Genomic DNA, 62,149 nt, shown 5'->3' on the forward strand with positions numbered 1-62,149 from the left:
TCAGAGGTGAAGAGGTGAAGTGAAGAGGAACTTTGCTTCATTCATTATTACTTTCACCAAGAAGTTGCATTCAAAGGTTCTTCAAGTTTCATGTCTGAGGGATGAGTCTTCCATCTAAGTTTTCCAATCAAAATGTGACGGGGCTGAGAGCCTGCTTAATCTAGTAGGGGCCTTCCCAGTTGGGGCCCAACTTCCCTACTCTAGGTTCGGAAACCATGACCTTCCTAAGGACAAGGTCTCCCTCTCTATAGTGTCTTTCTTTCACTCTGAAGTTGTAGTAGCGGGCCACTTGCTGCTGATAGGCAGTAATCCTTATCTATGCTTGCTCTCGGGCTTCATCCGGTAGGTCTAAGTTTGCTCTGGATGCCTCGTCATTCCCATCCTCGATATACCCTTGTACCCGAAGCGTTGGTTGCACAATCTCTGTTGGGATCACTGCTTCCGTACCGTAGGTTAGGCCGAAGGGAGTTTCTCCCATCATTGTCTGAAGTGTGGTTCGGTATGCTTAGAGGACACTGGGAAGTTCGTTGGACCATAGGCCTTTAGCTCTATCCAGTCTGGTCTTTGGCCCGTCCAAGATGGTCTTGTTTGCACCATTCTCAGAATTTAACGTCATCGAACTGCTTTCCATTGTTTGTGAGCAGCATGTGGGGGAGGCCGAAGCAGCAAACAATGTTCTTCTAAAAGAAGCTTTGAATTGCCTGTGCAGTAATGGTGGCTAGCGGCTCAGCTTCCACCCATTTAATGAAGTAATCCACAACAACAACGAGGTACTTTCTGCCTCTTGTAGCCTGAGGGAAGGGGCCGAGGAGATCCATCCCCACTTGGCGAAAGGCCAGGGGATGCTGAGGGCTGATAGGGTGGTCGCTGGTTGATGGCAGAGGTTGGCATGTCTCTAACACTAATCACATTTCCGCACCAGCTCGGCCGCATCCTTGTGAAGTGTTACCCAGAAGTACCTTGCTTAAAAGTTTTCTAGGCTAGGGTCCGATCGCCTAGGTGATTGCCACAGATGCCTTCGTGAATTTCTTGGAGCACGTTCTTGCCCTCCTTCCTAACCAAGGGGGTGTCATGTCTATTCTGCCAGTAAGCCTCTGAGTCTCCTTCACTAACCAAGGGTGTGCCATGTTTAGTATGGCCTATACCTTGCATGGGTTGGCCTTGATCTCCTTCGAGTGACGACAAAGCCTAAGAATTTCCCCGAGGTAACCCCGAAGGCACACTTAGCTTGGATTGAGCTTCATGTTGAACTTACGCAGAGTGTCAAAGGACTCGGCCAAGTCTAAGGTGTGCGCTTCAGCCTTCAGGCTATTCACCACCATGTTGTCCACGTAGGCTTCGACGTTCCTCCCTATCCGATTCTTGAAAATCTTGTGGACAAGGCGCTGGTAAGTGGCCCTTTCATTCTTGAGGCCGAACAACATCACTTTGTAGGAATGCGTGTCGTGCTCAGTGATGAGAGATGTCTTCTCCTCGTCTTTGGGGTGCATCTGGATCTAGTTATACCCAGAGAAGGCATCCATGAAGCTGAGTAGTTCATACCCTACAATGGCGTTAATGAGGTGGTCTATCATCGACAAAGGAAAATTGTCTTTTGAGCAGGCTCGATTAAGGTCTGTGAAGCCAATACAGATCCGCCATTTCCCATTAGCTTTCCTTACCAAAACCACATTAGGCAGCCAGTTAGGGTCATGTACCTCACGGATGAAACTGGCGTCGAGTAGCTTGTCAACTTCCTCTTCTATAACCTTCCATCATTCCAGTGCAAAGTTTCTCTTCTTTTGCTGAACTGGTTTATAGCTCAGGTCCACACTCAGCCTGTGAGTAATGACTGAATGGTCAATTCCGGGCATATCAGCGGTGGACCAAGCAAAGATGTTGATGTTAGTTTTGAGGAAACTCACCAATTTAGATAGGCGTTCAGGGGGGAGGTTGGACCCGATGCAGATTGTCCTCTTCGGGGCTGACTCATTTAGGGGAACCGAGATGAGGATCTCGACTGGTTGGCCTCGACTTGCTGGTTCCTCCTGGGGGTCGAGGCCCTCAAGTGATAAGGCCTCCTTATTTTTTCCTTTTAGCAGCATGACGTAGCATTGGTGAGCGACCTGTTGGTTCCCACGAACGACTCCAATGCCATGCTCAATGGGAAACTTAAGAGCCATGTGATAAGAGGACATGGCTGCCCCTAGTGCATATACGATTGGTCTTCCCATTATTGCGTTGTAGGTAGACCAATTCATGGGCCGGGTAGCCCGATGGCCCGGCCCACACCCCGGTCGGGCTTGGTCATGTAATTAGGAATGCGGGCCTAACCTCAAGCCTAACACAGTAAGCGCGATTGTGTTACGGGCCGGGCTTGGGATTTGTCAAGAAAGCCCGGCCCGAACCCGGCCCGACTCGACTCAGCATTATATATTTTATAAAATATATAAAAAAATATAATATTTATTAAAATATATATTTATAATTTAATATATACATTTTTTTAATCTTTTTTCTTTATAATTTCTCTCTCACTCACTCTCTCTCTCTATTCAGCTGCTTCAACAGTAATAACAACATGGGCTAAATTTCGGGCTCGGGCCCAAGCCCAAGCTTCGGGCTTTTTATGAGGGCTTGGCTCGGGTCCAAGTTGTAAGCCCGATGGTCGGGCTGGGCTCGGGCCTTATAAAAATTTGTTAATACAGAGTGAAAGCCCGACCCGAGCCCAGCCCATGAATAGGTCTATTTGTAGGGAGAGGCAACCTTCAGCACTAGGAACTCATGCATCGAAGTCACCTGTTGTGGCACTGTCCCCCCCCGTGATGGGTAGGGTAATCTTTCCTTTCGACCTGGTTATGCTATAGGAGAAGCCAAGGAGAGGAGCGTCAGCTGACTGGAGCCGCTCTGGTGCGAGCTTCATTCTCTCATAGGTGTCATAGAAAATGATATTGGTTGACGAGCCGCTATCCACTAAAATCTTCTTCACCATAAAATTGGAGATGATGGCTACGACCACGAGGGCATCATCGTGGGGGACAGTAACCCCCTCTAGATCCTCATTAGTGAAGATGAGGGCATGTGAACCTCTCGGCCTTTACGAAGTGTCCGTGTATTTCTACTTCTTCGGGGTAGGCTCCTACATGTTAAGCTGTCTAGCGTAGGCTTTTCAAGCCAAAGCCGAGGCTCCACCGGAGGCCATACCACCGGTGGTGACGTCGATGACGCCTGCCACTTGCTGGTGGTGGTGGTGTTGGGATGACGAGGCGCTGGCCTCTCCTCTGACGAACTGTTTTAGGTGTCCTCGACAAATGAGGGACTCTATTTCATTCTTTAAATCGTGGCAGTCCTCGGTGTCCTGTCCGGTGCCACAGTGGTACTTGCAATACTTTGTAGGGTTCCCCCTCTTGGGGTTCCACTTTAACTTTGTTGGCCACTTTACTAACTTCTCTTCCCTTATCTACATTTAAATCTTGGTGCAGGTGGAGTTGAGTGGCATGTATTCCCTGTAGGCCAAGGCGGCGGTCTTCTTGTTGTCTTTGCCGCCATTGTTGCTAGGGTGGTGCTGGTCTCCACTTTTCCTCTTCTTCTTTGGGGGCCTGTCATGGCTCTCGACTGCCCTTGCTTTATTGTCTCCAGCCAAAGCCTCTTTGGTCGTGATGCATTTTTTGTCCTTCTTAAGGAATTCGAGTTTGGTCTTCGGCAAGGTCTTGGCAACAGAGTGCTTGAGAGCCGAGCCAGAGTGGAGTCCGTTGATGGCCGCATGTATGGAGACCATAGGGTTGAGATCTCGAACTTTGAGCTCTTCTTTCTTGAAGCAAAACGATGTAAGGCCGCAAGATTTCACCCGGCTCCTGTTTGAGCGACACCAGAGAGACCACGCTCTTTTGGCATCGCCTGCTATTAATGAAGTGGGCGAGGAACATGGTTGTAAATTGCTCCCACAAGTTGATTAATTGAAGAGGAAGACAGGAGAACCAACGGCGAACGGCTCCCTTGAAGGTAGCCTGGAAGGTCTAGCACGTCAAGGCATCAGAATAGTCGTACAATATCATGAGCACTTTGAAACCCTCCAGGTGGTCATCGGGGTCAGTGCATCCGTCGTATGTCTCCAGTGTGGGAGCCTTGAAGTGTCGGGGGAGAGGCTCTGAGATGATTTCCTGTGTGAATGCGTCCATTTGACCGATGGAGCTGTCGGGACTGTTTGAGGCGACGACTCGGCTCTCCTTAACCTAGCGGAGCTTGTACTTGATGGCCCCAATCTCGGCTCGCAACTCGATGATCCCTGGGTCGGCACGGGTATCGGCCCTGCTCTTGTCTTCTTGGACTCGATGGGTGTCGGCTCGGACCCTCGATTAGTCCGAGGTAGGGACGCATGCTCCTTTGCGGGCGTGACAGTCATTTAGAACGTCCCTAAGGTCTGAGACGGGAGGTGGAGTGGGATGGCGTCGGCTCTCACCTCGAGAGTGGACTCTAGGGCGGTCGAACTACCTGCCATCATCTTGGGGGGCCTCCCTACGACAACAGCGGTGCTGCTCCGAAGATTGATGATTGTCTTCGGATTGAGTGGGTACACTCTCCCTTCAGCTCGGAGGACAGACATTCCTTCGTAGTGAGTCTAGGAAGCAGTTATTGCCCGATTTTGATGGTTTGGCCAGCGGATATCTGTGGCCAAGGGCCGGTATCTCGATGTTCTCATGCTAACCCTGATCCTCTAACTCCCCAGCGGGGCGGTCGCCTTGAGAGGGACATCCTGCTCGAGGGTAGACTTTTTGCATTTGTTTGGTGAGGCGGTCCAAATGATCAAGAATAGCCTGGAAACTGTTCATAGGTAACCAGGTTTGGGGTGTTCCTGGCTCTCCTCACCATGGATTTCGAGCTGGCAGGGATTTTGGATCTTAAAGTGTTATTATTGTTTATCCTGAAGTGGGGGTCATCTTAGCAACCACGTTCCCACAGACGACGCCAATTGTTAACGCATGGTTTGGCCGAGGGCAACGAGGTAAACTTACTCTTCAAGTTTCGAACATTATCTGATGACCCTGAGGCTTCAGAAGAGGTTGACCGAAGTCGGGGACAACAATCCGAGGCAAGGACTATGGTAGCCGAAGACTATTAGTTGAGGCAAGGTCTCTGGTGGCCTGAGGTATTGCAAGACAGAGTGTCAGAGGCCTCGAGGTGGATATCCGAGGTAGCGGCTCCAATGCTCAACTTAGTACGCGGTGTGAATCTGGGGAGAATGTGAGAGTGTTCCTGGAGAAAGTCTTTGGATGCACTAGATCTCCCAGAATTAATGCTAGGTAAATAATGTTTTTGCAGGAAGTAAATGAGTAAGTAAATGTTGGAGTTACTCCGTTCCAACCCCTTTTTAGGGGCAGTTACCTCTTATTTATACTCGAGTGTGTTAGTGGTAGGTAGAGATGAACGCCTTGGATGAGAGCCGTACAAGGTCAGACTGCAGGCCCTAGTAGTACGCCAGATAGTTAAGTGATTGACTTTGTACAAAGGTCGTAGGGCTCTCGCCTACTATGGCTGATGTTAGCAGGCGTTAGTGGGCTGGGCCAAGCTAACCCACATCAAATGGCATTCTCCCATTTGAGGGAATGGCCATTCCCTGCCCCTAAGGAATGATATTCCATTCTTGTTGATTCCGATTCTAAATGGTTTCAATTCTGATTCCGACTATGAACAAAATGGACCCTAAACCAAGAAGAAACCCCACAAACTCTGTCTTTTGGCCAACTGGTTACTAGATTGTCGAAAGATCCATTTTAAAAATCTTGCCAAACATCCACTAAATTTTCTGATTCTGGTTTTGTTTCGATCCCAGGATTAATTAAAACTTTCTATTAAAACCGAATAATTAGAATTTCTTTCCAATCATCCAAATTGCTGAATGCTGGTATGGTAAGGAATGGTTTCTTTGTTTGCTTTCATTGATAGAACTCAGGACGCGACCTAACTGATACAATTTAGTAAAGGAGTTAATACTAATTAACTTGAGCTGGCAGGACCAAGTTAGCAGTTATCACTTGCTCCAAATTGAATCAAATACAATAAAAATAAGTGTCATAATTTTATTTGGCTGTATTTGATTGCAATGCAATTTTATTTGTCCTAGTATATATATGCATGCGAGTGCAAATGAAAAGAATTTAAATTTTGATTTAATTTTATTTCACTTCATTTATACTACAATCAAACAAAATAAGATAAAATTTGAAATAAAAATACCATTTGCATTGAAATTTATCATATCATCGTATTTTTATTGATCTGACAATAAGCAATCAATAACAAACAGATTTTATTTACTTGATCCCACAAGCATCAACCCAGCAGAAAATTCTGTAAATTTACTAAATCCTATTTCCTCGCTTTATGTAATATGGGAAGAAACATTGAAAAAAAGCAGAAAAAGAAAGAGCTTCTCCTATGCCTCCTCTTCATTTAATGCTTCAAGAGAGCGAGGAGAGAAAGGAGGAGGGAGGAGCAGAGGATGGCGCCGGAGACGGGTAGAGCAAAGGGAGATCCTGAGACGATGGAAGGAGCCGGGGATGGCGCCATCTCGCTATCACCCTGGGCGGACACAGTAGCGGCTGCCGCTGAGAGTATCGCCACTATGAAGACGAGCACGGTTGTCTTGGAGAGGCTCACTTGCGCCATCGTTGAGGGAAGGAGTACTGAGTCAGTGAGTCGTGTGATAACAGTAGTCGCCGAGAGAAGAATCTCTGTTCTCTGCAGAAGTGCAGACTGCGGGAGGTTTACGCGATTATTTATAGCAATCGCTGTGAAGACTGAAGAGAGGCGGCAGGCGTGGACTGTTTACAGGTCACCCTCGGCCTTCATCAGCGTACGCGGATTCCGCCTCTCTCTCTCGCGACCTCAAAAGTTCAAATCGGCCCATCAATCACGGAAAGCCCATCCCTCAGATGGAACAGATACAATACATCCTTGGCCCTACCCACCAGGAGTTTACACCCCGTGTGACCAAATACCCCCCAAAAGTTGAAACTACACGATACAACAATGCGGGTCATACCGGCCTAGCTCGCGGACTTGAAACCCCAAGTCCGATACGACCAATACAATTGTGTCGTGATGTGGCACAGCCTCTAAACCATTGGGCTGGGCCAGCTCAAAATCGTGTAGGGCTGCAACCGACATGGCCCGATATGATTTTGAGGCGGCTCCGCCCAATGGTCCATGGGTCGTGCCATATCCCAACATGATTGTATGGGCCATATCGGGCTTGTTTCAGGTCAGCGGGCCAGGCCAGTACAGCCTGCATTATTTAATAATTATATATATATAAAAATTGTATACAAGAAAATTCATGTAAAATTAAAACTTTAAGCTTTTTCAAAATTTTAAATAAATAATTTTGGTCCAGTCCACAGCCTGACCTGGCCCAAGGCTTAATTCACAGACAAACCGACCTGGCTCCAACCCATACGGGCTTGAGCTGTGAGCCCCCTAAAATATCCCAAAGGAAGAAGGCATGTCCCAGGATGGCTCGTGGGCCGATGTAGCTTGGGCCACACACGGACCATGCCATTTGTTCCGAATGTGGGCAAAGGGCCTTTCTAGCTTGGTTCGGTTCAAGTCCAAGGCTCGGCTCATAATCCAACCTGACACGGGCCAGGCCCAAGCCATAGCCTGCAGCCCAAGGGCCCAGATCGACCATAACTTTGTAACCATGCCGTACGACCCGTTTTATATCTCTACCTTTATTTTAGTATACTGGCAAGGTTGCAAGGAATATTCATTTTGGACGAATGATGAAATTTGATAGAGGGTGGAGACAATGACAAATTGGACTTTTTGGGCTTTAACCGTGTTGCCACGAGGCCCATGAAGAAACTGTTCCCTACCTGTCAAACATTCAAACCTCATTTTGGAAATTCGGGCTTTCAAGATTGGACTCAGACCCGAATTCTTATTCGTGGGATTTATAAGGTTTAAACTTTAAATTGAATTTTGATTATAATTGGATATTAAATAGTATTAATAAATTAGTCTAAAAATGACTTATTTGAAATCATTATGAATACAATTAATTGAAAATAATATTTATGAAATTTGAACCTATGATGATTTAGTAACAATACAATATAAATTTCATGTATATGCACACAGATTCAAATCAATAATATCAGGTCGTATATGATTCAATTATAAGAGAAAATTTATGATGTCAAGAAAATATGATATCGGAAGAGTTTTGATCAATCAAATACCTCGCCTGTAAATTTTGATATATACAACTTGATTGATTAACACGTTTATGATATCTGTTGATTGGTCAGAAGTCATATCTTTTCGGTATCATAGTCAAATCCTAATTATAAACAAATCAAGGCAAACCAAAACCATATGCAACCCTATTGGGAATTTCTCTTTGATAGTTAGGTTATCAAATTTAAAGGACCATTTCAATGGAGATGTACCTATTATAGTAGTTGCCATAAACTTGACTTTTGGCTTCTCAAGTGAGCAAAAAGGAGGAGGGTCTGACTTGGTCTCTGGTTCTAATCAACTGGTTATTTTCACTGTTGGAGGGGTTGTTTTAGCTTTTAGGTACTACTTGGGGGAGGGGTTGGCCATCAAACCCATATATTGACAATTTCAAGTTCATTGTCATCAAATTTGGCCGGACCGGATGGTTGAATCATTGAACCAGTGACCATCGAGATTCGAGGCCTCGGTTATTTGGCAGTTTTTATAGGGTTAATGATATGGTCAGCAATTAAACCAGTAAAACTGTGATCCAAATAGCTTTCTGGTTTTCTGTTACATTCCGGATCTAATATCATTGTTCAAGTTAGAGAAAAAAAAAAGGCCATTGCCCAATGTTGATCTCAGCTATCTAGGGTCTCCTTCAACAATTTTTTTTTTTTTTTTGGTACAAAATGGTTGCTGTCGGCTCGAACCCACTTTTACCAAATAAAGAAAGAAAAATAACATTTTGTTTAAAGTGATTGCTCTCGGACTTGAATCTTGACGAGGGGTGATTTGGTCCTTGGCCCAGGACCAGTCGACCATCACAAGACCAGGTCGCCCCATCTCAGGACTAGATCGGCCTATCGCAGGATCAGCCCAGTTATCACTAAGTTGGCCATCACAAGACTAGGTTGCCCAGCGCAGGACCAAGTCATCCATCTCAAGACCATGTCAGCAAGCTCAAGACCAGGTTGACCATCGCATGATTTAGCTAGGTACCTCGGCATGATGGGCGACCTCTCTCCGTCAACTTGGCTGAAGTGCATGAGGGGCCAACCCCCATTATGAGTGGGCTATCGTCTCTAAATCCCTGGGATCACGTCATCCCATTGACGGAGTTGACTCCTGCCCCACTCGCTTCTGAGGTAACTAGATGATCTCTATAGCTTTACATGGAAACTGCCTCTGAGCGAGGCGGGCAATAAGTCATGTTCCCCCAGAGATTCCGGGCGTGCAACGTGAAGCCCATGCTAACCTGCATATATATAAAGGCATCCTAGTGATCAGAGAAGGTACATGTAATTTAGTTCTCAAGCACCTAGTTCTCTCACTTTCTAGCTCTTCAAATACATCTCGCTAACTTAAACATCTGAGTGTCTACCTTGGATAAAGCAACCTGAACATTTTAACTTCTCTCTTTACAGCTCGTCCAGATGACCTCACCAATCCAACATCTGAGCTATTTGCCAATAGGGAGTACCAGATTGCACCATCAAATCTCATATCCACTTTTACCAAATAAAAAAAAAAAAAATTAAACCCACATTCTTATATTTCTCGCTCGAGATTTTACCATTAGACCAAGCAATGGCCCTATTATCAAATTAAACTATTAACTAAATACAAATGATTTGGGTTTGATGTTATAAGAGCAATGGAACCAAATCAATGCACCAAGTCTTCAAGGCCCACAGAAGAGATGGCACCCAGTATAACAAAGAAGGTCTTAATTTTTTCTTTTTTTCTTTTTTTGAAAATGGATCGTATAATATAATAGAAGGGAAAATGCCATGTAACGATTGAAGAGAAAGACTTTTATTTGGTATCGAGGCTTTGAAAGCAAAGTACCAATTAAATACTTTCAAGTGTTGAACAGTTTAACAAGCGACTATTATTTTGAGAATTATAATAAATTCATTAATAATTAATGTATTTCATTTTATTTTGTAAATTTATAGCTGTTATAATCAGAATACATAAGAAGCTAGTCTTTAGTATTATTTGACTTTTTGAGTCAGATTTTAATTATTTCCTCAAAGCTTCAATATAAGTCCATATCAAATTAATACATTTATTTAATGTGGATGGATTTTCTTTTTTTTTTTCCCTTAAGGGAGGCGCGTTCCAAGCACGAAAATCATGTCAACGTTGAGAAATACAGAGAACAGAGTGGTGGAATTGGTCATATTTAGGCTTCCTTTTATAGAAAAGAAGTACGAACAGACCCAATGCATATTTTTTATTTTTACTATAAAGTTATAAATATTCAAAATGTTAATAATCCACATTCTATGTATTAATCCCTATTCATAAATTGTAATCAATTCAGGAGCTGATACCTACCCCAGTAATACTTTAGGCCTATAAATTCTGATCCTAGGCTGAACCTTCATTCTCCCCTTCTATTGAGATAAATCGGACCCAGATCCCAAGCTTATGGATCAGTCTGGTTTGGTCCGAGATAAAACCGGGCTGGACTAGTTACCAGTTATCACAAATAGATGCCCGTGTTTCATGCACATACTGATATGCAGTGTGAGTCTTACATCCCATGTGTAGAGGACAGCCCGGTATACATGATATTGTGTTCACCTCATCCAGTCCAGTTATGGGCATGGGCATGGGTTTGTGCAAACACTAATTTTAATAGTTAAATAACATTAAAACCCCCACCTTCTAAAATTTTGAAAAAATTTATAATGAGTATACTTTGGACCTTTGACAAATGAATCTAGAACTTAGAGATCGAGGAAAAGATATGAACAAGCATGTGACATTGAGATCCTCATATGACAAAGCGATTGAGCCTAGCATAGTCAATGGACTCCAAAAGTCCAAACTAGGCTTGACTTCGAATCCTGTTAAAGCTTGAGTTTGTTTATTTTATATATATATATACATTTAATGTATAAAATTTATATAATTGTATGTAAAATATAAAATATACAATCTTCTATTATAATATGCATAAATTCAATATTTTATATGATAGAACTTTTTTGTTTCTTATTTTATTTTAAATTAAGATAAAACAGATTATTTGTACTAAAATTTGACATTTAAATGCTTTTTGAAGCTGTAATAACTAGTTTTAGAGGTATATTTGATGTTGATTTTTAAAGGGAAAATTCCCGATCAGTACCCTGTACTTTGGTTTGAGTAACAATTTGGTCTCTGAAATTTAAAATGCAACAATCCAATACTTGCAATTAACCAGTCCGTTAATCAGCTGTTAAGTGGCATTTGAAAAGTCAAAAATGCCCTAAGAATGCCATATAATTCTCTTTATCAACCATCTAAACGTTGATAAAAAACTGAACAATCCCAAATCCTAGCCTCTTCTATTCAAAAAACTTGGTGACTGCTTGGAAGAATCTAGAAATTGACATTCTTAAGAATTTTTGACTTTTCAAATGTCACTTAACAGATGATTAACGAATTGGTTAATGGCAGATACTGTATTGTCACATTTTTGAAAATTCGGATACTGGAATATCATATTTTAAAATTTTGGGTATTAAATTGTCACATTTTAAAATTTAGGACCAAATTATAATTTTGAGCCAAAATAGGAATTTTCCCATTTTTAAACCTAAAAAATATTATTCTTAAATCTGAATGCTATGAATATTAAAAAAGTTGTTGAACTATTAATAATTAATCAGAATGGGCGGTAGCATGGTTTAGACTTTGGACCGGTTTATCAGACCCAGAAGGGACCAGAGATCTTTGTATTGACCGGTTTTGCATAAATAACCATGCCACAAGATCTTATTATTTAATTTTGTATTGACATGGAATAGGTATAAAGAGATATAAGCCCTTTTTTTGTTTGCTTCTTTTATTTATTTTGTCGGTTGAGAATTCTGCCAACTGGTCAGACCATTCAACCCGTGACTCTAGTCTCACATATTGTCCGTCCGGTTTAAAAGTCTTAATTTTAAACGAGACTGCCCTGGACATAGTCACATTGACAAGGAAACATGGCTGGCAAATCATAGAGTTTTATTTATTACTAGACCTGTTTATAGGTTGAGTAGTCCGATGGTCTGATCTGGTCTAGCCTGGTCCGTTCTTTATTGGGCTTGGAGAGAAAAAAATGTCCAAGACTGAACCCAGCTTGTCCATGGGCCTAGATCTTGAGGCCAAACTCGGTTTGAGGGCTTATTTGATAAATCCCAAGCCCACCACAAAAACCATTGTCCAGGTTCAACGGTTTAACAGTTCAACCGTTCATGTCAACAGTTTGCTGATTAGAAAAATCTGGGCCAGGTGCTGAATGACTGAACGTAACTGAATAGGTGGCTGATTAATAGGTTGAATGATTCAACTGCCTGGATCAATGACAATTTTAAAACCATGATCTGATTAGCTCTCCTAGAGGTGTAAATCAGGTCGTGCTGGGCTGCCACGACATGCCCTGCATAAAGAACGGGTTGTGTTGTGTCGGTACATAGGCTGAGACAGACCATACCTCCCTCCCTTGGGATAATTTGGGGGATCGACCCAACACGACCCATGGCCTAAGCCCATGTGGGCCCGTGCCATGCTATTTGATTTTTTTTAAATTTTTTGCTAAATAAAACTAAAATACTTACAAAAATACAAAATGGACAACGACTTGAAAAAATATGAATTTTATTTCATTTAAAATATAAAAATTACAAATTGAAAATAAAAAATTATATTGTTGAAAAAATAATAAATAATTTAAATCAAACTGAAAAACTACTTCATTTCCTTGACTTCAATCATCTTCATTACGTGTAGTAGTGCCATGCCCTCCTTTGTTACAATTTATCCTCAACGTCCAACAAATCTTTAAAGTAGTTTTTTTTTCTTATTTCTTATGGAAGAGGAAACGCCTACCCCAAGGGCTAAGACCACCCTTGCTACTAAAACTAAAGTCAATCCTACTTTTTTTGGCAAATGACTCTTTTTCCCTTTCCCTTAACCTCCTCTATTGTAAGTACTTTCCAAATCAAGCTAGTGAATTTACTGTTGGTGAATTGGTTTCCAGAAGAGGGGTCGGTCATTTTTTAAATTCTAAAAAAATAAATTAATTGCACTTACCCAAATGGGCAGATTACCAGTTCAGAATCTCAAATTGATTTCAATGGTTGAAGCCTCAAAGACCAAAGCCTCCTACATTGCTAAGTGTATGATACTATAACAATATGGGATGGGATTGAGAGTATGAGAATTGAGAAGAGAATTGTTGAATTTGTATGATAAGAATGGTGGAAGATAAGGCTATTTATAGGAAATGGAAAATAATTCAATTGCTCAAAATACCCTAAAAACAGGTCATTTTTTAATTGCCAAAAAGAATATTTCAAACTCATTTATCACTTTACCCAAATGCCCCAAAGTCCCAAACTAGTTATATTATAAGTTATAAGTATTAGAGGGGCATTATTGTCTTTTTCTTCCCTCCAAAGCCAAAATACATAAATACCCCTATATAACTATTTATAGACAAGCTTATAGTTGTTGATTGAGGGATATTTCAAACAAAAAAACCCCTAAAAAGCTTAAGTCAAAACATTGGGCAGCACCACACAGTCATGTCATGTCCTGCCATCTCATGGACCTGAAACCCTCGGCCCAGCATGCCTCACGATCATGCGATGCCTAGCACGGCCCGCATGCCATCATGCCAGGCCTAACCAAAATTGTGTCGGGTGGTGCCAGGCCACGGGAAGCATGGTTGGCAAATACAGAATAAAAGTTGAATAACGAAAATCCATTTACAGCTTAAAGAATGAAAAATATGATATGATAATCAGTCTAGAAAAGTATCAAACCAGTCCAAAAAAATAAATGTGTATTTAATTCATTATCTAAAAAATGTGGAATAAAAAAATTCAATAACTTGGTATATTTTCGAAAAAAGAAAAGCATATCACAAGTGCATTATTATACATCTTTTATGAAAACTTCTCATTTTTTGTATCTTTTGAACAATTCAGCATCAAAATATATTTTTAGCAAGTAGTCATAAATATGCATACAATACACGTCTGGTAAATGTATTTACCAATACATTTGCTTGAGGGCAGCTGACAATGACATAACTCCCATCTCCACCTGTACAAGTTTCATTCACGCTTGCAATTGGGTAGAGGAAACTTCACACAGTGAGGCTACCCAAACGTTTTATTGGGAAAAGAATTTCAACCTTGTTCATTAAACTCAAAATCAAGGACAAAACATTGAATAAGACCACTATAATCCAGCGCTGCAACTCTAAAACACCAGGGGAAACGTGCACTTTCACATCGTCTTTACACATGACTTGAAACAACACAAGTAATCCAAATCCATATAAATGTAGCCCAGTTTCTTTTGGTCGATTCACATACCATGAAATATCGTTACTAACCATCACATCCAAATGCATATCAATCGATGCACAATTCCTGACCAAGTGATGAAGGGAAGACGGGTTCTGTAACAATCATCAAGTTATTCACCAACTATTCTGGATCCTTCTTCTACAAGATCTCTTAGGGGGAACCACACATGCAACAAACAGTTCTCAAAAATCTCAAATATTTTTATCCATTTTTACCATTTTATCTTAAATATATTCTGTTCAATAGTGAATGCACTTTATTCTCGTCAATGGCTATCTTTTGAGTCCGCTGTTTGGCTCCCCAACAAGCAATTCTGCATGACACACTGACAGATCAGCAAGGAAAAATAAGAATTCTGAGGATAAAAGAAATCAAAACATACACAAGGACTTCCAAGATTGCAGAGATAAATGCTGCAGTCCTCCATAAGATATCAAGTTGATAGATAGCTCAGTTAATTGGAAATAACATAAGAAATAAAGACATATAAAAGACTTGCCAAGACTGCAAAAGTATACGTGGCAGTCCTCCCTAAGGATATCAGGTTGATGCAGATACACCACAAGCATTCCACAACACAGTTATGGAGTCGGCTAAAGAAATATTCTCCCTTCAGCCCCCCCTCCCCCCTCCAAACTAACATCTTACACCTACTACACATGTAAGCTTTGTCCTAAATATATGGAATTGGCTCCTGTTTCGCCATTCCATTCCATTCAGTGCCATATCCATCATTAAATTATAGGAGCTTAAATCATTTCTCATTACTTCCAACAAAGTCTGCCCTTCTAGCCCCTTCAACTTGTAACAAATAATTTTTCCCAACAGGTGTTGTAGATAGTCTTCTACGTACATGACCAAACCATCTCAATCTACTTTCTCTCATTTTGTCACCTACTGGAGATACTTTAGGTTCTATGGCTTCATTTCTAATCCTCCTTCCTAGTTTTACCACTTCTCCATCTAAGCATATCATACATTAATAACATTAATAGATATTGAACAAAATGAACTAACATTGATTTAAAATTGTATATCATGAAAACAATGTCTTGAATATAACTTATGTGAGACATAAAACCTATGACTCCTAAATAACTGCATTCCAAATCCGGGAAATAGATAAAAAGGTGAAGAGAGGACAAACCACGCAGGAGAAAAGAGCAGTGCTTCCAAAGAATGTGATGAGTTACTGCTGACCATCAGGAGTCTCTTCGAGGGAGACTCAGCCTCCTGAAATAGAACTGAGAGGGAGAGGAAGAGAGAGAGAGAGAGAGAGAGAGAGAGAGAGAGAGTAGGTTCAATATTCATGCCTCATTCATTGGCCAGCCAGAATATATATAGAGTTGGGATTACAATCAAAATATCTTTAATGAACTGTCAATATATATAGAGTGTGAATGATTGGGGGCATGGGCTTCTGGGCCTGTGATGGGCTTTGACCCTTATCAGAATGCAATAGAGCAAAGAGTCCTAAGAAGTGCCGCTGGGGTAAGCTCTTTGATGTTCAAGCATGTTACATAGGCAATGAGTTGTCGAACCGAAAAAGGAGGCTGGTCGGCGAGGAAAGTAGGAAGGCAAGGAGGCAAGAGAGTTGTATTGAGTGTAATAGTATACATAAGTTTTTCTAGGGATGTCGTACTATAATTATAGGAGATGTGTTCGGCGAGGAATCCCAGTCCTACAGGGAGGTGTGAAGATTTGGGATTCTCAATAGCACGTCCTTAATCTGGTGGTGTTTTACGTGTGGGCAAGTCAAGCTGGTCAACTCAGCAATTGAGGCAATTCAGGTTAGTGAGGAGCTCTTTGGTTTGTCCAGGACACGCAGTAGCACGGACTTGGGCCGTGAATATGGGCCTCATCATTTGCCCCCACTTTCCAGACTGAGGTGGTTGCCACTACTCAAGCGGTATGGAGTTGATTGGGTCAAAGAAAGTTATGCTGCTATTCGAGGGAAGAGCAAAGGCCGAGCCATGCCGCTGTTTTGTGAAGATGAAACTCTATCCCCGGCATGTGACCCTTCGATTGAGGGACACATGGAATCTGTCAAATCAGGGTGAGATCTAGGCCATAGGTGGTAGGCCAATTTGAGCATTGAGGGTCCTTTACACAGAGTTTCAAGCGAATGGGACTTTGGTAGTGGTTTTTAAGTACTAATGGGACCACACATTAAGTGGTTTTTAAGTACTCATGGGTGTTTGGTAAAAAAAGAGGGTAAGTACTTATTTAAAAAAGTGACTTCAAGTTAGCTTTTTTTTCAGTACTTGTAAAAGAAGTACTTCTCCAAAAAAAGGGGACGAACCAATCCCTAATATTTTCTCGTAATACCTAAACTACCCCCACTCTCATTCTCTCATTTTTCTCTCCCTCTCTCTCCTTGTCTCTATCTCTCCGCCAGCATGACGTCGACGACTAGTGTATCGGATGGCGGCCGGTGTACCAGGCTTGATACCGAGCCATTGACGACAGAAAACAGTGCTGACCATGAAGTGGGGTCCACGTGGACTCTCAATTAAAATGTATAACATATATATATATATATATGTATGTATGTATGAGTGAAGTGGGGTAAAATTGTCATTTGTGTCAATATAAGCACTTATGGGGAAAGTAGCTTACCAAACACCCCCACCCCAATAAGTGCTTAAAAACATAAAAAGTAAAGTGAAAAGTGGGTTACCAAACAGCCTTAAGTGTGTTAAAATAAGTACTTCTAAGAAGTACTTGTGAAGATGGGACGTCTAGGAGTTTGGCTCGGTGCTAGTTGATATCCTCGACTTAGAAGGTTGGTTTGGCAAGTTCTTTTTGCTCTTGCTATTATGTCCTCATCCAGTTCTAGTTATAGTTATTCTAGTAGTGGCTTTAAGCGTTTTAGCTCGACATTAGAACTAGCGAGTGACCAAACTGACTTGGTTGAGGAGACCGTTATGGATGAGGTTAGGGAGATTGATGCCTTTAGTTATCAAATTGGGAAGAGTTTGCTTTCGAAGTTGAGGCCGACACTGTACTTCAAAGACTTAGTGGGGGATGAGGATCCCGAAGCTGGTGTGGGGGCCGAAGACAACAATATTGTGGTTGGTTGCTCCCGTGCTAGGAGCGAACCTAATCTAGAGATCAAGAATGAGGAGTTTGCAAATTGTGGTTGTATAGAGGGTGAAGGGGATGTCAAGGTGGACATAGTTGGCATGGATGAGGACAAGGATGCCCTAGGTTGGAACCTTGGGCCTGGTCGTTCACGTCATTGAGGAGCTACCTGAGGAGGATGCATGGCTTATCAAGAGTACCTTGAGGCAAGGAGGCATGGTGAGGATCTAGTGATAATATCACATACCTGAGGAGTTTGAGATGAGGGCGCCAACCTAGGAGTGAGCCTACCAAGCCCTGAGGAGGGTGCTTGGCTCATCATATAGTATCATATACTCGAGAAGTTTAAGGTAGGAAGACATAGTTAGGATCTAGCAATAGTATCATATACTCGAGGAGTTTGAGATGAGGGTGTCGATCGAAGAGTAGACCTGCCAAGCCCCCATGGGCTGGTTGTGCAACCACCTCAATCTCGAAAGTAGGGGGCAAATGATGAAGACCATATTTTTGGCCCAAGTTTGTTTCGCCGCATGTCCTGGACAAACCATAGAGTTCCCCATTAATCCGAACGGGCTCAACTTCCAAGACAACCAACCTAACTTGTCCATACGTAAAGCACCACCAAATAATGCTGCGCTATCGAGAATGCCATGTTGGTCTTGACATCCGTCTCCCTATAGGACTGGGATTCCTCGACAAACACAACATCTCGTGTTTATATGTACAGCATCCCCAAAACAAGGTATGTATAGCGGTGTTTTAAAAGTGCACGGTGCAAAAAAAGCACAAGGGCCAATTTGCACCTAAGGCGCAATGCGCAAGGCAAGGCGCACGGGTTTTTGAAGCAAGGAGCAAAATTACAAAGAAAAAAATGCTAAAAAATAAAAAAAATGTCAAAATTTTCAAAAAATAAAAAAATATTAAACATAATGTTAATAAAAATATAAATTTAAATTAAAAAAAATGTTTTAAAAAACCTATTATCTAAAATGAAAATACATAAACATAACATGTAAAGCGTATTGAAATGAAATTTTAAAAATAAAATCAAACATATAAAGCATTTTCAAGCATGTAAAATCCACAATCTCTTTTTCTCCTCAATTGCATTACTTCAAGTAGCTAATGTGATGTAAAACATATTGCATTCCTAATTCTATGAGTTGCCTTTGTACCATGCCCCTCGAGGCAAGCCCAAACAAGTCCATGTTAAGGTCTTAAATTATTATTTCTCACATAAAAAATAATGATTTGTTCGCTGAAGCTCCAAGATTCCCCTATTTGCTAATGTTGTTCGTTCATTCATTCCAATAAAATATCTTCTTAAAAGGCAATTAAAGTTATAAAATCATTGTTTTTTATGTGAAATAAGAATTTAAGACTCTAACATGGACTTGTTTGGGCTTGCCTCGAGGGGCATGGTCGGGGGGGTCTTGGGGCAGAGCCCTAGGCCTAGCCGTTAGGGTCAAAAAAGAAACAAAAAGTGCAGAATTTTAAAAAGGTACACACCTGGGCTAAGACTCAAGGCGCATCAGGTACACACCTAGGTGCACTAGGCGTGCACCTTTTGAAAGGGGTGCACCTAGGACCTGGGCGAGGTGCATACCCTAAAATGCACCTCGCCTGTGCGCCTCAGGCATGCCTTTTAAATCACTGATTCATACTACGACGCTCAATACAACTCTCTTGCCTCCTTGTCTTACTACTCTTGTCACCAACAAGCCGCCTCCACTCAATCCAACGACTCATTGCTTGCTTACTGACTTGATCATCAGAGAGACCACCCCGAGAACACACCTCAGGAAGCACCTCGGTTCACCTACTCAGTTCGTCCATCTCTACTCTTTACCTACTGCCTGGATTCGAACTACAATAGGTAGTATAGCCAATATGATACATTTTCCACCTACTAGTGTATAGCTACATGCTACACACCAACTCATACTCACTTTAATACAATTAATGATAATTACAGTTTTCAAAAATAAATTAAAAAAAATATACATGAGGGACAAAAAGAAAAATGAAACAAAATAGTCAAATGAGGGATGACTTCTTGGTTGTCAACTTCTTTCAAGTACCACATAAAGCAATATTAACAATAACAAAGTTTCTTGGTGCAGAAGATTGATCCTAGAGATAAGAGGCCAAAGGGTCCCCAATTGACCGGAGAGTGAACATCAACAAGTAGGTCACTTAGGAACCTCCTTTTTAGTGTGTGCTTGTGTGTGTATGCATGCCAAATTGTTTGTGAAGAGTGAAGTTTGTTGGACTAAAGGTAGTGATGGATTTTTAAGCCTTGTTTAGTTGGTGGGATGTCATGAGACGAGATGGGAAAAAGGTGGGATTATAGTTCTCAATTCTTTGGATGTGAAACCCACCATCTTGGTGGGAAACAAGTGGGAAAGGAGGGGGAAACTTGTTTAATAGAAAATACACTTTCCTGGTAGTATTTTTAAGAGTTAATATTAGACCCAAGACTCATTAACAAATTATTAATTATTTATTAAAATATTAATAAAATAATTTAATTAAAATTTATTAGTCCATTAATATTTGTTATTGAGGTTGATTTTCCCACTATTTTCATTTTTACAACCAAAATTGGAGCATGTAATCTTTCCACCCATTTTCCCTTTCTCATCCTTAGCCCATCCCACCAAAATCTTCCCCCAAACCAAAAGCAGCCTTGCACAATCTCCAATTTGCCCATTTCATTCTTGCAGGAATTGAGGAATCAAAGTGCTCATAATTTGACAATGAATATGACATTAAACAACAAAATTGATGGCAAAACAGGATTCATGTAGTCAACTCCATCTAGTTGGGATAGGGCTTAGATGATGAGGAAATGCGGACCAAAATCAGGAAATAATACAACTGAAATATGGGAAATTCTAGTTTTAAAAGGGAACCTTTATGAAGCCTATGCAACTTCCCTTCGCAATCACCTTTAGTTCAATTTATTCCAACTTTTTCTTCTTGTTAAAACATTTAATGGTACTTGCATTCTGTTCATTGGAATTTTACAAGTTGTTTTGATATTCTGCAATCCCAAGGGACAAAGGATGAGTGCTTGCTTTCAGGTGTGCCCATCGACTAGACTAAGGCACTTAAGTCTGGCTGGGTTATGTTGGGTTGAGGTCAACCCTGACCCTACCCAAGGTAACAAATAGGGCTCAGGTTGGCTCAATTTCTTCACTTTTGCTTTCGGAAAAAAAAAATGTCCACGTTTCTTAGACTTATCATTAGCCAATTAAGGTTGATTAACCTTGGCACATACATGGGCTGGGTTGGGTTCTCCAAATCCCCAGCCCTAACCCAACCCAAAATCAGGTTGCACTCAGGCTAACCTGCCATACAAACAATAAAACATGGGTTAGGTTTGGTTGCCCAAGGCCTCAACCTTAACCCAACCCAAAGTAAAATCAGGTTCATGTTTTCAACCCAAACCTGACCCCAACGCAGCCCAACTTTTTTGGGTTGGACTCAGGCTAACCAGGCCCAAGTTGCACCCCTGGGCTTGCTCTGATCCATACCAAGCCCAGACCAGCCTGTTTAATAAATGGGCCTCAAAATCACACCTAGGCACACCCATGGGCCAAAAGTGCAGCCAAGGCTCAGAACTAAGAAGTTTTACAAGGCTAGTTCTTAGCCTGACACTAGCTAGTCCATTAAAAAATAATACATCCATATCTTCTTGTTGCAAAATATAAATGGCATCACTTATACAAAAATTAAAATAAAGTGATCTAAGCATGCAGACATCTACAACACAAAATAATATGAAACAATCCCTACAAACAATTATAAAACAAATGTTATAGCTGCCTTAAATTAACAATACAGCATCACAAGCAAAGAAAATCAGGCCAACCATGGCCTGTTGGGCCTAATAAACTAGGTTTAAGAACAGCCTTTTAAAATGGGCTTTAAAACTAGGCCTGGTTCTAGCCCATGGGCTACAAAACCTTCAGGTACCCATTAGGCCAGCTCAGCCCCATAACTGCTTTGGATTTGGAAGAGACCCTTCCAACTCCAAGACAGAGTCCTTTAGAGTGATAAACAGACAAACCCAATATTTTATATTTCATCTTTCTTTTCGAACTGCAGATTGCTTGCCTCAGAACAATGATCATGCAACTAAACTAGTAGCCTTGCAGTTCTGAATATGAAGATCGCACCTTAGAAGTGGAGTGCAACATGGGAAATAAGAATTTTTTTTTGGTCCTTGAAGTCATGTAGTTCCTTCATAGTAATAAATACCCTGTAAATGTACATACCAAATCAGAACAAGTGAAATAATAAAAATCCCACATTTGAAACCAAATGTATCCAACCAAGGTTTAATCAAGGTAATAAGCATTCTAGCAGTAACGGACAGACATGGGAATCAGAACCCACATGTCCAGGGAGGTCCAACACAGCAAGAACAAAGAAACAAGGACTCATAGACACATCTATAGAAAAGTAAAAAGCATTAAGATATTCCATATTTTGTTTAATTTTAATATTAAACCTAAAGAAAAAAATGTATAAAGGTTTATGTTTGTTACAATTATTTTATAGGAAGAATGATATTCATTATGTACATCAGCTGTTTATTTATGTTGAATAATCAAGGAGAACAAGAAAAATGTCACATCAAAATGTAACTTTTTTTTTATGGGAAACTGTAACTTTCATTAAATTTTGGATAATCTTAAATAAGGTACACAGGTCCAATCCATAAATTTAGGGATTCCAACCCCCAAAAGATTTTGTTATTACAATTCAGCCCAGAATAAATTTCCCTGTTTCTCTCTTGTTTGGCTAGTGAGTCAGCCAAACCATTAGCTGACCTTCTAAGTTCTAACCCATCTACCAACAAACCAATCTCTCGTTGATCAATAATGCATTTCATTGATCAATCAGAAATAATAATTACAAAGAAGGAGATAAACTTTCTTATCTCCTCCAACTGAGGCTTGAGCCCCCATGAATAGGAATTAGACTTACAACTTAGCCCAGAACATAGATTCCCCCGCCACCCCTTGCTTGGCTAACCCATTAGCAAACAAGTTAGTAGATCTCTTCACCCAACTGATCTCGACTTCCATCTCTTTAACCAGCCACCCAATTTTTTTCCTTCCATTGCTGTAATTCCATAACCCAGTATTGTCTTTTAACTCTTTATTCAGCCACCCTACAACCACCTCTGAATCCTCTTCAATTGCAAGTCTTCTTATATTCATTTCCTTTGCTCTTTGCAAGGTTCAAAATTTCGATATGACCCCACACGGGGTGTTTCAGGGCCTCGACCGGTTCGGTGGGTGAACGGGCCCCTCTGAACCAGATTTGAAAAAAGAACTCAAAAAAATTAAAAAAAAGCTATCGATACTGCCCAATATGCCTCTACCGGCGTATCGGGCATATCAATATTTTGAACCTTGGCTCTTTGGACAACTTCCACAACTGCATAGATCTTAGCACTGAGAGAATCACTCATCCCAATTGGACCTGAGAACAGGGCTGAAACATTCCCTTTCTCATCCCTAAACACACCCCCAGCTCCTGAATTTCCCTCTACTACTACCATCAAAGTTCAGTTTCATAAAGCCAGAGGGGGGAGGGGTACGAGACAAACTCAGTCCTATTTTGACATGGGCGTATCTAGCAATCTCTCCCTAATTCCTTAACAGATCATCCACTGTATAATCTGTGAACAGCTCTGATGATTTCAGCCATTATACCGCCCTTAATATGAATCATATCTCTCAGGTTTTCAGCACTTCTCTCTATTTCAAAGAAGATCCTAGACTTTCTTTCTTCCCATAAAGAAAGACTATTTGGGAATGGACTTCTTTCTTCCCATTATACCGCCCTTAGGCATCTCCACATAGTCCTACCCCTTTTCAGATGCCACCTGAAAAAAGAAGAAAAAAGGCTCTGCAAGTTCAATGGAGGGATCCAACTACACCCAAAGAGGGAAGAAGTCCATTCCCAAATAGTCTTTGCAAACTGGCATGACACTAATAGGTGAAAACCAGTCTCCCCATCAGCTTTCCAAAGAATACACCTGTGAGGGGATAAGCATGTCTTGGGTCCCTTCTTTTAAATCAAATCAATAGTGTTGATTCTTTCTAGAAATGTTTCCCAAGAACAACTACCAACCCTAGGAGGAATTGGTCAGCACTAAATCTCTTTGATAAGGAAAGGAAGGCCTAGGGGCTGGTTGGCTGAATTAAGACTTTGAAGAAAGAGACACAAGAGAAAGAGCCCGTGGGGGTGGGGGTCCAAATTCTAGTATCTTCCTTTGTGGGGTCCAAGAAGATATTTTCAAGAAGACCTAGGAGACTCAGGATGCTGTTCAGGTCTGTATCTCTAGCAGCCCTCCTCAAGCTCAAATTCCACCCAAACCTGGTGTTTGAAGATGGGATAGTGAAGGAAGAAATTGGCTCATTTTAAGTCAGAGAGGGCGTATAAGGATGGAAACTGATCCTTCAAAGGAGCATTCCCCACCCAAGTTTGTTCCCAAACTTTTATAAGGTTGTCTGAGTTTAAGTCAACCTGATAAGAGGGGAGAAAATTGGCAATAAGTCATGAATGGCTTTCCAAGGGGATGCACTTGTAGTCCTTGCCTGAATTCCAGGATCCCATCCGTTGTCTTCTATCCCATGAATGCTAGCCACAATTTTAGCCCACAGTTTCTCCTTCTCTAAAGAGAACCTACATAACCATTTCCCCAAAAGAGCCACATTCCTCTTCCTAATATTCCCAAGTCCCAACCCACCCAAGTTTTTACTCCTAGTCACCACCTCCCAACTCACCCTATGGTCCCTCTTCTCTTCTCCTGGTTACCATAGAAAGTCTCTCATCATCTTTTCCAATCTATTAGACACCTTTGCTGGGATTTTGAGCACTGACAGGAAGTAAATGAGTAAATTGGCTAAGGCAATCCTAGATAATTCAAGGGTCAACTTGAAACTTCACATCCCAAAAACTCTACTCCCTGACCTCCCCTAGAGGTGTAAAACGGGTTGTGCCACCATGGGCGGTGGGCGTAAAGTGCGGGTTGTGCCGCCCTCCCCTAGGATAACTTGGGGGATCGGCCCGGCCCACGGCCCAGGCTCGTGCCATGCGATGGGCTAGGTCGGGCCGTGCATCAGGCCAAAGCTATTTATTTAAAAAAGTTGACAAAAAAACTTAAAATTTTAATTTTATATGAATTTTGATGTATACAATTGCTTATATATACAATAGTTAAATAAATTAGTATAATAAAATTAAAAAATATATTTATTTTATTAATATATTATATACTAAATATTATTATATAATTATAATTTATATAAATAATATATGGGTCATGCCGAGCTTGGCACGGCCCACAGACCGTCGTGTCGGGCCGGTCCAAATTCGTGTCGGGCCACGGGTGGCACAACTCGATTTACACCTCTAACCTCCCCCTCCATATTCACTCCCACTACACAACTTTTCTCAAAACTCACCTTAAGGTTGGACATTTGTTCAAAGAGTTGTATCACCAATTTCATGTTTCTGATCCACCTCAGGTTTCCACCTTCACATAACAAAATCGTGTAATCTACAAAATGTAAGTGGTCTCCACCCTCTTAGAAAATCCCTTGAATCCACTCTATGAATTAATCTCCCCAAAACATCTACAATCAATGTAAATAAGAAGGGAGAGTGGATCCCTTTGTCTTATTCCCCTCATGGCTGGAAGAAATCTACCATTGTCCCATTTATCAACACAGAGTAATGACAATTCCGAACACAACATATGTCAAGGTGACTAGGTGAGGCTAGGCGACCATGGGGCGCCCAAGCACCTAGGTGGACGCCTAGGCAACAGCTAGGCAATGGAATCTATAAATATAAAATCTATAGATTTCAACCATATAATCATATTCATATATATTAATGATAGGTTCGGCTATTAAAAACTAAAGTGATAAGTGAGAACAATGATTGAATCAGTGAAGGGAGGAGAGGAATATAGGGCAAAGCCCCAGTTTTTTTTTTTTTTTTTTTTTTAAAGCAAAAAAATGGACTCATGGGGCGAACGACCGATGATTGAGAGTGACTACTAATGACTAAGAACAATCATGGACTCACGGGGCGGAAGAAGAAGAATATAGGGGCGAGCCCCTGTTTTTTCGAAAAAAAAAAAGAAAAAATGTCTAAGCTAAGAAGAGAGAACTCAGGACTGATTCGACTGAAATTTGGAAAAGAGAAAGAAGAAGAAGATTGCTGAGGTGTGTTGAGGCTTGAAGTCTTCAATTCTCCTCCCTCTCCAATCAAACCAAAAAAACCCTTATGACATAAAGAAAAAAAGGCTGTATACTTGGTCTTAATATTAAAATGACATCATGAAACTAGATCTATTTGAAAAGAATAGAACATCCAATAAAAATATCAATAAATTAAAAAAATATATATTTTTTTAGATGAATGTAGGTGCCCGCTTAAGTCTCTGGGCTGATGCCTAATATGCAAAACTTGTGGCATTTGGGCCAAGCGACCATGAAAAACCACCTAGTAACCTTGACAACTATGACCCCATTTACACCATCTTTCCCCGAACCCAAAATTAACCATAACTTTCTTCAGGAAAGACCAGTCAACCAAGTCATAAGCCTTTTCCAGGTCCAGCTTGCAAACTACAACCTTTGTTCTAACCTTTTTGAAATTCTTCACACTCCCATTGGCAATTAAAATTAGATCAATTATTTGTCTTCCACTCACAAAAGCTCTTTGATTTGGTGCAATGATAGATGGGAGGATTTGCTTTAACCTCAATGACAACTCCTTTGCAATTATCTTATACAAACTATTTACCAAACTAATTGGTCTGAAGTCCTTTGGTTGGAGGAATCTTTCTTCTTTGGATCAATGCAAGGAAGTTGGAATTCAATCCAGGATTAATTATTCCACTCCTATGAAATTCCTCAAACACTAGCATTAGATCTCTTTCCAAGATATCCCAACAGTCTTGGTAAAAGGCCATCATAAAAACATTCGAGCCTGGAGCTTTTGTTAACCTTCATTCTATTCTTTGCCTGTTTGTTGCCCCTAATTCTGGTCATTCCAATCCTTCTAACCCCCCCCCCCCCCTTAAAGGCCTTCTAAAGATGGACCTAAAGTGTTCTACAAAGGCCCTTGCTATCTCATCCTATTGTGTTAGAATAGATCCTTCAACTTCCGGTCTAGAGATAAAGTTTCTTCTCCCATTTGCCACAAAATGAAAAAATCTAGTGTTTCTATCTCCCTCCATTAACCACTTGCGCCGAGATTTCTATCCTTTTTTTTATCAATAACAGATTCATTCAATTCATTGAAATATCAAACTATTTACAGCAAGGAAGACAAAAACTCTTATCTTCTGAGTACAACTTAAACCCCCCAAAGAGAGAAACAAGGAAACAAAAGAAACAATTAAGTTACAGCTTAGCCCAAAACATTGCTTCCCTTTCTATCCCTTGTTTAGCTAATCCATCAGCCAAAGAGTTAGCTGATCTCTTAACCCAACGCATCCTGATTTCCATCTCCCACACCAGCCACCTGAATTTTCTCTTTTCATTTCTGTAATTCCATAAACCACAGTCTTTAATCAGCCACCCTATCACCACCTCCGAGTCCCCTTTAATTATGAGTTTCCTGACATTCAACTCCTTGGCTTTCTGAACTCCTTCCTTAACTGCCAAGATCTCATCTCTGAGAGAATCCCACACCAATTGGGCCTGAGAACAGGGCAGAAATGACCCCATTCTCATCCCTAAAAACACCTCCAATCCCTGATTGTCCCGGGTTCCCCCTACAAATCCCATCAAAATTTAACTTTAAGAAGCCAGCAGGGGGGAAGTCCAAGACACCCTTATTACTGGTTTGATCTGAGTGCAGTTTGCAATCTCACCCCACTTTCTCAGCATGTCTTCCACTGTGTAGTCTGTAAATAGCTCTAGTGATTTCAGCCATTGCACCGAGATTTCTATCTCCAACTTATTTCCTCCTTGTGTAGCCAATCCTCCAATTGTCTTCTCAAACACCCTCTCTATTCCTTGTCTCCTCTTCAAATTCTCCCCTTTCTTCTTTCAAATCTAGAATCTCAATTTGATCCATCGATATTCTTTTTCTTTCTTATAATCTACCAAACTCCAATTGGTTCCACTCTCTAATCTTTGCTTTCAGAAATTGGAGTTTCTTGCGAAACCACATACCTTCCATTCCACTAAGGGATTACACTCTTCCCACCACTCCCTTACTTTCTTGGTAAACCTAGGATGAAGTAGCTACATATTTTCAATCCTAAAAAGGGCAAGTCCTCCACTCCTTTCCTCCACAAAAATCACTATGGGCCAATGGTCTGAAGTCGATATAGGAAGTTCTCTAGAAGTTAAGCTGCCCCAATGTTTTTCCCAATTTGTTGAAAATAGAAACCTATCCAGCTTAGAACAGATGGGATTCAATTGGAGATTGGACCAAGTGAATGTCTTGTGAGCTAATGGTATCTCTTTGAGCTCAAAAGCATCCACAAACAGATTAAACTTCCAATGCTAGTTGTTGCCCTCTGATTATGATTATTAGTTTCCTCTGTAAACCTAACCACATCAAAGTCCCCACTCACACACTAAGGCCCTTCCCATAGGCCCTTGACATTCACCCAGTTCCCATAGACCCTTGACATCACCCAATCCCTCTCTCTCTCTCTGTAATCATTTGGTCCATATACATTCGCTAGCACACATAACCATCCTCTAACCACTTAAATTTCAAGGATATTGAGCATTTCCCAATCAATTCATCAAATCCTTTGAGCACATCCCTCTTCCACATTGTTACTATCCCTCCTTAGGTTCCCCAAGATGGAGGAGCCGCCCAATTGATCCCCCTTGCTATCCAAACACTCTTAGCCCATCTGTTGTCAAACTCAATTCGTTTTTACTCTTGGATTAGCACTATGTCTGGGTCAAACCTCTTGATCACCTTTTTAATTGTTGCTCTTTTCCTTGCACTCCTTAAATCCTTCACATTCCAGTTAAGAATCTTCATATTCACATTCTTATCTCTCTTAGAAGGCTTGTACTCTCCCTCATGTTCAAGGTGTCCTTCGAAATCCATGGAAAGTCAAAATCCAATGCATTGTCCAACCCAGACACTTCACTTAGGAGATTCCACGAAACAATGCTTCCTGGGCCCAAATTTATCATGCAGTTGTTTGCCCTATGGAAAGTCAATAGATGACAAGCAAAAATCTGGATTGCCATTGGAAGTATATGACACATAGTTAATATGTGCATGTCCAACATGGACACTAAATTTAGGGCATGCAATGCAGCTTCCTAGGCCCAAACTTACTGCGCAGCTGTTTGCCTATGGAAAGTCAAGAATTGACAAATAAAAATCTGAATTGTTAGTGTAAGCTTATGATGTATAATTAATGATCAATTAGGTTATGGATGAAGCATATCTTGCTTTTCCCCTTCTTCTCTCTTGTATTAGAGTGACTCCTAATAAGAACGAGCATAATCTGGCAATCAAAAGGGGAAGAGTCTCTCTTAACACCAAATTTGCAAAATAAAATTATCTTTCATTAATTTGGAAGAAAAGGAGTAAAAGGCTATTTATAAGCAAGTTTAAGATTTTTCTTAAAGAGGAAGAAAACCCTCTCTTGCAAAGAAAATTTCATAAAAGGAAATATTACAAAATATCTCACTACTTCACTAGCACATTATTTAGAAAATGCTAGAATGGACCCTTTGGACCATGGGTTGAACCATGGGCACGAGTCTATTGCCTTAGGCAACACATATAGATCTTTGTATCTAAAGGGTCAAAGGACATTAAAGGGGTTTTGCAAGTGTATGGGCCTAAGGCCAATGGAGCCTGGCCCACCATGATGAAGTAGAACAAGGAAAAAAAAAGAGAGGCTTTTTTCCTTCTTTTTATTGGCTGGTGGATGAGAAAAACGAGAACTTACACTTTTAAGTCTTTCAATTTGTTCACCTAAGACGCAAGGTACCAAGGAAGTCTGAAAGCCTGCAAAACCATGGTGGGAGTTAGAAGAAAAGAACATGGAACAGAAAAAGTTTCTGCTAGTCATCATGTAGAACAAACCTAATATCTTTTGCTATGACTGTGTCTCCATCTTCAGACCCAAGATGGCGCAAAACCACTTCTTCTAAACGTCCATCGCGATAAGCATGCTACAAACAAAACATTCATGTAATGAAACATCAATGACCTTCTAACCCCTATACAAACTATCCAATATATATGAAAAAGAACAGCTAGCACTTCATCAAAATATAAATTCATTTGGAACAATATATCACTGGAGCTCTACATCAATGCATCTGTAATTTCACTAGATCTAGGACTGCAGTGCTAAATTTTTATAAGCAGCATGTTGTTCCTACTGCATTGATTTTATAATATGATACAGAAGCATACCGTCCAAAATACTAAATCATATGGTCATGCTCTAGGCACCTGTAAGAAGTGATCTTTTGCAAGCTGATAGGGCTAGGAGGGACTGGGGCAGACCAAAAGGGACATGGGTTGTGAAGTAAATAGAAATGCTTTAAGTGCATCATAATTTAACAATGGATATGTCACTGAACAGAACAGAATGGTGAAACAGGATTCATGTAGCCAACTCCAAATAATTGGGACAAGACTTAGATGATGATGGCAAGATTCTGCTCTCAGCCCACAACTTTCTAGCCTAAGCCCAAATCCATGTTAATATTCAGATTCAAATTTTATCAATAACATATAATATTCTAACCATTTTTAGTTTAATTTATTTATGTATTTTTTTATAGGAGAATAAAAAGTGTTCAATTGAATTAATTTGGAATTAGGTGCATCTGATATTATCCGGTCCTTTTGCATCCCTAGTCTATAACAGGTCCAAGCATAAGTTACTCTAAGGTAGTGGTGGAGTGGTTAAATAATCCGGAAAACGTTGTGTGGAGTTACAAGAATGAGCTAAAGAAATACAAATGGTTGACAAAGAATATGACTGTTACTGTACAGTGGGTGAGGAGATCAGATAATGCCTTCACTGATAGCTTGGCAAAACAGGGCACAACTTGGGAAACACTATTTTGGGATGAGCTGTAACTGTGTTTTAGTACACATGTACATTTTGCTTTAGATTCTGTGTTTCAAGATTTTATGTGCTTCATGTTTGGAGAGGTGGCATCTCACGCCTCCCAAGGGACTGATTATGTAATTTCTGTCTGATTTAATGGAAATATGATATTTTATCTATCAAAAAAAAAAAAAAAACAGGGGTCCAAGCATAAGTTCTTATCCAAGTCTAGATATTGGTCCATGACCCATTTGTCAACACATGTTCCTTGAAACTAGATATGAATAATTAAGATGGAGGGACAATGCTATTTGGTGTAGTTCTTTTGGAATGTGTATTTGGAGTTTTCCAAAGCATGGTTCTAAAAAATGACCCAGAAACGGAACCGTTCTGGCCACCGGTTTCCAAGTCGATGGTTCGACTGTCTGGTTCGAACGGATGGCCCATTCTGACAAAAACCGTTGAATGGGTTGACAGTTCGACCACCTGGGTCAATGGATCGTTGACCGATTCAACATTTTTTTGCCATGGACCGGGTTTGTGGTAAAACGGAACTGGTTGCCTTGATGGTTCTTGGGCCGAATGGTCCAACCGTCTGGGTCAGCGGTGGTTCGAAAACCATGTTCCAAAGTACCTTTTTATTGGAAACGGTAGTTTTCATTCATAAAAAAATGATTATTAAAGTATAACTGTCAACCACCCAAGAAGAGGGTGTTGATCCCTCAAAGTATCTGAGAATTACAAAATGGCCCAAAACAATTCCTCCCTAGTAGTCCCTTGCTTTGCTAGAGTACCAGCTAGTCCATTTGCTGACCTTCTAGCCCACCTGAAGTTCACTCCAATCTTCCTTGCTAGGCATTTGATTTCCCTCAAAAACTGTCTGTGGGTCCAGGTCCAGATCCCTAGGCTATTTGTTTGCATCCACCCTATTACCAACTTAGAATCCCCCTCCACCTCAATTTTTTGGAGACCCATCTGCTTAGCCAATTTCAAACCTTGAAGAAGGGCCATCATCTCTGGCTCATGGTGAGCCACTGACTCCTCCTATTGGTCCTGAAAACAGAACCATCGCTCTCCATTCTCCATCTCTTAACACTCCCTCAATACCTGAGGGCCTAGGTTGCCTACAGAACTTCCTTTAAAATTCAATTTCACCCTTTGTTGTGCTGATGGGTTCCAACTTTCCTGATTAACATGCTTGAAGGATGAAGAATGTGCTACTACACTCAAATGTAAAATCTTAATCGTTATGCATTCAAAAACTTCTTCAGATTTTTCTTGCCCTTGAAAGTTTCTGTTATTTCTTTCTGCCCAAATCGACCACAAAATGGCTGCTGTTTTGGCTCTCCATATTAACCTTTCCCTCTTCTTTAGTTGTCTAAAAAAGTTCAGATCAAAAAGGCCCACCACATCTGAGGGAAGAGTCCACCTGCTCTTTTCCTAAGTACTTGACTGGCCCGGCACGAGGATCATGGCAACATAGAGTGGTAGAATTGCTGCCAACTCATGTTTGGTTGATTTTTGATGATCGGTGTTCAATGGTGTTGGTGGTGCTGTTGATATCATTTAGGAAAGTTCTGGTATTTGGTTTGTTCTGGATGTGAAAGTGAGTTTATGGTGACCGCTGGAGTGTGGCGATCATCAAAAATCAACGTAAGTGAGTTGCCTCACTTCTCCACATAACCTTGGGTCTCCTCTCCTGCAGTCAGAAGACCTTATCTATATGTTGGAAAAGAAGTTGAAGACTTGAAGAGCACCAGCACATGTATCTCTTCATTTACATGCGTCAGCTACTGAATCCTTTGTTTCATTTACAAAAGCAGGGACTCACTGTGCTTGGTCCAACACACACAAGCTCTTGTTTTCTGAAATCAGATACTGATTTAGAGATCATTCTTTCATTGTCTCTGAAACCAAGCAAAAATGCAGACCATGAGGGATTCCACTTCAAACATTGCCAACTCGCCCAGGTCCAGGATGGACAAGACCAGAGAGCAGGTTCGTATCTTTTCTATTTTGCTCTATGTCTGATAGGAATTTTCAACTTTCTTTTTGCTTTCTATGTACCTTTTAATCGTTTTGGCTTTATACTGTGGGAGTGTAACAGTAAATCATGAATCTCTTGACAGATGCGCAGGATCAGTGTTTTAAAAGCGCAAGGCGCAAGGCGAGGCACGCGCCTTTTTGAGGCAAGGCGCACAATTTAAAAAAAAAATGCAAAAAATTCGAACAAAATGCAAAAAATTCAAAAAATGCAAAAAATTCAAAAAATCAAAAAAATATAAAACATAATATTAATAAAAATATTAACTTAAGTCTTAAAATAAATGTTTTAAAAACCTATTATCTAAAATTAAAATACATAAATATAATATGTAAAGCATACTCAAATGAGAATTTAAAAATGAAATCAAACATATAAAACATTTTCAAGCATATAAAACCCACAATCTCTTTTTTTTCTCAATTGCATCAAGTAGCTAATGTGATATATTACATTCCTAATTCTACGAGCCGCCTTAGTGCCATGCCCCTCGAGGCAAGCCCAATTCACTCGCTCATCAAAGCTTCAAGAACCCCCTATTTGGTAATGTTGTCCATTCATTCATCTTAATAAAATATCTTCTTAAAAGCAATTTAAACTATAAAATTATTATTTTTTGTGTGAAATCTAAGAATTTAAGACCCTAATATGGACTTGTTTGGGCTGGCCTTGAGGGGCGTGGCACGAGCGTCCGGGGGCGGAGCCCCCGGCCCAGCGGCCAAACTCAAAAAAAGGGAAAAAGCGGCAAATTTTCAAAAGGCGCACGCCTGGGCTAAGGTGCAAGGCCCACCAGGCACACGCCTAGGCACACCAGGTGCATGCCTTTTGAATGGGCTACACCTAAGACCTGAGCGAGGTGCCTACCCTAAAATATACCTCGCCTGAGCGCCTAGGCGCGCCTTTTAAATCACTGGGCAGGATGACTGGTACCAGCAATAATCAACACCAGGTGATCGTAAAAGCGGAGGCTGAGAGAAACACAGGCAACACCAGTGATGGTAACATCAGCCTGGCATCTGGAGCCAATAGCCTAGGTGGGAAGACTTGTGGGGGGAATCAAGGTGCAGGCTGGTCAAACATGGGGGGAGCCAACATGGGGTTGAATTATGCTGGGATGGGTAGCAAAGATGCAAGGGCTGGAACTAGGTACAGGTATCCAGCTGGATACGGATACATGACCGGAACCAAGGCAGTGTTGCATGACGCTGGAGTTGGAATGGGTGGCGGAGACACCGGAGTGGGTCCTTTTGCTTTGACTGCCTAGAGTGGCTTTCAACTGAGTTGTGTTTAGTGAGTCTTAGGGCTGTTCATAAGAAGGTCCAACCCGACCAAACCGACTAACCCGAACCGACCCAACCTGAGTCAGTCGGGTTTTCATCAGCAGTCTTTTACACCAAATAGGCAACCCATTAGGCAATTACAATTAAAATTAGGTGTCCTTCTAGTTCTAGGCTTCTCTATCATTTTTGTACAGGAGCAAAACCGAAACCGACCCAACCCGACTCAAACCGACCAGGTCGGTTTTGCCTATCAGTGGGTCGGTTGGGAAAACCCTTGTAAACCGACCCAACCCGACCTATGAACAGCCCTAGTGAGTCTGTTTTATGTCGGTTGTTTCTGCTTTTATCACGAAGATTTATTTCTCTGTATGAGAACATTCAAACTGAGGGAGCTTGAAACAGTTTAAAAAAAAAAGATGTTTCCCTTGAATAAACCTGTAGAAAAGAGTACAAGACATTTGCCACCAGCAGAATGTTCCTACAGATGTATGCAAAAGAGGAAAAAATAAAAGTAATAAAACAAAGAAGGCATAACCCTTAAAGCACCATTCATGGTGCATTCAGTACTCGTGTGATAATGATTGGTGCGAAGGAAAGAATTGGTTGGTTTGGTCCTATAATTGGATGGAATATTCAGATTCCTGTCTCAAGGATTGTTAGGGCTTGAATCTCGTACTTCAGATTGTTCTCATCATGGGTTTCAAGGAAGTTCACCAGATCAGCTTCCTCCAGAACACAAAAGCCTCCATAATCACTCCTGTGCTCAGAACGGATTACTTCGCTAGTATGGTTTTAAACTGGATGTTAGGCTTGGGCTAGTTATGAACCAGATTATGAGCTTGGGCATGAGTCAGAAAGTTGTCAGCTTAGCAAGCCCACATGATTTGGACCATATGCTCCTTCATCCACTAACTAAACCTTCCCACAAGTTTTTTAAAATGACAAGGTTGAATACTTGAAGAGATAGTCATGCAGAATCCAGTACGGTTGAAAAAATTACATAATAGAATGTCTGCCACCGGTAAGAAAGTCCCCCAGTCATGGCACCATGAATAAATAAACAATCAAAGTTTCAGATTGAAGGGCATGCTAAAAGTAGGCCCACTATGATGACCCTTGCAAGCAGAGAGGGCAACACATCTACATTTTTATATTCTTTTATCTATAGCAATCACAAAAATGCATTAGTATCAAGGTACAGAAGGCAAACAGAGCTTCTGCCACAATTTTAAAAGCAAGAACAACAAATAAAGCACAAAGGACTCCTAATGCCTGAGATGCAAAGCAAGGGACATGCCACCAACAACTGAAGCACACATTATAAAAAAGAAAGCAAAAGAAAAACTTAGGGAGTGTCTCCAACATAATTTTTTTTGTATTCCTTGTTTTTAGGAAATGCCACGTCAGCAAAAAAACAGAAAGAAAAAAGAAAGAAAACACACTATAGTTACAGCTTGGCCCAAAAAAGTGAATCCCTTTCTGCCCCTTGTTTAGCTAAACCGTCAGCTAGAGAATTAGCCGATCTTTTAACCCAACGTATCTTAACTTCCATCTCCCGCACCAGCCACTTGAATTTCCTCCTCTCATTATTGTACTTCCATAAGCCATTGTGATCTTTAATCAGCCACCCTATCACCACCTCTGAATCCCCTTCAATTAAGAGTTTCCTGATGTTCAACTCCTTAGCTTTCTGGACTCCTTCCATAACTACAAAGATCTCAACTCTAAGGGAGTCATCCACTCCAATTGGGCCTGAGAACATGGCAGAAATGACCCCATTTTCATCCCTAAAAACACCCCCAATCCCTGATTGTCCCGGATTTCCCCTGCTACACTCATCAAAGTTTAGTTTCACGAATCCACTAGGTGGAGGGGTCCAAAGCCACACTCATTACTGACTTAGTTTGTGTGCAACTTGCAATTTCACCCCACTTCCTCAACATGTCATCCACAATGTAATCTGTGAAAAGCTCCAAAGATTTCAGCCACTGTACCGCCCTAAAGTGTCCAACATACTGCAGCCCATAGTCCTCTCCACATTGTCCTTCCCTTTTTATCTGCCACCTGAAAAGAGAAAGGGAAAAAAGGCCTTGCAAGTCTGATGGGGGTTCCAACTACATCCAAATAGGGACAAAGCCCATTCCCAAATTGACCTCGCAAAATGGCAAGACACCAATAGGTGAAAACCAGTCTCCCCATCCGCTTTACAAAGAACACACCACTGAGGTGACAAACAAGTATTGGGTCTCTTGTTTTGGAGTAAATCACCAGTGTTGATTCTTTCCAGATAGGCTTCCCAACAAAAACTACCAACCCTAGGAAGTATTGCTTTGCACCAAACCTCATCAACAGGAAAAAGGAGGGAAGGTAAGACTGGTGGACTGACTTAAGACTTTGAAGAAAGAAGCACAAGAAAAAATGTCGTTGGGAGAAGGTATCCAAATTCTAGAATCCGCCCTAGTGGGGTCTAAGACAACGTTATCAAGAATTGCAATAAGGCTCAAAATATTGTCAAAGTCTGAATCCCTCAAATCCCTTCTTAGACCCAAGTTCCACCCAATCCTAGAAATGGAAGAGGACGGGGTGGTAAAAGACAAGATTGGCTCATTTTTTAGATCAGAAAGAGCAAACAAAGAAGGAAACTGATCCTTTAGAGGGGCACTCCCCACCCAGGTTTGTTCCCAAAATTTTATGGAGTTACCGAAATTCAAATCATACCTGATATTAGGGGAGAAAACTGGTAGCATGTCATGAATGGCTTTCCAAGGAGAATTGCTTGTGGCCCTAGCTCTGATTCCAGTGTCCCATCCATTATGCTCCAACACATGAATACTTGCCACTATTCTAGCCCATAGCTTCTCCTTCTCCAAGGGGAATCTCCACAACCACTTTCCCAACAAAGTCATATTCTTTCTCCTAATATTCCCAACCCCCAAACCACCACATGTCTTACTCCTACAAACTATCTCCCAGCTCACTCTATGATCCCTCTTTTCCTCTCCCAGTTCCCACAAGAAATCTCTCATTAACTTCTCCAATCTATTAGCAACCTTCACTGGGATTTTAAACACCGACAGGAAAAAGATAGGTAAATTAGCAAGCGTGGCCTTAATAAGAGTAATTCTCCCACCAAGAGAGAGGTAGTTCTTTTTCCATGACACCAGTCTTTTTTCAAACCTTTCCACCACCGGGTTCCAAAAGCTCTCCCTCATGGGATTATCACCTAAAGGCAACCCTAAGTAGTTCAAAGGCCATCCTGAGACTTCACACCCCAGCACTTCAGCACTCTCCCTAATCTCTCCCTCCTCCAAATTCACCCCCACAACACAGCTTTTCCCAAGGTTGATCTTCAAGTTGGATATTTGCTCAAACAGTTGTATCACCGACTTCAACAAACTGCAAGTGAGTAAGGGGGGTTTCCACCCTCCCAACTCTCCAGCCTTTAATGAGCCCCTAGAATCTGCTCTGTGAATCAATTTCCCCAAAACCTCCGCAATTAGAATGAACAAGAAAGGAGAAAGGGGGTCTCCTTGTCTTATATCCCTACTAGCTGGAAAGAAATCTACCATTGTCCCATTCACTAGCACTGAGTAATGGCAATTCCGGACACAACCCATGATCCACTTACACCATCTAGCCCCGAACCCAAATTTAGTCAAAACTTTCCTCAAAAATTCCTAGTCCACCAAGTCATAAGCCTTTTCCAAGTCCAACTTACAAACCACTCCCTTCTTCTTATCCCTCTTAAAGTTCTCCACACTCTCATTAGCAATTAAAATCTGATCAGTAATTTGTCTTCCATTCACAAAAGCTCCTTGGTAGTGTGCAATAATATCTGGCAAAACCTTCTTCAGCCTCAAAGACAACACTTTTGCAATGATCTTATACAAGCTATTAACCAAGCTAATTGGCCTAAAATCCTTCGAGTGGGAAGCATCTTTCTTTTTTGGAATTAAGGCTATAAATGTAGAGTTCACACCCGGATTGACAATTCCTCTCCTGAAAAACTCCTCAAACACCTGCAAAAGATCATTTTTCAAAATATCCCAACAGTCCTGATGAAAAGCCATTGTGAACCCACCCGGCCCTGGGGCTTTTGTTCTATCCATAGAAAATACAGCCTCCTTAATCTCTTCTAAATTATAGCTTCTCTCCAACCTTCTCCTGTTCTCCACCCCTACATCTGGCCAATCCAATCCTTCTACCCACACCCTTCTACACACAGGCCTTCTTAGAATAGATTTGAAGTGCTCCACACAAGCCCCGACAATCTCCTCTTGATGCACTAGCTCAACTCCATCTATTACCAATTTGGAGATCAGGTTCTTCCTTCTCCTGCCTTCTGCTAGAGAGTGGAAAAACCTAGTGTTTCTGTCCCCCTCTTGCACCCATTTACACCGAGATTTTTGCCTCCAGCTAATTTCCTCCTTGTGCAGGCAGTCCTCTAACTGTCTTCTTAAATCTCTCTTGATCTCAATGTCTTCCTCTCCAAGTTCTCCCCTTTCTTCTTTAGAGTCAAGGCTTTCAATCTTATCAAGCAGATCTCCCTTTCTTTTTTCTATCCTCCCAAACTCCATCAGATTCCACTCCTTGATTTTTATTTTCAAAATTTGAAGTTTCTTATGGAATTTCATCCCTTCCCATTCCACCAATGGGTTACACTCATACCACTACTCCCTCACTTTGTTAGTAAACCTTGGGTGGAGTAACCACATATTTTCAAATCTAAAGGGGGTAGGACCTCCACACCTTCTTTCCTCCTTAACACTATGGGCCAATGATCGGAGGTCATCCTTGGAAGAGCTCTAAAAGCCAAGGTTCCCCAATGAACTTCCCAATCCAGAGAGAACAAGAATCTATCCAGTTTAGAGCAAATGGGTCAAGATTGGAGATTTGGCCAAGTAAATGTCTTATGGGCTAGGGGGATCTCTTTAAGCTCAAAGTCATCCACAAAGTTGTTAAACTTCCTCATGCTTTTTGTCACCCTCTGGTTAACCTTATTGGATTCCTCCAAGAATGTAATCACATTGAAGTCCCCACCCATGCACCAGGGCTCATCCCACAACCCTCTAACATCCGCCAATTCCTCCCACAACTCCTTTCTCTTTCTGTAGTCATTCGGTCCGTAAACATTTGTGAGAACCCACGTAAAATCACCCTGATGCTGCTTAAACTTCACGGAAACCGAGTACTTTCTGATCAACTCCTCCAAGCCTTCAACCACATCCCTCTTCCACATTGTTACAATCCCCCCAGATGCACCCCAAGAGGGGGCAGCCATCCAACTAATCCCCCTGGCATTCCAAACACTCTGTGCCCAGTTGTTATTAAACTCCATTCTCTTAGACTCTTGCAACACCACAATGTCTAGGCCAAACCGTTCTATTACCTCTTTTATTGTTGCTCTCTTCCTTGCACTCCCAATTCCCCTCACATTCCAACTAAGGATCTTCATTCTACTTCTTATTTAAACCCCTTGCCACCTTCCACTACTTTCCCCCTTTCCTCCTATCTCCTTTTACCCCGAGATTCTTGTCTCCTACATCTCTCTCCAATCTCTCTACTTCACTCAATCTCCTCTTCTTTGTTCTGATCTCCTTCTTCCTCTTCTGTAATCTTTCTTTCAACACATTCAAATCTTCTAACCTACAGCCCAACTTCTCTGCAAATTCAGCTAACATGTCTTCTCTCACCGAGTCCTCCACCCCTACCCTTCCTATAGAAACCCCTCCAACTCTGCCCATCTGCCCGTTCTTCCTCTCCCCTGGTCCCACCTCTATTCTTTCCTCTCCATCCAACCTCCCTATCCTATTACCTCCCTCCTTCCCTGTTCCTTTCCCTCCATCTCTACTCTCAATCCTTTCCCTCCTCTCCACTAGCTCCTCCCCTCTTCCTTCCTCCCCTTCCCTCCTCCAAATCAACTTTCCTTCCACTTCCTTAAACACTTTTTCAATGATTTCCCACACTTTTTCACTCCTATACCTTCCTTCCCTCACCTTCCCACTTTCCTTCATCCCCCTCTCCCCCTCCTCGGAGAGCCCGCCTTCTAGCACGGCTACAAATTCATGGGCTACAAGACATGGAACAGAAACGGAATCTGGAACCAAAGACACAAGAGACACATTAGTAGCACAAACCGAATTCACTTGGTTACTTGGGATTGGTGGACAAGCTAGAAAAGGACTGCTCTCAGCCTCCCTCTCTTGTTCCAAAGGTTGGTAAACATCTGTCTCCCTTAGTTGGTTGGAAAGTACTTCTGTCCTTTGGTCAACCTGGTGATCTTTCCCCTCTACCCCTGGTTCACCCCTAGATGGTGTGTTCTTGCTCAAGTTCATGTTCTCCCGGTTTACCCCTTCTGATAATCCTTGCACACTCTGTAATCTTGGAAATGAGTTGACCCGATTGCAATCTACACCTTGAAATAAGCTAGCAATATTCCACCCATCCAAGTCACCACCAGCACAACTACCTTCGTCGTTTACACTGCCCACGCTAGTAAAATCAGCATAATGGTCCTCTGCTTCTTCATCTCCTTACTGCACTACGCCCAGCATTCATCCTTCGTCGTTTACACTTCCCTATGCTCCTCCATACATCGTCGGGAAACCCACTGCAACACCAGTTTCTTCTCCAGCTTACGCCGTTGCGCACAAGCCCCCCCTTTCTCACGACTTGGGACGATGATAGACCATTAACATTGTCTATCGGCGCCCTGAGAGAAACCCTTTTGCCCCGACCCACGTGACGATTTAAGTTATCACGTGGGTCCTTCAAATGGATCCCCCTTTCGGTGTTACGCCCACCCGACCCGCCCATGTGACCTTTTAAGTTGTCACGTGGGCCCTTCCAATACTGTCCCGGCTCAACCTTCACCCCGCCCGACCCACCCGCCACCTTCAATGGCTAGACCAGACCTTTCGGCTCCCCAACCCACCTTGCCCTTTCGCCACATCAGCAAAGGAAGAGAATCCACCATTAAGTTGCTTAATTCAAACCTATTTGAAATATTTTCCTTAAAAAGATTTCTTGTCATTTGGTTTTCCCCAACTGGCTCAATAACCCCAAAAAAACCTTTCATCTGCTCCACCTTTTCAACTCCCAACCTATGCCCTCCACGTGTCCACCACCCCGCCAGCTCATCATCTTCTACCTTAGGAACACCTCCCCACCACGACCATTCAACTTCAAAGGCCACCCACACCTTGTACCAGGCTTCATCCGAACATATTTCAATGACCCTCGGCAGGTTCTCGTGCCTTACACCAGCAACCTGTAACTCCACGGCACCCAGAAATCGTTTATCAGCTTTCATCAAGATGCCTCCCAGACAATGCACAATGTGTTCAAGAACAGAGTTCCGCCAGAGGTGAAATGGAAGGCCTACAAGCTTCAGCCGGACACAACCATCTTGGACTTTGACTTCATTGCATAATGGACTCCAGTTCTGAACCTGTATCAGACCTCCATCCACCACTACTGCTTTAAAACTTAGCTCCTGGTCGCCTACATCAAGCACGGCTTTCGTCTCTGCAAAAGGGAACAACATAGCTTCACTCCCAGATCCTAATTCCCCTGCCACTGTACACAGAACCCTTCTCCAGTCTGTCACTCCTCTATCGGCCACTAACACCCTTTTCTTCCACTCATCCTTCCCTGCTCCTACCGATAATCTTCGAAGACTAGAAGTGCAAGCAACCACCACTTCAGTCGGAATGCCTTGCACTTCTACGCTCCCAAAGGAACTAATCGAAACTGCCCCCTCCTGAGCTTTTTTACCCTGGTCTTTGGAATTTTGAATAGTTCTCTTCACCCCCTCTGCTCTCTTCACTTCCAAGGCTACAAGAAAAGACTGTAGCACCTTCACAAAGTCCATCCACCCTTTCCGTAGCCTCCCTTCTGGCACACACAGTAATTGCTTTCCACTTGTTCCAAAAAACTCCACCGCAGAGATAAACCATCCCTTTTTGTTTCTTTTCAATTCTGTTACATATTTCTTACCTGGGACAGCCAATGAATTTGTCCACCCAATCACCTTACAAGGGTTGATAGCCCCATCTATGAAACCTTTCAACCAGACGATGACCTTCTTTGATACCAACACAGTCGCCCTGTTATTCTCTCTGGTTTTCAATACATCCTCACCTTTGATCCTTTCCTCTTCGAACTTGAAAGTCTTGGCTTCGATCGACACCTCAGACCTCCTTCCTACTACTCTGAACCTGCCCTTGTCCATGAACCTACCCTCAGACCTCACAAGCAACAAATTTGGTTGAGAGTGTAATCTAGCTTACCAATGGATTCTTCATCTTGGAGGCACAAAGTTGGATGTATATTCTTTCAAAAATAAAGTGAAAACATTTTCAGTTTGATTTAGAAAAATAGTTGTATTTGAAGGCCATCTTGGGAGGGGCACATCGGATATTGACCTAACCTTTGTTTTTTTTTTTCTTTTTCTTTTGGGACAAAGTGGCCACTCTCAGACTCAAACCCATGTTCTCATGCTTATCAACCTGAGATTTTACCATTAGGCCAAACAATGGCTCCTTCAAAAATAATATTTTTGAAACAAAATACAAATGCTTTTAACTACAAAAATATGTTCACTTCCCTAACGCTGATGTGTGCTACTATTTAGTGCAGTATACAGACCAAAATCTCCCATAGACCCTCTTACAATGCTGGTACAAAGCTTCTACCATTCATACCAACCCACATTCAAATGGATTTGGGGCCAGAACATCAATGAAATTAACAGATAAAAATAAGAAAGGTGAGTGGATATCCATTCAATCAGAATCTCTATCTGGTATTCTTTATGAAGCATAATAGCAATCTATATGGGGAAAACTTGTTTGTGAAACCAGAAATTCAAGAAACACAATTGTTGTTTCAATGTGGAAAACATGAAATAAACTACACCAAGAACATGTTTGCCAACAAGTGCCAAAGACAGTTCACATTGAAAAACACCTCCTTAATATACAGAACATGCAAATCTAAATTCTGAAAAAAAAAAAAAAAAGATCATCATCAAGCCTTATCCCAATTAGTTGGTTAAATGAATCCCATTTCACCATTCCATTCTGTTTAGTTTCATATTCATTGATAAATTATTGGCAATTAAATCATTTCTGAGAAAAAAAAAACTACTTAAACTTGTTGGAATATCATGTTATAAACACTAAATTTACAACCTTGTATGTGCAAATCCTACATGGGCTCAACTTTTCAAAATCTGGGCATCACAGGCACATCCTAGAATATAGTAATTATATATTCAACATCAGATTAAAGGTTAATTCTTCAAAATATGGAAACAAACCAGGTAGGCACACCTGAGTTCAGGAAAGGCAAACCCCACAAGATGAGCCTCACCTATGAGTGTAAGCAAAAAGGCATGCCTTTTAAAACATTGATCTAGCAAGTCCCTGAAAATGGCTTAACTAAAGACAACTAAAAGGAGGTTACAACAAGAAAAAAGAACCATACAACCATCATGCCAACATAATGAAATGATACCCAAGAGGACGTCCCCGACATAAGATGGATGAAACTAAACCAAATGAAGTGGATCAATGTTACCAACAATTTCTGAACTGTATCTATTGGATAAAGAAAGAAAATAGCAGCTTAGTAAAGAAAGAGAACCAAACAAGTCAAATGAAGGCATTCAAGATGCAGAACTATCACATAGAAAAGCAGGTGTTCGAGTTATTATGATCAATTTTTGTTCAGCACTGAGTGAACAATAACTGACATTTTTCATCAGTGCTAAGTGGAGAAGAATTGACAAAACAAGCAATAAGTTTCCTATTAACCATCAATTTACCTTGTAGAAGCAACTAGTTCCAAAGGGGCATGTGCCATTTCCAAAATCAAAGTATCTGCAGTCAATTGACCTGCCAAAGGAAGCCAACTTAATTACAAGATCAAAAACTAGTACCAGATTGATGAGCTCCAAATTCTTGAAACCACCTCAATGTCTATTGATCCAGTACACAATAGTAATTACTAACAGCCAACCAAATGTCAGGATGTAGACAGTTGAAAACCCAAACCAAGACAAAAGTAAAATTCAAAAGAACAAAAACATACTAACAGTGTTACAAATATACAAGTAAAATTATAAATGTCAAGTTGTCAAAGTAATCACAAGATAACAAAATTGTAACTAAAGTACAATCATTGCATAAATAAGGGCAGAAGTGCTTGAGGTGATGACATAATAGGGCCCTTTTCCCCCTCTACCAAAATGAAGAGTCTATGGTAAAAGCCTAAAACGGATGTGGACAAACAAGAAAGGCCTAAAAGCATAACTAAAAACAAAAAGGGCAAATTTCTTAAACTATCCCTACTGTTTAGCTAATTGACAAACCGAAACCTTATTATTTAACTATTATCTTAAATCATCCCTACTATTTCTGACAATTGACTAGCTCTACCCCCGTCGTTAGCATTTGTTAATGTTCCGTCAAAATCTGTACACATGTGACATCACAAACCCAATATTACCCTCTTCGTCTTTATGGGAGAGGATGTCAGTGGGGTTTTGCTGCAGATCCCACAGAGATCATGGATCGGCAGATTGCTCGACTGGCTATCTGCTTTGACCAATAGTTGACTGAACTTGTGTTGAGAGAGAGAGAGAGAGAGAGAGAGAGAGAGAGAGAGAGATCAACTTCGTTGGTTGTTACTTGTTGCTTTCAGAGATAAGAGAACACATTGCAGGACATTAACAGGTGCCTTGGTGTGGATCTAAATAGCTTGGTTTCTTCTAAGGAATAATTGGGCATTCAATTTCTTCTAAGGAAACATCTACACTTGTGCTTCAAAATCATTCAATTAAAATTTCTCTGGACTAACGCTTGTGAAAAATGAGAAAGCTAAGCTGAGCTGGGATATTGATTTGGTAGCAACCCTGTATATAATATTTCCAATACACCTGCTACAACCACTAGTAACTCCAGGAGCTGCTATGTGAAAAAAAACAACAGCTCAATGGTGTGTTCTATCCCAGCAGTGTTAAGGATCACAGTTGTAATCAGAGTCGTCCAGTCGTTGAAGAAAACTTTCTGTTGGCAACTGGGAAGAGGTCTTCGGTCGATGGTGCAAGGGGGAGCTTGTCCGAGAGGAATTTCCCTCGGATTTGCATTTGGGAATCAGATCGGTGGGAACCTCTTTTGGTCCTTCGCCGATCTCGGTCCCACCCAATAAGTTGACATGAAGAGGTCACTGCAGAGTTGTAGTGCATTGGATGGCAGCGGTGATGAATAAGGGATATGCATAGAGAGAGAGAGAGAGGTAAAGATAATGAGCAAAAGAGAGAAAGGGGATAGAGAGAGATTGGAAGCAAGCAAAAAACAGCTGCTGCCAGAAGTTGCAGTGGCTGCAATCATAGAATGGGAGATACAGGGAGCGTCAAAGGAGGAAGAGAAAAAAAAGAGAGAGAAAGAAAAAAGGAGAGAGAGAGAGAGAGAAAGAGAGAGAGAATGTGTGTGTGTGAGAGAGAGAGAGAGAGAATTAGAGAGAAAGGTAAGAAGCTCTCATCTTCTTCCTGACTCACTCGGCCGGCTGAGTATCTCTCAGATCTGCAAGGAGCCCAAACCCTGTGATGTTCAAGCTGAAATCGTGCCACATCTGATGAGGTTTTTCTCCCCCTCTTCTCCTCTCCATCATCTCTACACCCTGCTCATCGCCACCACCATCCCTACTACTGCAAGCAGCATTGAAGAGAGAGCATTCGACTCTTCTGCAGTTTTTCTTTTTAACATAAGGGCAAAAGAGACATTTCATCCTCTCCATTACGATTTAACGACGATGGCAATTATCAGAAACAGTAGGGGTGGTTTAAGACAATAGTTAAACAGTAAGGGTAGAGTTAGTCAATTAGCTAAGCAGTAAGGGTAGTTTAGTATAGACTGAAGGATGGTGGGACCGTGGGAGTATCCAAATTAGACTGGGGGTGTTAGTTTAGTCAATTCCTAAATTTTTTGAAAGGTGTTAGTTTAGTAAAATCCTAAATGCAGACCCAAAAGAAGAGTGTGTTGCTCTTTGGGCATTGAATAAATGAAAGCTTGGGTATCTGGTAGACATTGGAGCCATGCGAGGAGTCTTTCAATTTTGTCTCAAGAATAAGGTTTGATGTGAATCAAGTTCTTATATGGGAACAGGCAATACAGAAGACCCTGGAGCTCCATGTTGATCAATGTTATCTGTCAGCCGGTTGTATTAGAAAAGATAGATGCTCAAAATTGGCCACAATCAATTGTTCCAAGGATTCCTCTTTTTGATGAATAACATTAGAAATTTTTACTGCAGTATATTTTAGAAGTTCCCTACCAATACCATTGAATAGATGGGTATTCAGTGTACAAGAAACAGAAAACGTGCTAGCCAGAAAAATATTTCCTTTTTTACAAATTACAATTCACCTCCAGGATCTGGTGTTCCCCATACAGTACTCTTTCCTTCTTTTTTTCTTTTATGAGCAGCTGTAATTCTTTATTCAATTGTTTTAAAAGAACAATACATAGTATTGTGCTGAAAAACAACCGAAAAAAACATTATTTAGTATAGTTTCACTAGCCACCCAACAAAATATTATACAAGCCCCATAACTTTCAATTAGCAGTTTGTTTAGCTAAACCCAACAGCCAAATTGTTGGCAATCCTTGGTGTCCACTTGTAGCAGATTATTAACTCGTCTTTCGGTTGCTTTATCTCCTTTAAATACTTTTATAGATCCACAAACCAGTATCGCTCATATTAGAACCTTGTTCCCCATACAGTGCCATTTATTGTGACTCTGGCTCAAGAGTCTTCCAAACTATTGGCCTCTCTAGGTATCCACCCGAACAAGCAGTTCAGGTCAGACGCAGAGCCCTCGCATCTCTAACCAAATATCTTAACATTTTCATCACCTCTTCTCCCAAGTCCATTCATTTTATAAGAGTCCACTTTCACTCGTATGTTCCTCAATCCTTCCATGCCAGTGTGCCTCAAACCTTGTACTAGTGCTAGCAGCTCTACCCTCTTCACATATGGTGTATACAGATATTCAAAGCATTAAGTGATGTGTGGAGCCATTTTACGGTCCACTGTGGATGGTGCGAACGGCATGGGTTCTAAAAATGGTCCTTGGAGGATGAGTAACAACTCGTTGGTAATCAACTGGTGGGTGATGAGTGTCGGCTATTTTTTCCCAGAGAAGAAAGGCAAGGTCTTTGGGCTGTCGCTACTGCTGTGGTGTCTGAGTGTGACGATGGGTACTGGAGATCTGTGTGGGGATTTCCTTGGAACAAAAGCCCAGTGGAGAAGCTTAAGACTTGTGAGGGGGCTCTATGAAGATGAGGGGAGGGGGAGTGATCCTGGAGAAAGCAGAGATAGTGGTAGGAGTTCGGATTCGGCAAGAAAGGCGACCAACGATTGAAGTGGGGATAGGTGACCTAAGGGTTGGAAAAGAGAAAGGTAAGACGAGGGGAACTGTTGGATCAGAAGGTAGTAAGACGATGACTACAAAGGAGGCAGAGAGTGGAGATTCTAGCGAGTGGACTGAGAGGAGGGAGGCGATCAACAAGCCAACCATTGGGCGTTAGTGAGACAAATCCTAGCGAAGTGAGGGCTGGTGAGGTTGCTGAGACACAATGTTAGAAGCTCCATCATAGTCGTCCGTTAAATTCCCCTGTGGATGGTCAGATTGATTTGGCTCGATGGACCATTTGGGTTTTTCAAAGGAAGCACTTAAAGAGGCTTCATATGAATGTTTGAATTGAATGGGGTGTCAACTAGGATTAATTTAAGAGAGGGTGGTTTGGGAAGGGGGGGCAGTTGTGGACAGTCTGAAGGGGAAGCTGCCCAAGTGGATCATTAGGAGATATTTAGTTGAGGTGGGTACCCGAGTACAAGAAGTTCGAACCCCTTGTATCCTTGCTATGTTGGGGGGTCCGAACGGGTCAAGGCCTAGGGCCTCTAGTGAGAAAAAGGGGGTAGGCCAAGTTGGCATCCATTTCTCGATTCTGAGTGGTCCGAACTAGTTGAGCCAGCCAAACCAAATTTTAAGAGAAGTAGGGGTGGGAAATCGGGATTGGAGAAATTCGTGGAGGGTCCTAAAGGGAGGCAAGAAGAGGAAAGCTTATTGCAGATGACAAGTGATTAAGTGAACTAGAACTGACACCCTAAGTTGCAGTGCTTGAAGCCTACTCTCCATCTTTGCCATTTGTCCTTGTGGCTAAAGAGCTTACTGAAGTTACTCCCTTGTCAATGATTGAGAACCCTAAATCCTTGATACCGGGACAGTCAAGCAGTGTAGAGAAAGTGTGGATCAATTAAGCATTCTTGCTACAAAAGGGGATAAATCTAGGGGAAAGGAAAGTTTGTTGTTGCTCAAACAAGTGTGGCAGTTAGATTTTTGGGAGGTGGAAGTGGTAGAGGGGCTTCTCTTGACTCATCTCCTTCCTAGTTTATGTCTAAATTACTAGGGTTTTTCTGGGGGTGTCATTAGAAGGTATGAAGAAGACAATCAGATATCTAGAGGGGATAGAAAAGAGGTTTATGGTGAAAAAGAGAGAAATGGAATGTTAAAAAAAAGGTTCTTTGAAGAAGAATAGAGAAATGAAGAGGTTGGTGTGGCTTGTGGGGTCTAAATGACAAGGTTGGGAGTGGGGAAGGTTCATCGAGCAGGTAAGGTGTAAGGAGCTTGTGGAAGGGAGGGGTTTTGAGAGAAAGGTTATGTTTTATAGAAGAAAGTAAGAGGAGGTTTCCCAACTTTGATTTTTTAAGGAGTTAAAATTGTTGTCTTGGAGTGTGAGGGGGTTGGGGCCAAGGAAGAGGCATTTGTTGGTGTATGATTTGCTTAAGAGGTGGAGATTCAAAGTGATGTTACTTCAAGAATCTAAGCTCGAAGTGGTTAGTAGTGTTTGGGGTCAAGGGCAGGTGAGGTGGGTGAAGTAAGTCGGATAGGGGTACTACTAGGGGCTGTTGACCATGTGGGACCATTCAAAGTGCAAGCTCTTGTCTTCACATATAAGTGAGTTATCTACGTTGATGGTGTTGGAGCTGGAAGGAGGGGTGGTTTGTCAAATTACAAATGTGTATGGTCCAACAAAGGATAGGAATTGGGTGAGAATTTGGGATGATTTGTCTTAGATTAGGGGCTCTTGTAGCTGCTCTTGGGTAATTGGGGGCAACTTCAATATAATCCGTTTTGCAAAAGATAAGAAAGGGAGTGATAGAAGGTCGAGAGCAATGAATCTATTTGCAGCTTTCGTAAGGTGTTTTGAGCTCATTGATCCGCCCTTGGTGGGAGCTGAATTCACTTGGACTAACAATCAAGAGAATCCCATTGGTTAAGTTGGATAAGTTCTTAGTCTCTCTGGATTGAGAGAAGTTGCTTCTTGATTTAAAGCAGATGGCCCTTTCTCACCCAGTCTCGGATCACATGCCAATTTTGTGGTGAACAAATGAGGCACAAATCTCCGTTCAAGATGGAAAATTATTGGTTTGATAAAGAAGATTTTCTCCCGTTACTAAGGGAGAATTCAGCTGGAAAGAACTAGTTCTTTCATCCTTGCTAAGAAAATAGGTGCTATAAAAGAAGCTATGAAATTATGGAGGGCAGAAAATCTAGGTAATTCAGAGTTGGAAAAAAAGAAAATGCCTAGAAATCATAAAGGAAGTGGATTCAGCTGAAAAGAGGGGTGCTATATCTGAGGAGGACAGATCCAAGAGGCTTCTGGCTAAGGTGAGTTTTGACAAGCTGGCCTACAAGGATGAACTTGAGTGGAGACAGAGGGCAAAGGTTAACTAGCTAAAAGCAGGAGACAAAAACTCGAGTTTTCTCCATAGAATGGATAATGCAAGAAACAGACTAAATACAATTAGCAAACTGGAATATAATGGGGTGGTTGGTGAACAACCAGCAGAATTGAAGAGTCTAGTCATCAGGTTTTTCTCCCAGTTATTCAAAGAGGTGTGGATGCATAGACCCTTACTTACAAGTACCACCTTTAGATAGATATCTGAGGTTCAGAAAAGAGAGCTTGAAATCCCATTTTATGAAGAAGTTTGGTAGGTGATTAAAAGCCTAGATAATGATAAATCTCCTAAGCTGGATGGTCTTTCAAATCTCTTCTATAAGAAGTGCTGTGAGGTGGTGAAGGAGGATGTTATGAAGGTTTTCCAAGAGTTCCATAGTACTGCTTCCTTGGAAATACATTCATCACTCCCATCCCAAAGGTGGAAGGGGCAGCGAATATAAAGGATTTCAGACTAATTAGTCTTCTAAGTAGTTTTTACAAGATTTTGGCTAGAGTGTTAGCGGAAAGGCTTTAAAAGGTTCTTAACAGTGAGGTGGCCGAAAATCAGTGTGCTTCTGTCCCGGGCAAGCAGATGTTGGACAGCATTTTGGTGGCAAACGAGTTGATTAAGTCCAGAAAGAGGGAAGGAAGGCTGGGGCTTCTTTGCAAGCTTGAGTTGGAAAAGGTATATGCTCATGTCAACTGGAGATGTTTAGATTTTGTGCTTTTTTTTATCAATAAGCAGTATTTAATTCATCAAATTACTGAAAAAGCATTACAAGTTGAGTTCAAACAGAGAGAAAGTTAAAAGTCAAGTTTGACAGCTCCTATTATAAATCTGCCCAGAACAAAACATCCCTATACACCCCTTGTTTATCCAAGCTATCTGCCAATCCATTTGCTGTTCTCTTTACCCATTTGAAGCCTGCTTCTAAGTCCTTTACCATGCTTTTGATTTCTCTATTAGATGACTGTAAATCCAAACACATGGGTTGTTGTCATTCATCCAAGAGATTACCAGTTTTGAGTCACCCTCAATCTTCAGACCTTGATGTAAGGCTCCACTCTTGCAGAGTTCCCGACTCCAATCAGCCCTTTCTCTATAGCATCTCTGAATACTCTCCTATTCCTGACAACCCTGGATTTCCTATTAAGCTTCAATCAAAGTTTAGTTTTAATCTATTAGAATTGGGGGGGGGGGGGGGGGGGGGGGGGGGCGCTGCTGAATTTGCTTCAAACCAGATTCTTTGAATATCATCTACCGTCACCCCTTTTTGAAAGCTTCCAATCTTTTTACCCAGTCTGCAGTATTTACCTTTACCCCTTCAACAATGTCCTCTAAACCCCTGTTGTTTTCCTTGACTATTCTTTCATTTCTTTCTTCCCAAATTGTTGCTGCCCTGGCTGCTTTCCAAAAAAGTCTTCCCTTCTTTTTTGTTTGTCTGAAAAACCTTGAGCTGAACAAGGTTGTGATATCTTGTGGAAGATCCCACCTGCAACTAAAGAGAGAGAAAATGCACACCCAAATACAAGCCACAAAAGAAAAGGACATAAGTGAGAAGTGGTTTCACTATTTCTTGAGAAGATGAATTTTCGCTAGAAGTGGAGGAATTGGATGGTGTGTATTACGACTCCAAAATTCCCCATCCCTGTTAATGGTTAGTCCTCAGGTATTTTCAAAAATTCTAGGGGGATCATCCAAGGTGAACCACTCTCCCCTCTCCTGTTCATCTACCTGAGGGAAGTTTTGAGTCTCTTCATTCACCTTGTGGGGAAAGCAGGTTTTTAGAAGGTTTTTCAGTAGTTCCAGGTGGTTAAAAGGTCCACATTCTTCAATTTGCAAATGATACTTTGTGCTTCGTTATGTAGAGGAAGAGCAGTTGCAGGTGCTTTTGGGGGTTCTTTGTTGGTTTGAAGTTGTCTCTGGTTTAAAGGTCAATTGGAATAAAAGCTATTTGATCCTGCGGGCAACATGGAAATGTTGAATCTTTAGCTGGAATTCTGGCTTGTCAGGGTAGGTATCTTCCCACAAGTAATTTAGACCTTCCTCTGGGTGCAAAGTGTACTTCAGCTTTAATTTGGGATCCTGTTTTGGACAGGCTTGAGAAGAAGCTTTCCTCATGGACGGCAAAATACTTCTCACTTGGTGGCAGAATTACTCTTTTAAAGAGCTCTTTGATCAATCCGCCATCCTACTTTCTTTCTCTCTTTCCAAACCCTGTAAAGGTGGCATCAAGGTTAGAAAAGCTGCAGAGAGATTTTCTTGTGGAAGGGTTGAGAAGAGGGAAAAAAAAGATCCATTTTGTAAGCTGTGATAAAATTTGCTCCCATGTGGATTGAGGGGGTTTGGGGTTTAGGAGACTTGAGGTTTTTAACATGGCTTTTCTTGGCAAGTGGCTCTGGAGGTTTGGGATTGAGAGAAACAGTCGGCAGAGAGGCCTAATGCTGCTAAGTATGGTGAGGATAGAAGAAACTGGATAACCACTTCCTCCCCTTCCTCGCTGGGATGTTCAATTTGGAAGAAAATTATTGATCTGCTTCCCAACTTTAGCAAAGGTCTCAAGCCAAGATTGAGAAATTGTGGCAGACTGGCTTTCTGGAAGGACCAATACTGACCATCCTCTTGCTTTTCCAGCTGGCAGTTGATCAGGATGCAATGGTGGCTGACTGTTTTGAGCTCCTGGGCAATGAGGTGGTCTGGACTCCTACCTTTCAGAAGATTTCAGGACTGGGAGTTTAAAAACTTGGTTAATTTACTCCTGCTGTCGGGTCAGGAGGTGGGCACCAGATTGGATGATGGTTCAACCTGGATCTAGTCTGCAGATGGCCTCTTTACTGTTAAATCTTTTGCTCACAAGTTGACAGTTTGCAGTTTCGGTTCAGTTCCTGCTGCCATGATTTGGAACCCACTCTCCCCCTTGAAAGTGTTTAAGATCTCCTCTCACGTACATATCCGAAAAGTTGACGATGGATTTTCTGTGGGAGCCAGGAGAGGAAAGGAGGGACCATAGGGTGGGATGGGAGGTGGTAACAAGACGCAAGAAACAAGGAGGATGGGGGATTGGGAATATCAGGAAAAGGAATTTGACATTAATGGGGAAGTGGTTATGGAGATTTCCTTTAGAATGGGATAAATTGTGGGCAAAGATAGTGGCTAGCATTCATGGGATGGAGGACAATGGCTGGGATACCGGAATCATGGCAAGGACAACAAGCACATTTCCTTGGAAAGCCATCCATAACCTTCTTCCACTTTTCTCCTGGTGGGCCAGGTATAACTTGAACTCAGGCAACCTTATCAAATTCTAAGAACAAACTTGGGTAGTGGGCTCTCCTTTGATAATCCAGTTCCTCTCTTTGTATGCTCTCTATGATCGAAAGAATATGCCCATTTCATATTTTTTAGTCCCCTCAGATGCAAGCTCTGGTTATGGGTGGAATTTGAGATTGAGAAGGGTAGTTAGGGATACAGATTTAGAAAACACTATGTCCCTTCTGGCATTGCTTGAAAATGTTTTTCTGGACCCCCAAAAGGAAGATTGTAGAAATTTGGACCCGCTCCCCCCCGGACTCTTACTCTTGTGCTTCTTTCTTTAAAAGCCTAACTCAGCAACCTACCGCCCTCGGCATGTCTTTCCTTGTTAAAGAGATACGGTGCAAACCTATCCATCCTCGGGTTGGGAGTTTTTGTTGGGAATCTTTTTGGAAAGAATCAACACTTGTGATCTTCTTCAGAAAAAGACCCAAGACTTGTTTATCCCCACACAGGTGTATTCTTTGCAAAGAAGATGGGGAGAATGGGTACCACTTATTAGTATCTTGCCATTATGCAAAAGTTATCTAGGATTGGGCTTTATCTCTTTTTGGGTGTAGTTGGAATCCTCCTTTGAATATATAGAGTTTGTTCCCTCCATCTTTCTTCAGCTGGCCAATGAAAAGAGGAAGGATACTGTGGAGGGCAGTTGTGTGTTGGTCTTTGTGGGAAGAAAGAAACTCCAGGTTATTTTTAGATAAGGAGAGGAATGCTGAGAACTTAACAGGGTCGATCCACATAAGGGTAGCAATTGGTTGAAATCCCTGGACCTGTTTTCAAACTTTGTTGTGGATGATTTGTTGAGAAGATGGAAAAAAATAGAAAGTTCTGCCCAGGTTAAAAGGGTCATAAATCCTTCTTAGATTCCCCCTCATATAAAGCTGAACTTTGATGGCAATAGCATTGGGGAATCCAGGGCTATCAGGTATTGGGGGAATTTTCAGAAATGAGGAAGGAAGGGAATGCTTAGCCCTTTTCTCTAGCCCGATTGGTGAGGGTGACTCTCTTAGGGCTGAGATTTCCAACTTCCCCTCCAAAAAACAACACCAAAACAACAAGAAGAAAAAGAATAAAATAGCTACAAATTCAGCATCCCCTACCACCACCTAAACCCAGCAGAAAGCAAACAATAAAATGTTGGACTTCCAGCAAGACTCAACCAGAAGACCGTAAACTCTTCCTAGCCCATCATTACACCCTAAACTCACCCATGGATAATTCCAATCCTACATCAAAGAAATTCGGGGGACATTTTGGTCCCAAACAAGTTACAAATATAGAATATTTCTCTCTTTTATCCATCAAAAAAATGATTTCTAGGTCCTTTAGGGAAGCTCAAATGGCCCAATTAGCAGACCAACCCTATATAAATACACATATACAGTTATACACCAGTATAGTTTTCAAGGCGTCTAGGCAATTCTAGACGACACTGGGGCGCCTAGGCATCGCCTAGGCGATAAAAATTTTATAATATGAAGAACTGACTTTTGGCTAGTTTCCCAGTTTTATATACCATTCAGCATGTATGTTAATTGAAAATAGCAATTCTCTTTATTAAGAACATTAAATTTCCTCTAAAAATGTGGCAAATCATCACATCTAAAAGATAAAAGTCTTTTACATATATTAATTTCATTATTTTCAAAAATAATACTACTATAATAAGTATTTAATAGAGCAAATTCACATTAATTAGCAGCTAAAGAAGGTTATTAACTTTATATGATAAATATTCAAGATGGAAAGTAAAATAGAAAAAAACAAGGATGGAGTTTCTGTTTTATTTAATTAGAGAGAGAATAGAAAAAATAACTTTATTATTCTATTGTTTCTTTCCCCTTTCTTTTCTTTTCTTTTCTTTCTTTCTTTCTTTCTCTCTTCTCAAAACCCTTTGATCTTTTAAATTTCAATAGTAAAACATTAAAACAAAATATAATTGATATATAAAATATAATAAAATGTATTAACACATACATTAATAAGATACAGCAATATAAATGATATTATAAAAGGCGCCCGCCTTGTCATTTTTGTCGCCTAGGCGGGCGCTTAATCGCCTAGGCGGGCACTTAATTGCCTAGGTGGGCAACTAGTTGCTAAAAGTCAAGGCGTTTGGGCGAGGCGCCCAGCCAAGGGCACCTAGTCGCCTAGGCAACGCCTTGACAACTATGGTTACACCACATTCTCCTAATGTTTTATTGTAGATCATATATATTTTTAAAAGTGAAAAAATATGCATGCATCTTGTCAGCAGTAGAAATGATTGCCAGTAAAGACATTGTAGATTATTCCAACAGACAACAAAACTAGCAAACTTTAACTACAAACACAGAAATCTGTAGGATTATTATGGTACCTAAGCTTTGCTTTGTAGTTGTCAATAATCTCCTGCTTTTCTTCTTTTGTGGAATACCAAATGACACTTGGAATGACAAAATATGAAAGTTTACGACATATTGGGCAGGTCCTCAGTGCAGTATTAACATCCATGCCAGAGGATGGGGAACTACTACGCCAATTCCTGATGCAGGATATACAGAATGGATGATCACATTCTGATAGCAATCCAAACTTGCGTTCAGCAGCTGTGGGCTTTGAGAGAACACGATCTAGGCACACACTGCACTCAATTTCTTGGCTGTGTTTCAATGCCTCAAGGTGCTTTTTCTTTGTTTCACATGTCTTGATGTGCTCCTCCCTTTCATCAGGCCTATATGGATGTAAGCAATGTTTTCCACAAGTGGGACATAAGTCTCCATGAATGTGTGGACATTTTTCCCCATGAGGGCAGTTACCAGCAGCAGCAAATGAACAAATAGAGCGATCAGAAGGCCTAACAATTGTGGATTCCCTCTCATTCCCATTGTCGAAGACATTATGGTTTCCCGAATCATGACTCCAAGCTGGTTTTCTAGGAGGAGAGAAAGGTCTATTCAAAGCTGAAAGCTCTGCAGGAATACTCAGGACTGAAGTGGTTTCCCTGCTCAAGGCAATTCTAGATGAATGCTGATGAGGATTTGTTGATGATGATGCGATAGAATGCCGTAGACGAGAAAGCTTAACATGTTCATACCTGCATCGGCTACCATAAGAGCATGCTCCTTTCTGAAAGAAAGTGCACACCTGTCATTACAAACCAGCAGAAGGCAACAATTAGGAAAGACAATTATCCCACATCAAAGAAAAATAATTTGGAAAATTCAAAAAGAATTATAGATCTTACATTACTTGCTGGATCACTCCAATCATGTGAATACTCACAGTGCTCCCCTTTCAGACATGCTCCATGTGCATAAAACTTACAAAGAATCCTGGGAAAAAAAATTATTAGAACCACTGGTTAAAAAATAATATACTAATAGAACATTAGTGAAGATATATGTGAGCACCTGACAAAATGAGGATAAATCAGAAGCATGGGAGAAATTCATATGGCCTTATGGGGCTTGACAGCGGCCAATATAACAAGGTCTCAAAGATGCAAGTGTGGCAAAAACCAGTTCATGGAGACCCCCAAATAACAATTAACAAGAACAAGAAGAATTTTTCTTATGAGCAACAGTAAAAGGGATTCATTTCTGTAAAAAGAAAGTACAGCCCTTGCAGAATTTGGATAGCCAAACAAAGAGAACAGCAATAAGGCTGATCATCCCTGTTTAATTACTTAGATTGGAAATTGCCACAATTTTAATTCTCCATGGGATCTCTGTTTACTATCCAGTAAGGTTTCATTTGGTCCTCTTCCCCATGAGTATGATATATGAATGTGAGAGCAAAGCAGGAAGTTTTTGCATAAGAAATCCTTCTATACCAATAGGTCAAGTGAGCTGCATGTGTCCTGCCTCTAGGGAATCGTGCTTATCAAATGAATGATTGAGGAAAGTAATGCATTTTGTACATGGTTTGTTTTTGGACATGCATTTTAGCTTAGCTCATAGTGGGGAGAAACCCACAATAGTCTGCCACCCTCTCAATAGGTCATCCATAGTGACTCCTTTAAATTCTTTACATGTTAAAATACAAATTGGATGCATGTTGTGATAGTAGAATGTTTTGTTCTTTTGCTCTTGAAAATTATGGCATTGTAAAAGTATTTATTAGAGAGAAATAAAGATAGGCAGTACAAGCATTCCCACAGAGAGGCACGAGGTGCTACCTCTTATACATCAAGCAAATTACAATTGACAATTAAAACTGAGCCCAATGCAAATTATCCTTATTTAACTAACACATCTGCCATAGCATTAGCCGTTCTCCTGACCCCAAAGTATTCTCAAATTCATGCTTCTAGTTAGCCATTTAAATTTCGCCATTTCATCCCTAAAGCACCAGGTTATAGACTCTGGATCCTTCAGCCATCCTACCACCAATCTTGAATCCCCTTCAATCTCCACATTTATCAAGCCCAAATCACTTGTTATCTGTACCCCTTTCAAAGCAGCAAGCAATTCCACCAATTATGATTTATGACATTATTCCCCCCTTGTAAACTCCACAATGCAGCTTCTCTAGTATGCTTCCAAAACATTTTCTGCCTTCTTGTGGGGCATATGCTCAATTGAGTAGAAAACAGCTCATTTATGTTTGACGATGACATAAACGGACCATTGCCCAATGCTGATCTTACCTATCCAGGGTCACTGCAAAGTGTTTCAATTGGGCTCCCCTTTTGTGTGCATATTTATACTTTTTTTGGTATTCGGTGTCATGCACCATTAATAACTTCCCCCTTGACCCCTTCTTCCCCAAAGTGCTGGTTGTGGGATTCAAATCTGCGTTTTTTTTATGAATGGGATTCAAATTTGCGTTAGCAGTGGGACATACCAGCTAACACACCAATGAGCCAGCCCTCGGTTGGTTATTTATGCTTTTTTATCCCTAAGGCCTATGCTTAAGGCTTTGCACTTTGATCCCAAGTTTCAAGCTTTTTTTATTATTCCCAAGTTTCAATATTTACTTATTCATTCTTGATTTAATTGATGGAATCGAACCTTGAAATAATCTTCAATTATCAGAAATCCCTAAACCCCAGTTCCTTAAAAAATGGTAGCAAAAATTAAAAATCCTTAGGAAAACAAATAATACAGTACAGGTAGCATATCTGTCAATCCAGAGCTCTAAATTTCTCTCACGCTAACAACCTTAAGTTCGTGAAACCGATGGACCTAACAGACCTTATCCCAGCACATCCATTTTACTCCTTTTGGAATTCCTAATTTATCTAGACCTAAACCCCAGTCAATTTCCTCTATACCCTATTTTCTTCAATTATTCAAATTTCGGCGCTGGTGTGTCAATTAGCTTTTCATGAAACACTAACAAATTCAGGAGTTTCCAGGAATTCAAGATAAATTCGATGTAATAGATAAATATATTAAAAAAATGTATATACAATAAGCATCAATAGTTTCTGAAAATAAAAACCTAGAGGTAGGAGGTCCCACTTCGTTTAATTTGATAATGATAAAATCACAGAAGAAAAATATTACCTCTTTGACATGTCGAAAGGACAACCGTCTTTACAAATCGAATCTTTCGACTTTTCACGAGAGATGGATTAAAAGAAAACAACCTAAATCATGGAGCAGCCATTGAAAGAGAAGATCGATCCTTCTTCTGTACATTCTAGGGTTTTTGGTGATTCACTCTCATGGGAACTGACATAGTGACCACCCAATTCATGCTATAAATACGAATTCACCCCTTTAAAAATCTTTCGGAAATATTAGCAGTGCATGGTTAATCCGTAATTACAACAGAAACGAAGGGCATTGTGCTTCTAGCTTTCATGCTTTCGATGTGCGGAGCGCCGTTGTCGTGGGATTCATGATGTCCAGCACCATCCTTAAGTGAGCGGTTGTGTCCCCGCGATGATAGCCGGAATGGGTTAAGTTTGGCTGCTGGGGTCCAACAGTACAGGCTGTTGAGACGGTTTTTGGGATGGGCACTTTGTGAGCAGTTCACCTATTCATGTCCATGATTTGGTTTTTAATCAAAATAAATTAAGATATAATTACTAATTTACCCATTCTCACAATAATGTGGCATTTCCAACAATTCTCTCAACATCATATTGGCCCCCAATTGCTAAAGTTTTTCCCCGGAATGATACTTGATAATATTACTACTACATATGCATGTGCGTTATATGTGATAATTTCAGATAATATTAATAATTTTAATATCCTTATTAAAACTATTTAAAAAAGATAAATAATTAAAACATGGTATATTTGTGAATTTAGATTTTATATATTATTTTTATTATTAATAAAAGCATTTTTATTTATTATATTTATTTTTATTTAATATAATAAATATATAATATTAGAGATGTATACAAATTTTATAGACAACTTTTTTTTGTTTTCTATATTTTTATTTCTATTTATTTTTTAAACTTTTATTATATAATTATGACATCATGTTCTTGCCTATAAAAACAATCTCATTTTTGGGCAACTTTAAACTTTTTATTCGATTTACATAATTAACTCTAAAAATAATTATTGTTTAAAACACTTATTTTTATTTGATATGATAATTTTATAATATCTAAGATGTGTCAAATTTTTTTGTATTTTTTAGTCTTTTTGTGTTTCTATCTATTTTTAAAAATTTTATTATTTAATTATGTCAACATTGGTTAACCCATTTATTTAAACGATTAGACCATTATGGTGCTAGTCAAGTAAATTGGACTAAATTTAGTCTTAACTAAAACCCAACCCTATGAATTGGACATAAGGCTTTAGACCAAAGACGAGCCTAATTTGTACAACTTGGGCCCAACTTGCATTAAAATTTAATGCACTTGGGTTTGTCTAGGATTTGGTTCAGTCAATTAGCCCCATGACAAAATTTGACTGAAATGTATATGTATAATTGTATGTCTGTGCATGTATGCAAATGTGTGCTATATATGTATTTATGATTGTATGTATAAAATCAGACCTTACATTAGCTACATGAGGGCTAGGCTTGGACCCAACCTAAAAAACAAAAAAGCCTAAACTTTTGAACCTAGGCCTAGGTTCAAGTCAAGGACCAAAAATTAAAGCTAGTTTGTCTATAATTACGAGTTGGGCCAATTCGAGTTCAAGTTAAGACAACCTAATTTTCTTCCCTATGGACCATTAACCATTAATTAGATGAAAAAAATAGTCTCTTGTGTTAGTTTACTTTTTAATTCTATTTCTACCATTAATAAAAATAACTCTTATCTATCATACTTATTTTTGTTTAATATGATAAATACATAATATTAGAAATGCACCAAAAAGTTTTTTGCAAAATTATTGTATTTTTATAATTTTTGTCTCTCTATCCTTTTTAAAATTTTTATTATTTATTTAATATATCATGGGTTGATCCATTTGACCTAAAAAGTTGAACCATTAACCCACCACTTGAATAGAAAAATGGATTGGGTCAATTTTAAATCTTGTATTTCGTTTCCATTGAATAAAATTATTTTTATTTAGCATGCATATTGTTGTTTGATATGATAAATAGATAATATTAGAGACGTGCCCAAATTTATTTCATAAAGCTTTTATAATTTTTGTAATATATATTATTTTTTATTATTTAACTACGAGTACATTGGCTAACTAAAACGAAAGGGTGGTTTGTTTAATTATTTTCCATGTTGGTTTTGAACATAGGTTTTACATTATTAAAATTTCTGAATATAAAATTTGTAGAATTTATTGGTGAGATACAAAAAAAAAACTTCAAATAAAATATCTAAGGAGAGAGAGTGATAGTTAATACCTTTATTAGAGGGGATTTAATGAAGTGAAAATTAATAGTACTTTAAATTACATTTTTACCCACATAGTTAAAGAGAGACTAAATTCATAAATAGGGGTGTTTTGGTGAAGAAAGGTCCACAAAGCTCATTTATTTAATAAATTAAATGTAAGATTTAATAAAAGGAAATGGGAGTTAATACCTTAAATATAAGACTTAATGATGAAGAATATAATGAATTCAATAAAAGTAGTAGTTCAAATTATATTTTTCTCTCATAATAAAGGGAGACCAAGTTTATAAAGTGAGGGTATTTTAGTCAAAAAATCCAAAATCTTGACCTCATTCACACTTTTAATAGTAGTATAGATATAGATAGCACTTTTGGAAGTTACAAGGTTGTGTTCGGAGAGATAGAATTAGTTGAATGCAATTGATGCTCAATCAATGATAACGCTCCACACAGGTCATAAAATACATCAGCCCACAATCATTCAATCTCTCACTGTGGGCCCATGTGTCCATAGCTCACCACATGACCATTATGTTCAACTCCAATTTCATCCATTAAGGAACTACAAACTCCTTAAAATCCTATTGAATGAAAAATAAAAGCAATAAGCCTTTTATTTCAACAATATTTAGTTGTAATCAAACAACCCTCAAATGCAACTGTTTGGGGGGATTTTCCTTAGGTTTTCAAATAAGCACTTTTTAAATAATTAATTTTTAGATAAAATACATTTTTGAACATCTTTTTTTGGAAAAGGATGCTACTTGCCAACTAATCTTGTGTTTTCTTCCACTCAGTTGAACTAAGGAGTTTGTGTCGCCCTAGTAATTAGGGGTGTACAATCGATTGGTTTGGTTTGAACATCTCTCCTAACCAAACCGAACTAGAGGTTAGAATTGAGTTGATCCTAGCCGAATTCAATTTGGTTTTAATAATTTAATGAACAATTAATTTTTAGTCTTTAGCATAGGTCTTAATAATTAGTCTAGGTCTTAAGGCTCAGTTTGGAAAGAGTACAACTACACTCATTTAATGAATAGTTTAATGACATTATTAAAACAACTACACCAATTCTTCACAAACAATTAATGAATAATTAATAATTACTCTAGGTTTTAATACTCTATTTTTTTAGAGTCTCTATACCATTAATTAACTATTATTATTAATTAAAAGCTAGAATAGGCCTAAAGCTGTAAAGCA

At 40.5% G+C, this 62,149-nt stretch overlaps 1 protein-coding gene across 8 annotated transcripts; it reads right to left on the minus strand.

Annotated features, from left to right (window-relative positions):
• Positions 1-14,130: 14,130 nt before the first annotated feature.
• Positions 14,131-59,140, minus strand: LOC148872532 (putative RING-type E3 ubiquitin transferase C3H69). 8 transcript variants are annotated; one of them, XM_088973773.1, is made up of 9 exons: positions 58,668-59,039; positions 56,402-56,489; positions 55,535-56,301; positions 43,898-43,967; positions 29,763-29,851; positions 29,626-29,684; positions 21,830-21,912; positions 15,709-15,805; positions 14,131-14,874 (listed from the first exon to the last, which is right to left on the minus strand). In XM_088973773.1, the coding sequence occupies exons 1-6, from the start codon at positions 58,676-58,678 to the stop codon at positions 29,648-29,650; spliced, it is 1,062 nt and encodes a 353-aa protein (XP_088829899.1). In that variant the 5' UTR covers positions 58,679-59,039; the 3' UTR covers positions 14,131-14,874; positions 15,709-15,805; positions 21,830-21,912; positions 29,626-29,647. The 8 variants fall into 8 exon arrangements, with proteins under 8 accessions (XP_088829899.1, XP_088829904.1, XP_088829901.1 ...); XM_088973778.1 differs by lacking the exon at positions 15,709-15,805 and having other exon boundaries at positions 55,535-56,158; positions 56,252-56,283; positions 58,668-58,860; XM_088973775.1 differs by having other exon boundaries at positions 55,535-56,283; positions 58,668-58,860.
• Positions 59,141-62,149: the final 3,009 nt, after the last annotated feature.

Source organism: Nelumbo lutea, chromosome 2 (genome assembly GCF_056320005.1).
Source record: "Nelumbo lutea isolate HS-2025 chromosome 2, American lotus-T2T, whole genome shotgun sequence".
In the NCBI taxonomy this organism is placed as follows: Eukaryota; Viridiplantae; Streptophyta; class Magnoliopsida; order Proteales; family Nelumbonaceae; genus Nelumbo; species Nelumbo lutea.

What these genes read in the sequence shown, in the direction of transcription:
- LOC148872532 (XM_088973771.1), bottom strand. An exon ending in GAACTAGTTGCTTCTACAAG is followed by an intron (nt 29,852 to 43,897) that starts GTAAATTGATGG and finishes TTTTGTTTGTAG; the next exon opens with CATGCTTATCGCGATGGACG. An exon ending in GTCATAGCAAAAGATATTAG is followed by an intron (nt 29,685 to 29,762) that starts GTTTGTTCTACA and finishes ATGGTTTTGCAG; the next exon opens with GCTTTCAGACTTCCTTGGTA.